The 54,534-nt window shown below is 45.1% G+C and overlaps 3 protein-coding genes and 1 pseudogene across 4 annotated transcripts; 3 read left to right on the top strand and 1 right to left on the bottom strand.

The window, feature by feature from the left end:
* The first annotated feature begins 19,021 nt into the window (after window positions 1-19,021).
* Window positions 19,022-23,265, top strand: LOC118515300. Its single transcript, XM_036061977.1, has 3 exons — window positions 19,022-19,309; window positions 19,402-19,597; window positions 19,971-23,265. Exons 2-3 carry the CDS (start codon window positions 19,419-19,421, stop codon window positions 20,287-20,289), a joined length of 498 nt encoding a protein of 165 aa, XP_035917870.1. The 5' UTR covers window positions 19,022-19,309; window positions 19,402-19,418; the 3' UTR covers window positions 20,290-23,265.
* Window positions 23,266-29,406: 6,141 nt separating this feature from the next.
* On the top strand, window positions 29,407-32,181 carry LOC118515299 (SPRY domain-containing protein 7-like). 2 transcript variants are annotated; one of them, XM_036061976.1, is made up of 3 exons: window positions 29,407-29,791; window positions 29,865-30,525; window positions 31,595-32,181. In XM_036061976.1, the coding sequence occupies exons 1-2, from the start codon at window positions 29,689-29,691 to the stop codon at window positions 30,482-30,484; spliced, it is 723 nt and encodes a 240-aa protein (XP_035917869.1). In that variant the 5' UTR covers window positions 29,407-29,688; the 3' UTR covers window positions 30,485-30,525; window positions 31,595-32,181. The 2 variants fall into 2 exon arrangements, with proteins under 2 accessions (XP_035917869.1, XP_035917868.1); XM_036061975.1 differs by lacking the exon at window positions 31,595-32,181 and having other exon boundaries at window positions 29,865-31,280.
* A 1,601-nt stretch (window positions 32,182-33,782) lies between these two features.
* On the top strand, window positions 33,783-43,737 carry LOC118515298 (annotated as a pseudogene).
* Window positions 43,738-43,744: 7 nt separating this feature from the next.
* On the bottom strand, window positions 43,745-45,656 carry LOC118515301 (splicing factor ESS-2 homolog). The gene is given in 4 exon segments (XM_036061978.1): window positions 43,745-44,169; window positions 44,171-45,131; window positions 45,206-45,363; window positions 45,433-45,656. Coding segments are annotated over 4 exon segments (1,494 nt in total). The 5' UTR covers window positions 45,568-45,656; the 3' UTR covers window positions 43,745-43,929.
* Between the last annotated feature and the right edge of the window lie 8,878 nt (window positions 45,657-54,534).

Here is a 54,534-nt window from a genome sequence, read left to right as displayed (position 1 = left end):
CAAATCATTATTAGCCTTGACAACATGAGAGACTGCATTGAAGGTTTTACAAACTAAATTTCTACATTTTTAAAGGTAGAACTCAAGCGTAAATCTCGGTATCTGTCCAACTCCTAATTTATTTGCAACCCCTCAAAATTTTCTCTTGCTTGTCAGATTTGTCTTTTTGGATTCTATCTCATGCGCCGTAAAATTACTCATTTGTGCATTTATCAACACTTGGCGGGTTGCAACGTTCTGCGCGACCTTCTAATGACCTTAGCTTACTAAAGGGAATCGAGTCTTCCCGCATGAAAAACACACCAGCCGTGCGCGTTCATTGCCATTTATGAATATATTCGTAATCCTTTTTCATCAACCAAAGAATATCTCATCAACTTGATAGAATTGCAACCAGTCGTGAAAAGGAATGATGCTGGTGATGATGGTTGGCGTTGGTGTGTACCTTACCTCTCGTGTGTTGTCAATTTACTTTTTCTTCTTCCTCAGTAACGACACTTCAAACGGGTTTGCCCCTTTCGCTCTGACAGACAAATTGCACCTGGGTGAACAAAAAAAAAGATCAACCACCCACCACCCACCCCAGGAGCAGCAGGCAAACCCGGTGCTGCCCCAAACGTAACACAATAGAAGCTGGAAACGATTCCTGTGATAGCAGCGTTCAAAATTACATTTGCTTCGTGGAAAATCAGCATTCTATCAAACCGTTCTTCTTAGAACACCTTCCTCTTGCCACAAGAGCACAAGCACAGGAGAAGATTTCAGTTTTTTTGTGTTCTGTGTGTGGTGTGTGTGTCTGGTGGAAACATCTGCAAAAGAAGTGAAACGTAAAAAGGTTACTTAAATGGGGGAACCATTCTTCAATGTGTTACTTTCGGGCAGGTGGTGGGTAGATTGTCCTGATGAAACGGAACGCTCCCGGCAGTGCCGTTGCGGCATCATGGACAATTCTTTACTCCCTTGGGTTGTAATTTGACGTGGGTGTGGTGCGGGCGTGTACTGCGCTGGAGTGATATTTTTTGACGAGGAGAGATGATGGGCCTCCGAAGAGCCGGATCGAATTTTCCCACTACGCTGAACGCGCACTTCCCGGAAGTGAAGATGAATTTTTCTTGCTCCCCACCAACAAGGACCCCGCTCACCCTCTTCGGCCGGGCGAGACTCGACGAGCGAGAACTGCGTTGGGACAGCAGCGTAATCGTGTAACACTCATTCATGCGAAAACCTTCGCGAATCCGACGGACCCGGCCCAGAACGAGCCAACGTCTTGAGGTTGTTTTATTATTGCATGCGGTGGTGGCATGGGCTGCCAGTTGAATAGTAATGAGCAAATCCGCCCTTCGCCGCGGACACACCAAATGCAACGACAAACGACGGCGTCGGGTTTCAGCAGCTGTTTGATTGTTGGTCAGGACGGACGGACCCACGTTGAGATTTTGTTTGCTGCGCTAAGATTGATTAATTCTTCGGGGGCACAATTTACTGATTAGTTGCACTGTTGTTGGAGGCTGCGCTGAGGAAGTTCACAAAGTTTTTATGGGCAAAGTAATGGATGAACACAGGTAGAGTGCGTCGTAGTATTGATTGACCAACCAAAAAGCGCTCTGGGAATCTCTTAGAATCCTTTTTCGGCTATACTTGCGATAAAGTTCGTTTAGGACCTGATGATGGGTATAAGGTCACTAGCAACATCATCACGTCCTGTACCTGCCCTGGCCATGTATCTCGCTGCTGTACACCCCCCAAAAAAGCGTACAGAAATAACCCACTTAAAGTATGCAAATTTTGCGTTACAACAAATTTGATGGATTCTCGGAAGGATTTTCGGTCTAGATTGATGAAAAGAGGTGTACTACAGATGTCGCATTTATCGGTAGGACACTGACTTTGCGTTCTTTGTTCTCTGCCATTACCAGCGATCAAGCCAATGGAGAGTTTTCTCCATTACCCCCATCAAGAACGAAAGCTTTTAGTTATGTGTGCCCCTGCCCGATAGATGTCCCGAGAACCACTTCTGTACCGTGCAAAACGTAGCGAGTTGGAGCTAGAGTACTAATTCCAAATCGGACAAGATACATACGATTTCCACTACTACTACTGGGGGTTGTTATCCTCGTGTGTTTTATCGACCGTATGGAGCTGCAAAGGTGGAATAGGTTTTCGGATGCTATTTGCTGCACGTAGCGTCCTTCGCCTGTCGTGTACAAACAAGCATGCTTTAGATGTGGTTGGGAACATAGCAACATCAGCTAGTCCATGGGCCTGTTTTGCTCAAAAAGCGTAGGTAAACTGCGCACTTTTTACTTCGATTGGCTCTGCCGTCCATGCTGTTGTGCCTATTAGTTCACTATCGTGTTGTGTATTGAATTACTCAAACCCATCCATAGCTTAATAGTTACAAGTTCTGCGAAACGAGGGCTCGACAAGGTCCAATAGGGATTTGAACCCAGGGCGAGCGTGTGCTCTTGGGGGAGGCATACCCATAACACACCTCTTTAGTCGGTCTGACTCTATCTACTGATGGTGTGTCCTATGTTGTTTGGTGATAGTACCTCCCAAAATCATCGCGACCAACCATCTCGCGGTTGATATTTCCACGAATCAAGAGGTTAATGTTTTTGATGTTCTGCCGGATCTATATGTACGGACAGAATTGCTAGAATTTTGGTTTATGCTGCCGGACTATTGCATTTTGCCGGGTCGCATATAGAGGTAAGCGAAATCCAATCGAGGCTAGATGACGATGAACGCAAACCCGTAACAAGCCGAAATGTAATAATGATTGCCTTTTCGAAGATGCTGCTTGATAAAATAGCATCACATCGGCGCGAGTTTGCTAGAGTACTGCTAATAAGGGTGAAAGGCGCATGTGTCTCCGGTGTAACACTGTTCTAAAGCTTCTGCGATAATTATTGCGATGAAAATATTGTCCCACAACAAGTTCGATAAAATATTGAGTGTACTGTGTAGTGTTAGTATGTTAGTAAAAACCGAAAAAGTGTTGCGTGTGAATCATCCAACCGAAACGGAAGTAAGGCGAGGGATTCATACCGCCCTTCCTCGAAATGTGGCTTCCGTGTATAGTTCCGTACTGTGTGTGTATGTGTTTCTTTTTTTTATTTTGCGCTCTGGGTTCTGGGAAGCAAAAGGAGCTATTTCCAGAAATTCCCAGGTTTTGAAAATCATTAGAAATCCTACCATTTTTCCTGTTTGCGGTCCCATATTTTTCACCGCTGCTTACTCCGAGTGGGGGAAATTCTCGGATGTTCGTAAAAAGACCCAAAAAGGGCTAACCAAGTTACGCGAATTCCATGACCGGAACAGACTTTAGCTCCCTCTCTCTGACTTTCTCCCTGCACCCACGGAAAGACTTCGGGAACTTGTGCAGTGCGGACCCGGCCTTTAAGTACGCGTGAATCATGTCTTTTTTATGAGTTGCCTGTGTGTCTTTGGACAAGTAACTGCTGATTCATCTAGAACTTTGATTTGCTTTAGCTGCGCTGGCTTTCTAGATCATTCATTAGAGCAAGGCCTCTCCGGGGTTTTGGTCCATAACACGATGATGATGCAATACTTCTCTTAACTTAACGACCTCTTAGGTCATTTCCATTTCTGCAAATTCTGACTAACTAGACTAGATATATTGATACCAAGTAATTGGATAATCAGTCTTCGGTATGGAATTTGATCCCCGGTGTGAAGATCGGCCCCGCTGTCGCCTATACCATCGGGAGGTAGATGGTAGGTCCGTTGAACCTAGTAGATTCCTTGAACCTACTTATACGGGAAACTCAACATACCGACAATAGAAGCGTCTACGTGCAGTAGTTGTCAGTGAGCTCTTCTCGTCACCCATTTCCCTTCGTTCGGGCCTCGGTCACCGAACCGCCCCCATTTTTTTGGGACCCTTTGCCCTTAAAAAACCTACTCTGTGATTTCATGAAAGGAACGGAACGAACCTAGTGGGTACGGAAACGAAATTCCCATCACTACTCTTCGGATAATAGGAACACTAACGTGCTAGATTGCGTTTTATTCAAGTAGACAGTTGTTATATTGCCTGAGAATCATTGTAAAGACCCTCCATTCGACGATGCCCAGCTTGTTTGTGTAGTTTGGGCAACGTATCGTTCCAACAGGTATAGTTGTTGAATCATTTCGCCATTTGCATCTGTATCTGTATGTATATATATGAATGTACACGATGTACGATGCACAACTTCAAAAGTACGAATTATGTTTAATTGACGGCACCAGCTTTTTTTACCCTTCGGGGTGAAACATAATTGCAGTGCACCAATTTAAATCATCGTACCGCTTTATGCTGTTATCGTTTATGTGTACATACAGCTATGGCACGTTTTGGAAATATACGAGTTTTTTATTTTTATTTCAATGCCACTTATTTTCTCTCCCTTTTGGCAAACATAATTGCTCATCGCAACTCTTCGGTTTGCATTCATATGCAGTTCCTTGTGTTGCATTTCAAATTTCTCCCATAAACCAAATGTGTCCAACGAAATTAACGCGTTTCACAGGTGTTTGTTGAGCTCAGTTTTGCCTCCTCGAGCTTTGACTACTAATATAAAGTACGATGGTTAGCTGTGCAGTGGTGCTATAAAAGCATTCGTCGCACAGAGCGTGCAAAACAGCGTCACACGTTTGACGCCCTTGCGATATGAACAACAACCAAACCGCGCGAACCAAGGTTCGGTGAGCGGAAATAACAAACGGTTTCCAATCGAAACACGTAGCCGGTGTTTTTTTTCCTGCTTCCTTTCTGTGCCCGTATGCCTGTGTTGCAGACTTGCACAGACAGCACCCGTCATCGACGTAAGAAGCAGGGAAAATGGACAAACTAAATTGCATGTTGTCTTCCCGCGCACTAGGGCAATGCAACTCGAATGCAGCGGGGGAAGGTAAAGCAGGGGCCAGAGGGCGCATAGTGCAGTTTGATGTCCAATGGTGTGTGGTGTGTGTGTATCTGTCTGTGTGTCTGTCCTGTGTATGCATGCACACATGAGAGACCTCCGATTCGTCGTTTTGCGTTTTCCCGATCCCCTTGTACCCGGTCCCCCGGCACCTCCAGGTACCCTTGCACCGGGCGCGCGCGTGCAACACAAATCATTTTCCGGGAAATCAGACATCGGTTGATAGAATAAGCGAAGAGCTTGCAAAAATAATGGAACCACCCAGGCCACCCACTCTTCCCAGTTGCACTCTCAGTTCCTCCCCTTTCAGTGATGATGGTGGTGCATCCGCCACATGAACGAACACACGACGGTGTGTTATGTTATTGTTTGTAGGTATTTAGTGTCGCTTCGTTCTGTTTGCAAATGACGATTCGGTTGTTCTTTACCACCTTGGCGTGTGTTTTGGCGGTGAGATCGAGAGAGGGAACTTTTTATTGAGCAGGGTAGAACATTCCCACCACACCCTCTCTGTGCTGTGCTGATGAGGCAATTTTTTCCACCACCACCATCCGAATAGAGGAAGCACTTGTAGCAGATCGCATCAAATGGATAGGAGGACCATGTAAAACAAATCGAAGAACTGTATTTTTGAAAATAAAAACACACACACACACACAGCCACACAATTTGCGATGTATTCAGCACCGTTTAATCAGGGGCTTCAGTGCTGCATGATGCCTCCTTATTCCGATGTACCATTTAATGCTTACACTCAGGCATACGTTGTAAAGCACACTAGAACCAGCGAACGAAATTGAAGTGTGTGTACTTCACGTCTTGCAATACTGCATGCATCCGTCGGTGTGTCTAGTGTGTGCTAGGAGCCGCTGCTCAGCTTGTTTTGCGTTGAGTCATCCGTACACATCCGGGGGTTTCACCGCCGACAACAGCAACAAGCACGATATGACGAGTCAGTCTGTAGGGGGTTTCCGTTTGCTGCTCATTGTCTCCATACTCTACGGAGTGGAGCGATGCACAATTAGCTAATCTCTTATCCCACTCTTACTTAGGCTCTTTTATTGTGGGCTTATTTGCAAGTCGTTCGCTGTGGATTATGATATGTGAATTGGAAAAGGGAAAATGAAAACCCATCGGGAATTTACAGGTTTAAGGGAAAAGAAGATATTTTTTGTGTGATTTGGCAAAGAAAAAAATAAAGGCAGACTAAATTACAGTACAGCAATAATCACTCAAAACGGTTTCACCTCCATTAGCATTGAATACAACCTATAGTCCACGGGGTTATAGCGCAGGCCTTCACGGCGGGACCGCGGTTGAAATATCATCCAGATGGATCGCCTCCCCGTGTGCAGCACTGACTATCCAGCTACCGGTAAAATCAAATCATAGAACTGGCAGACCAAGACCTTTAGAGGTGGTAGTGCTAAGGAAAAAGGAGATGGTCCGGGCAGTTTGAAGGCCAAACACATTTGGGCTAATGAAGTCGTAGAAATTTTCGCAAAGGTGTGACAAAGGACCAAAACTGGTGTAGCTGGTGTATATAAGACCTGCCCCAGTGTTTAGCAAGCCCACGTGGCAAATCTGAAATCAACAACAGGGCTTCTCAGAAAAAAGAAAGGTAGAGGCCTCACATCACCTTCAGAGAAGAAAACCTCCAGAGTTTGAAGAAATTAAGTCCGCATTACACGAGGAATGTCCTAGCAATTCTATGCTTCATACCTCATGACTTTTACCTGTATTCAAGGAGCCTTGAGCAACAGTGAGATTTTGCTTGTTTTGATGGCGTGAATAATTCTATATATCCTTTCTGCAATGGGCGATATTAATGAAGAAGGGCTCTAACTTTTAGTGTAAATAATAGACTTATGGCCCTAATGAAAGTCTATTATTCCCCTTAAAGCAGACACGTATACTATTTGCAGTTTTGTTTTATTCAACCATACAAACAAAATGGATCTTCAATCATAAACTTTGTATAAATTGGTTTCACTCGAAAACGAAATGGTTCAATTTCATTAGAGGCATACGGATATACGGCTTGTGCATCATTAATAAATAAGAACATGCAGAAACAAAATGCAGAAAACCGATGAAACACACAGTCAGTGCAAAGAAGGATCAGAGTTGCATTCAGCAACACCGGGCGCATTCCGAATAATACCCTGCTTTCCAAAAACGGTTTCCTGGCTTCCCGGTATTCCGGAGCGAAAAATGGCATGCCAAGCAAGATTGTTCTCTTTCGTTTCCTTCCCGGCGGCGTTCCACGAAATCGTCCGTTGCTGTGCTCGAGATGATTTCGAAGGGCCGAGAGGAAGGTATATCGCTGCTCTGCACAGTAATTGTAGCCTGCTGCTGCTGCAACGCACAAAAACACACTGCTGGTGCGTCCTGGGAGGATCTTCTCGAACGAAGCACAACGCAAAAAGGGAGAAATTATCAAAAATGATCAACAACAAAAGCATCCTTGCACCACCACACGACGGCGAAGGTGGAAGAGTGTGCTCTCGTGCATGGAGAGTTTCCAAATGACTGAACCTCCGGAGCCCTTTTCGATCGGTTTCGCGCCCTGGACGTGCTGTTGCAGGCCGGCCAGTTGATTGATTTGCTTCGAGGAAGTTCTTGAGAATGAGGCACAAAAAGCACAATCTCCCGAAATCTGTCGATTTGTGTTCGGTGTGTCCTTGCCCTCGGGCGCCCTCATGTGACGGTTTGCTTCTCACCTATTAATTAAAACGACCTCACTATTCTTAAAGGACTGTGCGCTGTGGTGTTTGTTGGTTGTGCACCGAGGCACTAGCTATTGAGATGTTTCCCCTTCGTCTTCTTCTGTTCCGAAACACAAACCGAGATATCATCCCATCTTTTGGGATGTCGGTGTTTGCATCTTGTCTCTTGTTTTGTGTTTTTTTTTCGGGTTTGTTCGTCATTTGTTTTATTGTGTTGTTATGTGCTTCGAGAGCTGTGTGTTCCTTGCGCCCTCCAACGTTTTCGGTGAAGATTATCAGCTCCGCTTCTTGGGTGAAGCAATGCTGCTAAAGAGGCCTGTGTCCCAGCAGGTAAACCGTGTGTGCGCTGGGCGGGTGGAAGAATCGATCGGAATATTATGGTGCGCCGGGAATGAAGAATGGCTCTTTTGTGACCATTCTTCTTAAGGCCACACAGTCGTCGTCGTCGTCGCACACAGGGAAGCGAAGGATGACGATGATGACGGTGATGAAGATCCGTGCCCGAGATAAGATCCCGACCCAGGCTCTGCTGCTGGTGGGATATTCGTTGCAAGACGCGGCGCAAGAAGGAGACAGTGTGTCCTCACCCGAGACTACTCACCACGGCCGGCTTAACCGTCAGAGGGAATAACTTCCAGAAACCACCTAGCACAGCAGCAGCTACCTTCTCTGCACCACATTTCATACGCGCCGAGTTCTTGGTGGTTGCTGCTTCCTTTTTTTTTTGGCTTTATCAACTACGGACAGGTACGCTCCGGGAGTGGAATTCGGCAATCATCTGGTGGATACCTAGAATTTACCTTTACCGCATTTCCGAGCGATGGAGATGGGTTCAACAGGGAACAGAAAAGCCAGAAGAAATGAACCACTATACTTGACGGTTTCCTGTGGCAAAGGGCCACGGGCTGCTGCTGGTGGTGCTGCTTTCGTTTCATTCAATATTTCTTGATTTGAAGCCTTGAGTTCTCGCACAAAAAAGGCAGGGAGGGAGCCAGGAACGCGTTTTAAACTATTTGCACACATTTTTCTTGCATATTTTGTTACACGAGCCCAAAAGTCTAATATTTCCCTTCCGTTTTCTTTCGCTTCTTTCTTTGCAGGTAAGCTATTTTATGGGGGGTCGACAATAGGTTTTCTCTTGTGTAGAGGAGAGTAACAGGAAAAGATGGAACCCAATCCATCATGGCTTCCACGCACAGACGGATCCATCCCGCATAGGTATCCAATGTTGTCACCGGTGTGGCCACTAGAATTTCTTTCCAACAAAAAAAGTGGATCCCAAGAAGAATGTGGCGCAATGCTGCGACAAACCACACGGGAAGACATTATGCCCAATGCCTCGGCAGACTGAACCTCCCAAAAGATCTCACCTTTTTTTTTTTTTGTTGAAGCATTAAACCATGTTTGCTGCATGTGGACATCTAGTACTTACCACCATGTACGTCAAAGCAAAATGCCGATCCGCCTGGGTCGACTACGGGGAGGGAGGGTGAGGGTAGTACTTACTCCCCTGGTATGCTGGTCGCTTGTGGACTCTTACCGATGTCCGAAAGACCTGCGGTATTTCTCACACTCCCCGAGATGATGCGAGATTTGAATGGGCAATATTTCCAAGAATCTCGACTACGGTACCGGGGACTACAAACTCCATCCCATTCCGTTTGCTTGTGCACGTTCGTTCGTGTTGCACATTAAACGGCGAGAGAGGAACAGGAAGCACCAGAAAACCGAGAACCCTCGAACCGTTGAACCATAATCATCATCTCGGTGCAATCTTCTTTGCTTTCAACTTCTCCCGTTCGCTTGTCGCACGGGAGTTTGTTCAGGGTCAAGCAACAGCGAGACCCGTTCGGGGACTCGGAAACGTTAGAGTGAAGAAAATGAAGGTTCTTGCTGGATTCTTGTCTGGGTTCGGTCGCCGGTCTTTTGTTTTAGACACCGTCCGAAATTCGAGCCCGGGAGACACGCGGAACCGGAGCACCAAACGAAAGCAAAACAACGGCAAGCAGGAGGAACCCCTTTCAGCTCTCTTGAGCGCAGAAAGAAAAAAAAAGGGGTAACGATCATCATCATGCGCAGTTCGCGGGAAGACGACCCTCGAGGGAAATTCTCGGACACGGTAAAAGCGGGTTGATGATGCGGCTGCAGTGAGCGGGGAGTTTGGTGGTGTTTGGAGGTCGCGAAGATATGTGAGTGTGATCTGGAGTGTTTCCTCCAGCCTGGTAATTCGGATAATTCCAGGTCCGGTTTCAAGGCACATGACTCAACACATTCTGTTGCTGCTGCTGGTGCTGCTGACAATGCTCGAACATCCTTTGCCGCCATCCCGGGATTGAGAACCGGGAGCGCAAAAGCGAAACCCCCATGGGACCATTATCCGCCGATAATGATGACAATCAGATGACGCGCGTTGTCTCCGCGCATTTATGTTTCGACGGATCGATCGAGTTTCTAACACACACGGCGATCAATGTGCCTTCTGATACCGCATAGCCGGTGGGGTCAGGTTCGCAGTCACTGCTGTCGAAAGGAAAAGGAAGCGAACCAGAGCAACGCCGGTTGTCGGCTTGTCGGCTTGTCCTTCGTGATGACTCAAAATTCGACATAATCATCCGTTCTCGGTCCGTTTGGGGTGTAGATTGCTAATTTGCTGCCGTTCCGTGGAATTGGTGCCCCGGTCTAAATTGACAAACTCGCCAAAGCGAACGCCACAAGCTAATAAGGTAGTTATGATAAGTGAGAACGGACCTCATCGTCAAGAAGCATCGTCCGCCAAAACACAACCCCCTACGAAAGATAATGATCGGTAGGGGTGCACGTTTGGGAGTTGTGTGTACTCGTCGTCTGGATGATGATAACCGATTTCCCAGGAACGTCCCAGCGGATAGTTATGTTTTTGTTTTTTGCAGTTCGCTTGAAGCATTATTCAATATACCACCACCTCCTCCGGCACAAAACACACACGCTGAAACAATTGCTTTTCCAACCCAAGTGGGTCAGTGAAGACGAAAGCAAAAAGAAGCCTCCCATCTCTCTTATGATACTCTCATTTTATAATGCTTCTGCTGCGGCTTTTCGGGATGAGATTGACTTGCAACTAGCAAGCCGTGCACGCAAAGTCGAGACCCGCACACCCGAGGGACCACACAAAAGATGCAGCAGAAGTGTTCCCAGGAGACCGGGACGATTTCAAGGATTCCACGAACTCTGGCGCAAGCTTTTTACTTCGTTCGTCATGAATTTATGAAATTCAATCCCCAGAAACGAGATAATGAGAGACCCAATTAGGTGCGACCTGCCAGGTCGTGATATGCAGCCCCGCATTTCGGTCCCCTTTTTTTTGAAATTATTTTTATCGCTTCCCCAAACACTTGCGCGCGTTCCTGATGTGGTTTTTGTTTGACTTGTGTGGATGATGTGCTTTTGCAGCTGACGTGCGGAAGACGCTGGGCCGGAGGAGGGTAGATTGAAATGCCGAGACCATATATCCATCGGGGCAACAACATGCATTGGATGGCGGTGGCGTACCTGTGTACTCTTAATGTCCAGTTTTGTGGAGAAGAACTCTCGCACTGCATGGGGTTGTGATGAAACATAAAACTCGATCCAGCCGCTTGCAGTACTCGGTAACTCTTTTAATGTGTGTGTACTTGTACAGTGTGCTGCATCGACGATGACCGACCGTTCATTAGGGGGTTTGCTCGGTTGGGTCAAAAGTTAGTCATCTAATGGATATAGGATCATCTACAACGTTTACATTTACCACTACACCCGTTACACCACCAAGATGGACACTTTAAGGCTTTCACGAGTGTGTCCCAGACATAAACGATGCGCTCTGCTTGCTAACTAAATCGAGACATTTGGAAAGCGAGATTTGATGTGTGTACTATTACCAATTATTCTCGGAACCAGCTGCATCCAGTCCAGAAGCTTGGAGTTGAAGCTGACTGGTTGCGGTGTAGGAGTACACACATTCGCCCAACCGCACGGTAACGTTTAGCAGCAAATCAATTAGATAAACTTCCCGTAGCCTTGATGCGCTGAGTTCCTTAGCTCCGTGGTACGACGTGTTTACCATCTATGTGTTCTTCTGTTTGGAAGTTAACGTTTGCAACAGTTGCATACTATCCAGAGCAGAAATACCCACACATTGCCTTGGTTAGAAAGTTGGTTAATCAGCTTTCGGCATAACATCTCCACCGTGCACTAACTGCCAAACAATCAGTAAATCAAGAAGCAAGAGCTCTATCCAGTAAACAAGCAAAATAGGTCAGGATGGTTGGGGAATCGTTGGCCAGCCAGCCCACCTGCTGGGTAGTGGAGCGTGACCTTGAGCATCGTTTTTGCATCCTTACTGAGTAACAGACACACACGCTCGCTGTAATAATTGGTACCCAGCGTACACTACTGGATCGTACCCCTCAACACAACCAGTATAAACTCAAGTAGTTTAGTAGCAGCCATCATGTAGTTGTACGGTAGCGAGACGCCATGTAGCCAACCGAGTACATAATGTTTGAGTTATCGATCCGACTACCGCAGTGGGGCTACTAGCAGCGGGATACAGATAGAGCTTCCGAAACCCCCATTTGGATTCGGTGGAATCCCCAACATTCTTGGAAATCGCTTTCTTTGCTAAATTACACATTAATAGATCACACACCGCCGACTCTGGGGACGGGGTTGGTTGGTTGGGAAGGAACATCCGGGGCAAGACGATATCGACGCATGCGTGTCGACCAGACGGCGGTACACTTTTAAATTAGGCAACCTTGCTTCGTTATAAACCCCTAACACAGAAACAAAATGGCTTCAAACCTTTTTAATGTTCCGGCTCGTAATTCGTTAAACGTGATGTGATAAGCCGCTGGACGATGATATCACATCATCCTATACATCTACGTTATCGGAGAAGGAGAACTGCCGGAAACGATGACGCGTTCACAGTGGTGCTTGGCGCGATTTTACTAAGAAACGATAACGCCAATCTTCTAGCTCGGACTTGCTCCGCTGCCGTGGCGTCTATCTATCAGCAGGCGCGATCGGAAGAATGCACGCGTTCGAGTACGCCAAATTCCGTGAAACACAAATTATTATTATCACCGCGCCCTGTGTGTACTCTCTGACTTGGTATGTGCAGTGTGTGCCCTACTCACCACCGTCCAGCGAAGGGGCGAGAGCGAAGTAGTTTATTGTTTACATCAGTGTGTGGAGGAACGCTTGGCAGTGCTTCGTGGAAGCGACTTAGTACGATCGAAAGCAGGGCGGCGCGCGCACCCTTGAGGAGAGATCATCGCAATACTGATGTTGCGATTCTGACGATGCATCTCGACCTCGACCGGTCAATGGCAAAGTTTGTTGCTGGTGCCCAGTTTTATTTCTTCACCCTCGAAAGCTTATATTGCCAGTGTATCGAGTTCGAGCTAGAAAATTTGCTACCAGCATCATCGATACTAATCACCACGGCGACACTGCTTTGTATTCGGGAGATCTCAGAGGGTGGGACTGAGACAGGTTTCGCTGACCGGTTTTCCGATTCCAGGAATGCTGCGGCCTCCACACGAACGCCCTCTCGCCAACAGAGGTTCGCCCTACACAATCCATGCGTATCTCAGCGCGACTGCTAATTAACTCGTTAGTTATAGCTTTCCGATTCGAAATGATTGCTTTATGATGGAGCGATAGATTGGCACAGCACCACCACCACCGAGAGCCGGGCAGTGGGAGCTCGTGCTAGAATTCTGCATCACACGCATCGCTCAACATCGAGGCGCCAGTTGACATTGAGCGATGGAATGAGACGACAGGGGTAGTGGTGGAGGTGAAGGGACAGCAAATTCCTGAGAATTTTTATGCAGCTCGCTAGGATCGCTAGCTTCCAACATTTGTAAAAATGATATCCCTGACACGGTGTACGGACAATGGCTGTGTGGAACATGGTGTCCGCTGCATCTCGCCTTTCGCAAAAGGGGATTCCCTCCTTGCAAGACATCCCGCCCAAATTGACCGAGGCGGCGGCAATGTTGTCAGGAAGCGTTCGATCGGAAATTTGACACCGAGCCTCTGGACGAATTCTTTCGATCTTCGGTTCCCTTTGAACCACCACGAAACCCTTCAAACAACAACGAACCTCTTACACACGCACAGCCAGGCAGCACATTCTCTCACAGAGGGGGCAAAAAACGGCAAACCTTACTTCCCCCCCCCCCACCCCCCCACCCCAGGGTATGGAGGAGTTTACGGAGATTTTCATCCGTCCCTGGAATATGGTGGCGATGTTGCTGTTGTCCCCGGGTTATTAGTACCACTTTGGGGCAGTTCAAAGCCGCACAACACCTGCCGATATGTTGGTGCTGGCAAAGGCACCTCACTTCCACAATCTGCCGACACAAGCTTTATGGGCGTATCGGGTTACCTGACGGGATCCCCGCCGTCGTGTGTCTCCCCTACCGTTTTTCCCCCACAGGAAACGACCTGCCTCTCACTCATTGACCGTCATTATTGGCACCGAAAGCGTCAAATTAGAGAGGTGGGGTTGAAACCCTCTTCACACACACCGACACACAAGTATTGTGTCCGGTGGCGGTGGTGAGAAGTTAACCCAATCCCCCTGACAGACACATCACAACAGCACCCGGGCCTGTCGCCTGGGCTCTCCTGTGGTCGCCGGTCGGTCCGAACGGCAGCCAGCGGATGGCGAAAAGTAGTTAGCAAACAGTAACCGATGTAATCCGAGCCTTTCGGTTCTCTCTCCTTCCCTATAACGTCCCCACCGTGTGTGTGTATGTTCCGCTATTGCTGTCATGCTGTTTTAATGTCCTCACCTGCGCACCATTAAAAAAAGGGAAATGGCCGACCGACAGACGGATTGGTGGATGCAGAGTAGTAGTATGCTTCACATCGCTCCACACGCCGGCTAAACCTCAAAACCACCAGATTCGACGTCCAGCACGTACGGTGGATCGAGTTCCCTGAGATATGTGGTCGGTCGCCGGGCTCGACGGAGGGTTTTGTGGATCAAGTTCCAATTCTCACACTTCTCACGCTCGCTTTCGTTGCTGCACTCCAGCACACGGGCTATCGGAGTACACAGCGCGGTACAAAGCGATTCGCTTCTGCTCGCCAACCCACCTTCTACCCTCTGAATAAACACCCCGTGTCTTCCCCAGTTTTTCTCGAAAGAGTGGCGCGCGGACTATGGAATATTTGTTTTCATAAGCGACGAGACCTGATTTGCTACTATCACCATCAAGTGGAGGCGGCGGGAGGACATTATGATTCTGCTGCTGCCGCTGCTGCTGCTGCTTCCTGGGAATCCTTATTAAATCTCGCGTCCCAAGCCATTGTCTTTTTTCCATCCTGCCAATGTCCATTCCAACGATCCTAGTGCACCCTCGGCGGTGTTTCTATCTTCCGAGTCGTCCTCTTCCGTCTGGCGATGGTAGATTTCCGGGGATACATACCCGGGCACGCGGGATATTGCATTCAAAGGTTGCAGCAAAACGGAACAAAAACAAAAAAGTGGGAAAAACTTCATAATAAGACAATTTTCCAACGATTGCTGCTTGGCTGCGCTCTCGCGCTGGTTTTGTGTCCTAACGCTACTACCCCCCTCCAAAGGTGGTACCGGACGACCTGTGAGTCTGTGGCGGTTGGTGCCCAGGGAGAATTCCACGGAAAGATGACGAACGAACGATAATCGTGGAAGAAATGGCAGCTGGGCTGTGGGCCGTTTCTTTCGATTCGTCGTCGTCGTCGTCGTCGTCGTGGTGCTTGTGGTTGCAACGAATGCAAATATTCTACGTGAATCCGAATTCCATCAGAGGATGCAGACAGAGAAAGAGCGAGAGAGAGAGAAAGAGCGAGAGAGAGGGAGAGAGAGAGAGTATGCCCAATGTTGGAGGTTCCCCTGGGGGGCGTCCTTCTCGCGAAAACCGTCGTACGATGGGGCGGGCGAGATTGAATTTGATCTTTTTTTCTGTTGGTTTGCTCCTCAGCATCGTCGTCCATCGGCGTTAGCGCGTTTGCCGTACGATTACAGAGGGGTTGGGAGAAGACCAAAGGGAAGGATGGCGTGTGAAGAAGGTGCAGGCGTTTGTTATTTTGTCGCGGAGTACGTTTATTATGCAAATCGATGCATGACCACCGCTACTCCACAGCCACACGTTCTCATTTAAGCGGTCCCTGTGCTCCGGCATGCGTCCGATAAATGAAATATTTGAATAATGTCCAGACAGAGCCGCAACAATTCGCAACGTGCTATATGATAAGAGGGATGCTGCTGCCATCGTGTGTTGCATGTGTGCTGTTGCTGGTGCTGAATTTCATCGTTCGACCATGATAATGATGCTGCTGCTGCTGTTCTAATGAATTGTATTGTAAATAATGATCCCAGGGAAAATAGGCAACCGTTCCGGTAGAAATCTTTATAAATCCCCACTAATGATTTTACCGAACGAAATATTTCATATTTTAAGCCTACAATTGTTTTCCTTGCATATATAACTATCGAAACGATCAGGTATAACGCCCAGCGTGGTCGATAAAAAAGGGACCGGAAAATTATTTCAAAAATAGCCCAACTTCGGAGAACAGAATTATAGCAAGGATTTTATTGCTTGCAGTGGAGCTTATAGATTGGGGCCGGTCCGGTGGCCAAGCCGATTGCGGCGCTCATATTCACATGGCAGGAACACGGATCAAATCTCATCCAGACCGCCTCCTCGTACGCAGGACTCTGTGACTAATCCAGCAACCGGTAAAATCAAGTCATAGAAAGCCAGTAATGGCAGACCGGGACCTCTGAAGGTTGTAAGTGCCAAGGAAGAAGAAAAAGATGGAGTTGATAGAATAAGCGGGGGATAATTGGTGATTGGTGGTTATGTTTTTCCTAACATTCATCCAGCATGGAACATTGACATCCCGCTGGTGTTTGTCTGTAAAGCCTGTGGAGCTTGGATATTTGTGTGAAGGACACACTGTTTTGCCCAAACGAACGCTGTGACAAAAATCAATCTCGCGCTGCTTCTGTTGCTACATCGGGGCACAACATTTATCGAGAGCATAATATCGGCAAATCTCGCAGTACGGATGCTAGTGAAGAAAGCAAATGTTCATATGCTCATATCTTATTTCCCTGCGGTATAAAGAAAGCTGCTTCTGCTGCCCAGTGCTCATGGCCGCATCCCACATCCTGCAATGTCTAGAAAACTGCAATCTCGAAACTGTTGTGTGGTGGCGCGCGTTGGACGACGAATGGTTCGCATGGGTGCTGAGCTTTATTTTATTCGTTTCATTCTCGGAAATGTTTATTTTCGATCCCGGTGACTGCGAATACCTGGCAAATGAATACGGAGAATACATCTGTGTGCTCATGGCACAGAGAGATAGAGTCGATTGACGTTGCTGACTTTTGTTTTTCGTACGAATTTCCAATTTCATACGATTCCAAACAACCAATTTGCTGAGCTCCTCTTGGCTAAGGAGTGTGTGTGTTTGTGCAATGCTTCAAATCCAATATACCTTTCGACGACACGCGTCACAACTACAAGTTGCAAGAGCAGTTCAACACAACATATATTACATCCGACATCTTCAAGCTAATTTATGAATGGTTAATGGCTTTGGCGTGCTGTTCGGAGAGCAATCGGAGTCGTAGTTTCGCAACAAATCTTGGGTCATCGGCAGAAGCAAACAGTACTTGTTGACGTCTCCTGTCGTGGCCCAGTGGTTAGATCCTGCTGAATACGTCACTGTCGTTGATGGTATTTGCCGCAGTGACCTTTCGTTCGGAGCAACAAGTTCCACATGTGAAGTCACAGCGCCATCCGAATGATGTGTCAGCAAAATGTGCCAATAAATTAGGCCTCAGAACTCTCGCCAGCGATTCGGCAGACCAACTTCTGGTGCTGCGCTGCTCTGAAGACACGTGTTTCCATCACAAGCAATCATTGATCCTCATGCAAGAGTTGATACGACCAACATGCAGTGGTGGAGCATGGAGCATGTGTGGTTTTGACTGGCCTTTTATAAGGTCAACCAAAGGTTCAAGTTGATTTTGGACCCAATTTTTCCATTTGGCAGCCATGTGAGGAATTGTTGGGTGGAATCGATTAGACAAACTGTGAATCTCGCAGTGAAAAGTTGACCAGTCCATGGAGACATCATTTGACCTATATCGAATGGAAATATTTATCATAAATCAGCTTCGAAAGCTTCAAATTCAAATCATAAATGAGCAACAACACAATGTTGCAAATCAATCATAGATTTATTTCGATTTGGTGGTGCATTTTGTCGATTTACCTTGTGGTGTGGCGGCGTGGTTCATGCGCTGCGCTGTGGTGAACGACGAAAATAGAGTCAAACTCTGGTCGCACCGAACGGTCGCACAACAGCAATCATGCCCACAGCCGATGATGCTTCGAACACCGAGCCCCAAAATTACTCTAATTAATTAGTAATACTACCGTCCGAGATACCCGAAACCCTGAAATCTCGAACCGACCGACGGGAAGGAGCCGACGGACGATGAGGATACGCCGGCTGCTGCTGTTGCTGCTGCTGTTGTGCGGGTCGGCGATGGCTTGCAATTATAATTATGATATTTTTTTGTTCATGTCCCAGGATTCGAGAAGTTGTCCTTATTCGTCGTCGGCTTTTTTTTGTTTTGTTTTTGATACTTCCTTTCGTGTTTGTCCACCCACCGCACCCGGTTCGGGGAATTCGATGGCGGCCACGATAAATCATTATTATTCCAACACCGGCGAAAGCGTGCAGAGATGCAAATTGGGGTAAAATGATACTTCTCCCTCTGTGTGCCACGGATGGCCAAGGGGGGGGGGGGGGGGGGGGGGGGGGCGGTGTGGAGCAGTGTAAATTTTCCATTCACGAACAACAAAAAAAACAACATGCCGGATTATATCGGAAAATCGTCAGCGCCCCATGGTAACACACACCGATGGGGAGGTATCTCGCTTTTGTTCCCCGATGTGTACTCCGCGACTGTTTCTTTTTTGCTTTTTTTCGCTTTTTTGTTCTTTTTTCGCGTTGTTGTCCATGTGTTGTTGTATACGCACGCACGAATCCCACAAGGATGGGTTGGGTCGGGATTGGCAAAAGGTGATAACGGACAAATTGAGTTGATCGCACTTTGAAGCCTGCTACGACAATGACACGCGTGCGATGATGAAGTACGCACGTGCGTGGCTACTTGAGGATCGCCATCATCATCGTTGGTTAATGGCGGATGGCGGGGACGAAAGCTGGAAAGCCGCGCTTTAAACAGCGGACATGGCCGTTATGAAAATTGATGATCCGTAATTAATATCGTTAGTGACACTTCTCTTTTGGGGGGGAAAAAAATGTGGGAACGGGGAGAGAACCCCTACCCCTAATTTAAATTCACCGTCCGACAGCCGGAACACTGATTAATCCTCTTGCATGTTTCGGTATGTTTTACCAGGTTCAAAAACAACAAGCCACACCCATGGAGCAAGGACGTGTCGTCCTTCATCGTGTACCCGGAAGCGGCCAACCAAACGATCTACAGCCCGCGGCTAGAGGAGAACGATATCGGCAACTACAGCTGCATACTGCGAAACGAGACGCACGCAATCAAGCACGAAATCGAACTGCGGTTACAGGGTAAGAGACAGCCCCAATAATCCGTTCCCAAGTGGCACCAGGGCATACGCACGTACTAATCCGTTCCATTCGTTTCGATTCATTCGGTGCAGATAAATTGGACAATCCGATGCCGACCTTCCGGCCGAAGGATCTGGTGGTGAGCGTGGGCGAAAGTGCCCGGTTCTACTGTGAGGCGTTCGTCGGCAACCTCTACCTGCCGGACGCGACCAACGAGATCGTCTGGAGCCAAATGTTTGACGACCATCCGCACAACGTTACCGACAGCATGCAGGTGAACGTGACTAGGTAAGCGTTTTTGACGGCGCGTCCATTACGGTGGCGACTTAATTGCGCGGTAGTAGTAGAAGTAGTAGTTGGACCGATGAACGACGAAATAATCATTTCGCGGAACACATTTAAGTTCTACTGTTTCCGCTTCATTAGACACACCTGGGTTGAGGGGGGGGGGGGGGGGCGATAGTGGAGTGAGAGACAGCTTACGAGGAATTTGTGTGCAACTCTACCCCATCCCGGTCCAAACGCTTACCGAACGCTCTCGCTGTTCCACACCCTCCATTCGACAGTAGCGTACACTAATGCGTTACCCGTACACCACCAAACAAACACAGATCCACACTCTAACCGCTTTCTTTTCTCTCTCCGGCATAACCCCCCACAGGGAGGAAGGACAAATCATTGGTTCGTACCTGTCGATACCGAACATCCAGACACACCACTACGGACGCTACCGGTGCCAGATCGTATCGGGAAATTCGGCCCAAAAGCTGAACCTGAGCGTGCTGCTCTCGCCGGTCGAGGTGACCGCAATCACCGACACACAACTGTCCGTGCTGGTGTACGTAATGGCAACGCTGCTCCTGGTGCTCGTTATACTGTTTGCCTGGATCTGCCGGACGGTACAGCAGCGCACCACCCACAAAAAGGATAACCGCTGTTCGGCCCAGTTTATCGCGAACAATGAGCACGAGAACGTCTAAAGCACTAATCCTGGTGCATCCAGCATACAACAAAAACCCGGGGGCTCTGTACATGGGTGTGTGCATGTGTGTGTGTGCGGGGATGGTGGTGGTCACGTTTTTGTGTAGACAGGTTGAAGAGGAGTCTCGTCCGGCTCCTGGGCGTCCGGGCTACTGCATCTCTCTAAGCAACGGAGTCTTCAAATTCGTTCCCGACTTTAGTGTCAATGTTCTGTACAGTTAGTGTTAGTATGCAAAAAAAGAACAACAAAACAAACGAGAAGGCAACACTCCAATAACCGGGGCGGGATAGGATAAAGAAAAATGGCAGAAAGTCAGAGGAAGAGAGAGAGAGAGAGAGAGACAGAGAGAGAGAGAGAGACAGAGAGAGAGAGAGAGAGAGAGAGAGATACACACACACATTCCACCGCGTCTTTTTCTTCTGTCCCGAGACACTAAAAACTCGGCCCAGACCAATGGACGCTTTCGCTGTGAATCCCTTTTTCTTCCTTGTGTTGTATCGTCCTGGTGAGGCGAGACGCTGCAAAAACACGGAAAATCCTGTCGGAGAACTGAGAAACATCCCATCCACCGCCGCCACCCACCACCCCCGCGTGTGGTACAAACCGCGAAACCACAAAACTGCATTTAACAAAGTATTATGAATGAGTTTTGCTAAAAGCAATCACTAGGATTAATGTGGGGCCGTTACTAAATAGACGAAGAAGAAGAAGAAGAAACGGGGGGAAAACAACTACCGCTGCTGTAACCGTAATGTCGATCGATGTGTGCTTATATTACCACTACCAGTGTTGTTGTGTTGTGTAGGATGAACAAAAAAAAAACAAAACGGCAACAGCATTTTGGACTTTGCTTTTCGACAGTGCGGCAAGTCAGGTGCCTGATTCCTGATGATCCTACGCGATCCTTGTCGAACGAGCGAAAGAGGAATTTGTTAAAAACACATACATACACACACATACATATATTTATCGGGTATGAACTATAAAAACACATTGTATACGAATGCTGTAACCAACAAACGACAAACCAACACAAACACACAAGGTCCAAAGGAGCCACCATACAAACACACACGCATGCACCAAGAGGCGCGCGCTGCCCGGGAGCAGGACAGATTACAGAGGATTTACCGGGTGTTTTTTAAGCTGGTAACATCACTTTTCATTGCTGTAAAGGACTATTGCAACATCCGATGGATAAGAATTTCAACACCGTCAAGTCATATTGCAACCTGTCCTGTCCAACTGAACTCCAGTGGTTCTCAAGTCAAACCAGATGAAACAGTCCTCCACGGCAATGCAAAATGGTGTTAACATTGAAAAATGAGCCTGTAAAATCCTGTAATAAGACAAACACAGGCACACACTGTTAAGCTAACTATGGCGATAATCAAAAATACCGCAAGTAATTTAAAAACTCTATTTTCACTCCTGTCATTGAATGTAAAGGGGCAAGAGCAAGGGACGAACCACACGCACACACCATATTCTAGTAGCTTCCGGGGCGTGCTCGCGCGCGCGGTCGTTTGTGTGCGTGTTAGTGTACATAAACTAAAAGACGTTGTATGATTATCCTTCGAAAGGAGACACGCAACACAAAAACACACATTGGACACGGGCAAAACCGTGTTACCTATTTGTGAGACTAGTGATTGTAGTTGTGGTAAACACACACCCCCCAGACACGCGCAGATATAAGTGAACTTGAGTAACCGAGAAATGCAGCGCTCGCACACAATATGATGATGAGCTTAAACTGTAGGCCGAGCCGAGCAAGTGGTGTGACGTGCTACAGTGATTACGCGCAATAATCCGCGTTGGCGACAGGGCGCAAACAGACGCACGTGGTGATCGTTTAATTTAATGACACACTATTTATTAACTCCGCGAAGGATGTGGCAGAGCGTGCGAAAGCTGCTAAACAAATGACACAGTGACTAACTATGTAACTACTTATATATATATATATTAAGATTGTATTGATTAGATTGATTAGGGAGGGAGAGAGAGAGAGGGGGGGGGGGAGGAAGAAACGACAACAGGCAGCTGAAGGAGGGGAAACTCCACCACTAAGGAAGTTGTACTACGTTTAGTTCATTTCGTAGGTTCGTTTTCTCTGCATTGTACATGGTTTTTTTTTTTGACACTCCACTGGTTTGAGTGTCAGGTCCGGGAATGATTTGTACAGCTTGTAAAGGCAGTTTTAATTTAAACGATCTCGTTTTAGGGGTAAACTGTGAGGCCGCCGTTTTGTTAAGATTTATTTTTTCATTACCAAACGCTTCATCTTAGATTTCAAATTTCCCCGTTTTGCAGTGGTAGATAAAAGCGCTTGGCTATATGTATAAGGGCGCAACGAACGCCGCATTCGTTGCAACGTGATAAAACCCACAGAAACAAAAACATCCCCAGCCGGTGTAAATGCGTCGTAAACAAGACTCAGCAGCGTAAACAACGCAGCTCTGCCAGCTCCCAATTGTTTGTTTGGTGTGAAAAGAGGCGAGAGATATCGAATTTAATATGAACCCTTTCCTACCGTTCGCGTCTAAAGGGCGTATCATTCTGTGAAGACTAAGCTATACAAAACATACAAATTATAATGAAATGAAGAAACAAAAACAAAATCATACAAGAATGATATAACAGTACAGGCAACAACTACTCAACATGCTAGCTCCTCCTAAAACAGAACTAAACGCGCTTCAGAATGAACCCAGCTCGGCAGTTCGAAAGGCTGCGGAGTTCTTGTTGCTGTGCTACTACTCCCCACCCGGGGCAGTCATATGATGGTTGGTTGGCAAACCAAGCCGATGGTTTGGAATTTAGTAGAGTGCGAAGTTTGTGAGAACTGCTGCCACCGTAGCGCATGGAAGAGTGGAAACATAATCGATAAACAACCCACATTTATTAATAGAAAAATCAAAAAAAAAACCCTATCTAACATTGCCGTACTCCAGCCATGTTTATACTACAATTGAGGTGTGTTGGGTTAAGTAGTTGGATCCGAAAACAAACTAGTGTGAGAAATGGTAAGCCTGAGTACCTGAGTAAAGAGGGAGCTGTTGTACTGATGCAAGCGGTGTAAATCCTTGAGTTGAAGAGGTAAAATGTTGGTGCTATCCAAGTGGCTCTGCTTACAAACATTGATGAAAAAGGACGATGGAGGAACCGCTACCATGAAGAGCTACATGAGCTCTATCCACATGGATAAAAGTCTCCGGATGATTCAGGCCGTCCACATAGCCAGAACTAAACCGCGCGTAAGCGTGATGAATCCAAAATGAGATGGAGTGATGATGCAGTTTATGCGTCGGGCAGGAAAGGTGGGTTATTAGTAGACGAGGCCGTTCGGTTTTGAGCTGTTACATGCCTGCAGTAGACCGGCCAACAATACGAAGCGGTTAAAGAGTCGAATAAGTAAGTAGATATTAGAAATCAAAGCAAATGAGTGGATTATTCGAAAAAAAAAAACATTTTTTTGACACAACGCTAGTAAATTACTGCTTATAACGGCTAACATAGGTTTCCATTTTAAAAAAAATGTCCGTTACATTACGAGAGGTAGGAATGCGAGACATTTTCGAATTTGACGTTCGCACATCGCCCACATTCGAACACGCTGACGCGTTTGACAACTCGAAAAGTGGATGACAAATAAATAGCAAAACATAAACATTAGCAAACATTATTAATGTAAATCGGTCACATTCGACTGTGAACCTCTGACAAGTGAACAAGTGGCCCGCACGTTCTGAAGTGACAGTTCCTTAAATTCACAAAAAAGCAAAAAGCTATTGATTTAAAAGCAACCGCCTTGATTTTGGACAAACGAGCTAAGGACATACGGATAGGATAAGTAATTAAGGATGGGGGTGGTGGACCCTGGGGGAGGCTCCCCCGGGTCATATTATGAGATCCTCGGGGAGGATCATAGAGTGATGGGGAAGAGGAAAAGGAAGATGAGAGGGGAGAAAGTAGCATTGGAAGAAATGTGTGACAACGAAGAAATATTTATGGTGGTAGAGAGTATCACAGAGGGGAAAACGTTAGCAACATTTAACCCGTTTCTATTCCGAAAGTCAGTCGAGACTGCCATTAATGGCAAACCGGTACAAACGACGCTGCTGAGGGATGGCAAAATCCTCATGAAGATGAAGAACAGAAGCGACGCCAGAAAGCTGTCAAAACTTAACCTCAATCACCCGGGCGGCACGTTGAACGTAAAAGTATACGAGCACGAATCGCTTAACCTCACAAAGGGCATTGTTAGGTGTGATGCATGTTTGTTTCTAACCGAGGAAGAACTCCTGGATGGTTTAAAGGACCAGAAAGTTACCAAGGTGGAAATTATGAAGAGGAAAAATGCTGTTGGTAAAATAGTAAATACAAGGTCGGCAATACTCACCTTCAACAGCACAGTGTTGCCCAGGAAGATCGATATCGGATACTTTACTGAAAGAGTGGAATTATACATTCCCAAACCCACTCGTTGTATGAATTGTATGCGCATTGGGCACACAAAAAAAGTCTGCTATAGAGAGAAAAAATGTGCGAAATGTAGCCAACCATTCCACGAAAAGTGTGAAAACCTAGCAAAGTGCGCAGAGTGTGGAGATGCTCATGGCACGCTTGACAAAGAATGCCCCATATATAAGGATGAGTGTGAAATCAAGAAAATACAGGTAGAAAAGAGAGTAACAATGCGCGAAGCAAGAGTCATCCGCAGGAACATTGCTCCTGTCATCCCTAGGAAGTATACCACCGTAGACTACGCCACATACACAGCCAATAAGAAAAACACCCAAACCGCACCTAATGATCACAACAACGAAGAAAACAAAGAAATTACAGCAAACAATAATGAAAATAATAATAAAATAACAGAAAATAATAATACAAAAACTAAAAATAGCACAGAAAGTACAGAAAAAAACAACACAGAAAAGGAAACAATTAATACACCACCCATGACGAAAACGATCATCATCAACACATCAGATGACGAAGATAACATCTCATCCACAAACATAGCCCCCTCGACCAACTCAGGAGTTATGAATAACATTAATAACACACAAAATAATGAAGAAAATATACCATTCAAAGCAATGACAAAAGAACAAAGAAAGGAGTATGCAGCCAAACGATTCAGAGAAATAGTATAAGATACACTCTACTATTAAAATGGCTGCACAAACCAACATCAAAGTAACACAAACAAACATACAAGGACTACTAAACAACATAGACGAGCTGAAGCACATCTTAAGCAACGAAAACATTGATGTGATCTGCCTGCAAGAAACTTGGCTAGTGGATCACACTGCAAGCAAAACAAGAATAAATAATTACAATCATTTTTACCAAAACAGAGAAGATGGCTATGGTGGTTGTAGCATCTTTGTACATAAAAAATATCGAGTAGAAAGCGTACAGGTACACCCTAAGAACGAACACATGCAATCTACTGGTATCAAACTAAAAGGGCTGAATATAATGGTAATCAGCACCTATGTGAAACCCACCACACCTAAACACATATTCGCCAAATATTTCAAGCTGCTACTTCGTACGGTCAACAACACAAAAGCCATAATAACGGGTGATTTCAACGCCCATCACACAGCGTGGGGCAACCACTTCTGTGACATGAGGGGAAGAATCACGCTGGAAGAAGTTAATAGCAGCGATTTGGTACTGGTGCATAGTAAGGAACATACCTTTATAAACCCTGATGTAAATAAAAAAAATACTGCCATTGACCTAACCATCGTTACACCTAATATGGTTCTAGATGTCGAACGTAAGGTCACAAACCAACACATTGGCAACAGCGGACACAGAATAATTCACATAGCCTTAAAAAAGCCTACCAAAGTACAAACAAGATCTGTGATAAATATGGTAAGAGTAGAACAACAAATCTGTGATATAAGTAGTACCGAAAATACCACCATAGATAGCCTTAAAAATACCCTCCAGAAAATCATGAAACAAAACACCAAATCCATTGAATACACACCAAAAAGCTGGTGGAGTAAAGAGCTCCAAAGGGCTTGGGAAAAAAAGAACGAAGCTCGAAGAAATTTTAATCGCAACCGTAGTATAGAAAACTTGATTCAATCCAAAAAGGACCTAGCTAAATTCAAGTTCCTAAAAAAAGTGGAGAAGAAGAAAAACTTTGAAAAATGGTTAGATAAGGTCAACTCGGACAGCACTAGCAAAGAACTGTGGGACCTTGTGAACAAATGTCATGGAAAACCAATCAACAATAACGGCATTAATATAATAGCCGAAAGTACGGAAAATGCGAAAAAATTCCTAAAGTTAAACTTCAGCAGCCCGAAAAGGCCAAGATGGCAGTACGCTCCACAATTCATTTCAGACATCGAAATCTTGAATTTGGAGAAATGGAAAAAAATATTAGCCAATAAAAAAAACACAACACCTGGTACTGATGGTATATCATACAAAGCCCTGAAATTGCTGAATGATGAAGTGGTTCTGGTACTGATCAAAGAACTGAATAACATGTACCAAAATGGAAGGGTACCGAAAAAACTGAAAAAAATCAAGATAGTAGCAATTGGCAAAATTGGAAAAGACACAAACTGTGTAGAAAATTATAGGCCTATAGCACTTCTGTGTACATTGGTTAAAATAGTCAATTCAGCAGTCCTGCAAAATATAACACAGCACCTGGAGCAATTTAATATCCTTCCGGAAACCACATTTGGCTTCCGAAGACATAGATCCACGATGACTGTTGTAAACCTCCTGGTTCATAAAATTCTTCACAACAATGCAAAAAGAAAATACACGGGAGTAGTCTTTATAGATGTTAAAAACGCTTACAACAGCGTACTCACCCAGGAACTTCTTGAAATTCTCAGACTTGACATGATATCTGAAGAGGATATTGCATGGGTTGCAAGTTTTCTGAATAACAGAAGCCTAGAAGTAACAGTGGGAAAAGAAACAATCAAACGGATTGTTAGTAACGGTCTTCCACAAGGTGATGTGCTTTCACCAACTCTCTTTAACATCTACACGAGCAGCTGCCATGAACTAAACAACAGTAAGATCAGATTATTGCAGTATGCGGATGACTTTGCAATTATTGAAACCGGAATAACACCAAAAGCAGTTGAAACAGCGTTGCAAAGAAGCATCACATGGCTAAAAGAGCGCCTCAGCCAGCTCAATCTAGAAATCAACAGTGCCAAATCAAAAGTAATGACCTTCCCTAACAGCAAGTTCAGTATCAGAGTAAATGTAGATGGCGAAGTGATAGAGCAAACGAAAGAACACAAATTCCTGGGCTTAACGATTGACGACAAATTAAAATTCAACAAGCATCTTGACAATCAAATCGCCAAAACAACAAACAGACTAAACCCGATTAAAACTATTTGCAACAATTCTAACCACGTCAACCCAGAAAAGGCCATGCAAGTACATCGAGCCATAGTACGAGGTACTATAGAATATGGGATAGGATTTAGCCTCAATGCAAACAAGAACAAACTTCGCAGGGTTAACATCACATTAAATCAATCCTTAAGAAGAATAACCGGATGCACTAGATCAACGCCGCTCAACACGCTCCATGCCATAGCAGCAGAAAGACCTTTCCACATTCGAGCCAAATATCTCGTATGCAAACAAATAGCAAAAACAATAGCATATTCCGCACCTAACAAAGCCCTATTTTCCAAGCTAAATCATCGTCGAACCGTCAGACTATCAGAAATAGAAAAAAACTACCTAAACTTCAATGAAACTCTACAATCCATAGTCACATACCAATTCAATAATACTATCCAAAGTAGTAGTACCATAAAGATATCCACCTCAATACCCGGTTTAGAAAACTGCAAACAACGCTATAACCCCACAACAGCACGTCAGCTAAGTCTTGACTTGATTAACACCACAATTACCACCCCCACATCCATACAAGTCTACACAGATGGGAGTAAGATAGACGAAAACTGCGGTATAGGAATATACATCATCAGTGGCAGCCAAGTACTACTAAACCAATCCTATAGACTGAAAAATCCTATGTCCATATGCTCAACAGAACTGTACGCTATAAAACTTGCTCTAGACTTTGTGATCAAGGAACGATTAGATGGCCCAATTATTTTCACTGATAGTCGCGCGGCATGCCTCATTATCAAAGGAGCCTTGGAGGAATTTTACACGGACGATATAGTGTCGGAAATCTTGAACAATGGCATAAAAGTGAACCTCAGAATACAGTGGATCCCCAGCCACGTTGGTATTGAGGGAAACGAGGTAGCGGACAGGCTTGCTAAGGAAGGGATTACAAGCAACAACACCATAAACAATAAAATACCGCTCAAAGACGCGCTAACAATTTTCGAAAACAAGGCAAAGGAGGAAGCTAACACGTGGTATAAAGAAATAAGCCAGCACAAAGGCAAAACTTTTGCGGAGTATCAAACTCGAATGGAGAAAAGAATGTGGCATCACCGACTAAAACTACCAGCTCATGGCATAAAAATGATCAACAGATTAATATCGGGACACGATCACAGTAACTACTGGTTACACAAAATGAGGGTAGTGGACAACGGCCTATGCGGTACATGTAATGTGCCGGACACGGCCAAGCATAGGGTCTTCCATTGCGAAAGATATGCCTTAGAACGAAGAAAAACAACCCACATCAACGAAGTAGCGTTCAAAAAAACATGGAAAAGAAAAGACTCATTAGGATTGATTAAAATAATCAAATTCATAAAAGACAATAGGATAAAGTTCTGAATTACATAGCTACATGAAACATAAATCGAAATCACAACCGCTCAATCCTGTGATATAAATGCAAAGAACAGTCACGCACACAAGAACGTCATAAAGCAAAACACGAACCTTCCCACAACCGAGAGACGGAAAAACAGAACAGAACAATTGTAACAACCATAGAACATCAGGACATATGGCCTCAGCAGCCGGTCCATAAATCACTAGGGGTAGTGGTAATAAGCCTCAACCACGGAGTAACTAAGGAAAGCCTAAGTTTGGATTCCTATGTGGTACCGTGGTAATACCTCGACAAAAAGAAGAAGAAGAAGAGAATGTAAATCGGTGCCCACTTTTACCAATCGCTTTAAAAACGTGTTTCCCCTTGGTTGGCATGTATTTAAAATGTACGCCACGTAAATCAGTCCACCTGTCTGTAACCAAAACTGCACACAAACCATTTGAGGCGCCCAATACAAAACTGTGAGCGGCTGCCAGCTGTTTCCCGTTCTTCGGCCCAACTCAGTGAGAACGTGTGAAAACAGGCGATGTAGTTCACGACCGCTGCTTCGCATTAATTAAACGGAAACAATCGCCCTCCTTCCTACCATACGGCTGTGAAATGTTTTGCTGTCTAAAGAGCTGCCTAAACGGTGTGCTGCCGGCTCAGTCCGTACACATCACGAAAACGTCCAACCCGGTTCAGCTCGATTCGTCACATATGGGTAAGCAACAGCAGCAGGCTGTACCATATTAGGGGTGAATTCATTCTTCAAATTCGTCTTATTGTCGTTGCAGGTCACGAAGTGGTTATAATCAAGAACGGAATGCGAGCCTGTGGCACTGGTGGGGTACTAGCGAATGCACCGCTCGTCCAGTCCAAGTCGTACTTTGAGGTGAAGCTGCAACAGTCGGGCCACTGGTCGATCGGGCTGGCCACCCAGCAAACGGATCTGAATCAATCGGTCGGCGGAAAGGATCGGGAATCGTGGTGTCTCAACTCGAACCATCTGGTACTGCACGGTGGCGACGTTATCTACCGCTTGGATGCGAGCAAAGGAGTCCCGAACGGAGGTCAGAACTCACCCGGTCACGTCACCACCACACCCCCGGGAACGGTGTCCGTCGATCTGGGGCCCGTGTCAGCGCTCGCATTTCCAGCGCCCGCTAGTGCTTCCGGCACGGACGGCGGGCTGCCCCAGGAAGGGGACACGATAGGCGTCGCGTACGATCACGTGGAGCTAAACTTCTACCTGAACGGGAAGAATCTGAATGTGCCGGTGCTGAACGTGCGCGGAACCGTCCATCCCTGTCTGTTCGTGGACGACGGTGCAATTCTGGATATTGTGCTGGACAATTTTGCGTACGGTCCGCCGCCCGGGTTCGAGCGTATTCTGGTCGAGCAGTCGTTGCTTTGATTTCTCATACACGTGCTGTGTGCTGTTGCTTTTGTTAAGTTTACAGGGTTTTCGAGAAGAACTAACGATGTGCGAGCCATTTCTGGGCAATGGCTAGGATGAAGTAAACAACTGCCAGGTAGAACTGGCGATCTGTTGCCCTTTCTGGACTATGGCCAAGTTGATCTAGACACAGGCTAGGTTGAAGTGGACGATGGCCAGGTTGAACTGAAATGTCAAATTTGAAACGATTGCTGAAGCGTTCGCAAACGGTTGGGGTAACGCTTGATTTTAAAAAATATTTAAAAAATGACCGGTAAAAACCAAATTATTTGTAATTTTTTTTTTAAAGATATTTATTGAAGAGAACGCTTAAACTGCAACGCAGCTCGTATGTAATTATACAATTATTATTTGCTGCTCTTTGAGCATGTTCCAATGTTCAAAAACTTTTTTTTGTAATGTTGTTTTTGCTTTCCAATGTATTTTTTATTTTTCTGTAAAACATGCAAAACAATAGTTAAAAGAATCCGAGTCATTGACTATAAACATAAACTTCAACAGTCATCTTCTGTCAAAAGGCAAAATTTATACAGGTAATGAAAATATTTTATTTCTACATTACATTTTCAAAGCAAGCCACGCTTTCTGATCACAGTGAGATATTTTGAGTTAAATTACAAGTGCAGTGAAATTGAGCAATATACGCTAAATTTAGGTGAGTTAAATAAATATAATATCTTGAAGCAAGCCATTGCAAATTCTAATGCTCAAAGCGCAGCAAATAATAATTTTATAATTACATACTGCATTGCAATTTAAGCGTTCTCTTCAATTAATATCATTTAAAAAAATTATTGCAATTAATATGGTTTTTACTGGTCATTTTTTAAATATTTTTTAAAATCAAGCGTTACCCCAACCGTTTGCGAACGCTTCAGCAATCGTTTCAAATTTGACATTTCAGTTCAACCTGGCCATCGTCCACTTCAACCTAGCCTGTGTCTAGATCAACTTGGCCATAGTCCAGAAAGGGCAACAGATCGCCAGTTCTACCTGGCAGTTGTTTACTTCATCCTAGCCATTGCCCAGAAATGGCTCGCACATCGTTAGTTCTTCTCGGAAACCCTGTAAGTCGCTCTCGTTGAAATCGATTTGGTAACGTAACTTTCTCTCTCCCTCCTATCTCTATCTCTATCTATCGATATGACTTTCCAGCTTCCCGTATTCTCTATCGCTTTGGGTTATGTCGGTCGGTTACTCACGAGGTCACGTTATTAGTGCCGGATGCAAATACACATGTATGCAAAACTAACCATTGCTAAGACAACAGAAACCGAATTCCAACGTCTTTCATACACTAACATACAAAGGACAGGGACACAAGGATGGAACAGATGGTTATTAACACCCATTCTTATTACCCTACTTTATGCGTCGTTTAAATATGTTTCAAGAAAAGCAGATAACAATATACACCCAACATATATGTGTTGCTTTTCTAGTAACATCTCCTGACCAATCATTCCTCTTCCTATTGGAATCGTGTTTTTTTTGGTTTTTGTAATGGATTCTCTGTCCTCCTGCCTTTCTCTTTCTCTAACCAACCATAAAACGCTTTGTACTGATCTAGGTATTTACGCTAAACGATTTTATAAATAGAACCAACTGAGAAAATCGCAAAAGGAAATATACATCTACATATTTATTGAACGGAATTGTGTGTGTTGTGTTTTGAAATATTAATTTAAAAATTGTCATCCGAAACCCGGAAAATATTTTACTTCTCAGGAAGGTTGGCGTAGCCTATTCTTTTGCGTAGAATAAACAATAACATCAGGCTTAGCAAAAAGGAAGAAACACTAAAGAACAGTTAAAAATTGTTGCGTTTAGATACCAGTACAACACTGCTAATCAGTTCATGAGAACGCAAGGATTTAAAATGTCGATTGCCTACTTTCAGGCGCATCCACCTTAAGACAGTATGCCGCGAATTGATGGAACAAATATACTGAAAATTGCATACTAGCAGGCGCCAGGAGCGAATTTTGTTGTGGAGGAAGCAATGCATATGATAAAGGATCAACACTCGTACGTATGTGGTGGATTTTTTTCTTTTTTCCATAAACTATGGAATGTAATTCTTCGGGGACTACCAAGGCACCAAATATATTCAGTTGAAACTGACCTTATTCATATGCTACCCTTTCAGAGACTATTGATAACCTGTTTGTTCAATTCTTGGGATGTATTTTTTCGTTAATTTATGAACCATTTAATAAACTGTTTTTGAATCCTGAGCTTCAAATCCAGGTCCAGTTTCCAAGTTGACGTAATTGCAAGATAGGCTACACTCATCAAAGTGCAATGACTTGAATACACTACTCCATACACTGATAAAGCTTATCGTTATAGCCGATTTGACCCAAGCTAGATCTGGCTTACAAAAGATAGAGAAAATATGTAGAATTTTCCTCTAAGATACTAAAACAAACTCCTTCCAAGAGTCAATTAAAGTCCAAAAATGGATTCAAAACAGCTTTAAGCGACGACAACCATACAAATTGTGAACGGATATTACACGGATGCTATTTATTCCACCTTTAAGCACTCCAACCTTTCTCTTCATAACTCCTTTACGCGTGTTTTACGGTGCTCAACTACTCACACTCTTCTGCCAACCATTTGGCTTAGAAAAACAAGCTCCATTGCTCGGAAACGCGGCTCTGGCTCTTGCGAAAAGCATTTGCTTGTGAGTGCTAAATTATTCAAAAAGTTTTCTCCTGGACGAATACTACCGAAACCCCAGACCAACAGCCCACAGCCGGTGTCTCTCTGCCGTGGGAGGAGCCACACGTGCAGCCCATTGAGCGGACGATCCCGATGGCCGCTGGAGCTGCCATGTTTGGCAGAGCAATCGGTGTCCTTTTGTACGCAACCCCTGACGTCTGACCGTTCGCCGGGTCGACGTGTGTGCGGCGTGTCCCGACCAACAAAACAACTTGGACTCGGGCAGAAAGTCACCGTCCGGATATAGGGCGACCGTCTCATCCTGCCTATCCTGTTGCCCATTGGAATACGGTCTGGCGTAGTCAGGATGAACCAGACGTCATGCGCGGTGCGATGGTTCGAAACCACACCTACTTTTAAAAATGGCACCGTTCGGTGCTGATGGTAGCTTCGCGAGAATGTCCTGGGGTGAAGCGGACCGGAGACACGAGATCACATCGACCGGGATCGTCTGGTCGGAGGTCAAACCCCAAAAACGCAGCCGACAAGCGGTACAACACGGACTAGAGCATCAATTGGCAGCGGAACGTCAATCGGAACGGCAAGCAATTGTTTCCACCCGGGAACAGCACACACTTGCCAGGACATTCCGGACCGTTGTGGATTTGTGTGTGTTTGTGGAGAGCAATTGTTAGTGTGACGGTGCAGTTTACTTGAGTGAAAGTGTGTGATTCGATAATGAACGATCAATAGGGCAAAAATTGTACTCACGTCTATACAGCAGGACAGCAGGACATTCTAACATCTCTGGTGTCGTTATCCTTTCTTCATTTTCTGTGCCACAGGGTAAGTTTTATTTAAAGTAGTAGTTGCATTTTGCTGCAATAACACAAAAGAAGGAAGTTTGTTAGTATATGCTACATTTTCTTCAATTTTATTGCAATTTGATTGTATTGAACAAAAAGTTTAAATGTTCATGGGAAAAGAGTTGCGAGGTGTCTCTGCTGATAATTGTTAGGCATGTACTAGTGATATATGTTTTTCAACATGTATTTGTCTGAAGTATACCAATGAAAATAGATTTACTGAGAAGAAATCTCGTTGTTGATGGTCTTACCTCTTAGATCGTGCCTGCCATTTCTGGCTTACTAGAGTTTATAATACCGGATAGTGGGATAGTCAGTCCTCACTACGAGGGAACGGTCCGGATGGGATTTAAACCCTGGTCCTGCCAAATGAAGACCGGGGCCGGTTGTTGCCTCTGAGAAAGGACACAATCTCTAATAAAAACTCATTAATCCTTATTTGAGGGAGCTACGGTCTCGACTTATCTTATTGCTGTTTATGAGTCGTTCGGCAATAACTGGCGACTGTTAATACTAAACCACAAATAAAAATAAAAAAACAATTTTGATCTTAGTTTAAAAAAAAAACAGAAAATATACGTTAACGCTAAAACTCTAGCGGTGGTTAATTGAACAGGTTAACAGAGTTCAAACAGAGTTAAATTAGAATATCGAGACAACAACAAATGTTCCTCTGATCGAACCGTGCGCAATAAACAAACCCTATTCATGGTGTTTTGATAGGCTTTTGGCTAAGATTATGATCCGTCGTGTGTTCCTCATGCCGCAGCTGTGCCTTTTCTCCATGATTTGATGAAATGCAAATTTTTTGCCAACATCACCTCTCATCAATGAAGGACCGTCGCACCGGCACCACCGAGTGAATGGGATGACGTGTTGACATCGATTATTATGGGACGCAGCCTCTCATCGATAGTCAATAAATGATTAATCAGTATTCTTCCTGTTTTTTAAATAAGCCCTTTTTTGTGACGGCAAAATGACTGACTCATCGCGGCGGGTTGCTGATCCAAGGCTGGGGAGGATGTAAGCGTGATTGGCTTTTGAAGGAAGGTTTAGCTACGGTTATGGGTTTGATTGTGACACGTACTTGGTGCACCGTTTCTAAGCTACGATGTAAGCCTCTTCTAACGTGACAATCCAAAAATATTAACTCTTGTTTTGTTGAGTGTAAAATAGTTTGTTTGTTCAAAACAATACGTTGCATATTTCATTCTTAAAAATGCCTGTGCTCGGAAATTGCATTTATTATACTGCTAATACTATACTCCAAGGCTTATCAACTTCTGACGGAGACAGACAATATTGTTTAAAGAAATTAACGATTAGTTGTCGAGGGCCTGACTTTCACTCTTTCCGATATGAAGCAAAACTGTAATTGCATACTTTTAGGCGGTTTCATAGCAAAACGCAACTCAATCGATCGAGGCTCTTAATGTTTTTTTTTAAATTCTTCTATTTTGTAGTACAGCAGTAAGTTATAAAAGTTATCGCAGAATGTCTCTTAACTATCGATCATTACACAGCTTTTTTACTTTTGCGACCCGTGACTGTGAAAAAATCGTTTCTTGTTTAAAATTAAAAAAATGAAACAGACTGAGCCCAAAAGTATGCAATCGATCAATCTAATCGATCTAAGGATTTTCTTAATACCTTGGCTATATTTAATACCTTGGCTACACTTTAAGCATTTTTAAATCAAACGAAGCACGACAATAGGTTCTTACTACTCCATACAAACAAACATTCACCTCATACTAAAGCCCCAACTGGGACGCTTTAGCTTTCAATCGAAAAGCATTTTCAATTACCCAAACCGCAAACAACCACAACACGTTTTTCTTTGGAAAAAATATTAATTTTCATATTCTTATACCTCGTGCGGTTCGCTGGGTGGAAAAAAGAGAGAAAAAGAAACACCACCTTACAGGGTTTCCGAGAAGAACTAACGATGTGCGAGCCATTTCTGGGCAAAGGCTAGGTTGAAGTAAACAACTGCCAGGTAGAACTGGCGATCTGTTGCCCTTTCTGGACTATGGCCAAGTTGAACTAGACACAGGCTAGGTTGAAGTGGACGATGGCCAGGTTGAACTGAAATGTCAAATTTGAAACAATTGCTGAAGCGTTCGCAAACGGTTGAGGTAACGCTTAATTTTAAAAAATATTTGAAAAATGACCGGTAAAAACCATATTATTTGTAATATTTTTTTTAAAGGATATTAATAGAAGAGAACGCTTCAATTGCAACGCAGCTCGTATGTTATTATAAAATTATTTTTTAATGCGCTGCGCAGGAATTTAGGTGAGTTCAATAAATATAATATCTTGAAGCAAGCCATTGCAAATTCTAAAGCTCAAAGCGCATTAAATAATAATTTTACAGGGTTTCCGAGAAGAACTAACGATGTGCGAGCCATTTCTGGGCAAAGGCTAGGTTGAAGTAAACAACTGCCAGGTAGAACTGGCGATCTGTTGCCCTTTCTGGACTATGGCCAAGTTGAACTAGACACAGGCTAGGTTGAAGTGGACGATGGCCAGGTTGAACTGAAATGTCAAATTTGAAACAATTGCTGAAGCGTTCGCAAACGGTTGAGGTAACGCTTAATTTTAAAAAATATTTGAAAAATGACCGGTAAAAACCATATTATTTGTAATATTTTTTTTTAAAGGATATTAATAGAAGAGAACGCTTCAATTGCAACGCAGCTCGTATGTTATTATAAAATTATTTTTTAATGCGCTGCGCAGGAATTTAGGTGAGTTCAATAAATATAATATCTTGAAGCAAGCCATTGCAAATTCTAAAGCTCAAAGCGCATTAAATAATAATTTTATAATTACATACGAGCTGCGTTGCAATTGAAGCGTTCTCTTTTATTAATATCCTTTAAAAAAATTATTACAAATAAAATGGTTTTTACCGGTCATTTTTTAAATATTTTTTAAAATTAAGCGTTACCTCAACCGTTTGCGAACGCTTCAGCAATTGTTTCAAATTTGACATTTCAGTTCAACCTGGCCATCGTCCACTTCAACCTAGCCTGTGTCTAGTTCAACTTGGCCATAGTCCAGAAAGGGCAACAGATCGCCAGTTCTACCTGGCAGTTGTTTACTTCAACCTAGCCTTTGCCCAGAAATGGCTCGCACATCGTTAGTTCTTCTCGGAAACCCTGTATAATTACATACGAGCTGCGTTGCAATTGAAGCGTTCTCTTCTATTAATATCCTTTAAAAAAAAATATTACAAATAATATGGTTTTTACCGGTCATTTTTTAAATATTTTTTAAAATTAAGCGTTACCTCAACCGTTTGCGAACGCTTCAGCAATTGTTTCAAATTTGACATTTCAGTTCAACCTGGCCATCGTCCACTTCAACCTAGCCTGTGTCTAGTTCAACTTGGCCATAGTCCAGAAAGGGCAACAGATCGCCAGTTCTACCTGGCAGTTGTTTACTTCAACCTAGCCTTTGCCCAGAAATGGCTCGCACATCGTTAGTTCTTCTCGGAAACCCTGTATTACAAATCACACCACCCTACTTCTCCACTTGTGCTTTGTGGAAAGTGAACCGGACACCCCCCCACACTTGACATCATTGCACCCCTCACTTTTCCCGGTAAAGTGAAAAGTCAAACCGTTTACCGCATAATTTGCCGCACGCGTCATATTGTTTTCCCTCCGCGGTCGAGTACTGCCTCGGAGTGCGGGTAATTATAATTGTGTCCGTGTCTCGATTTCCGGCACACCTGTCTAGCTGCCCGGGCCTACCGTACGCCCGTGGCGCGACGTATGCAATGATGGGAAATTAATGCCTCACGAATCAATAATGCAGCTCGTCAGAAGTGGAGTTTCCCAGCCCTCGAAAGACGAAAGAGTGAAGCAAAACTTTTGACTTCTCCGGCAGGCTTAACCACGATAAGGGGGTCACACATGGGCCACGCAAAATGTGGAAGAATCCTTTTTTTTAGAAAGAACCTTGTCTTTTAAAAATGTTTCTAAAAAAAGGAAGTTGTTTTTTGTAATATGATTATCATTTTTTCCGTAACTAACAAGGAGAAAGTGCAAAAAATCACACAAAAAAGTCATCGTTTCCCATCCATCATCGTCCGTTCAAGACAAACTTAAGTTTAAACATAGCATCACACACACTGCTCGGTGAGTGTTTCGTTGTCCGTCCATCGAACGACACATGTGTTGCTAGTTGGAACTTCCGGAAGCGAGTTCCACAATTCTCATGAGTCACGTGCTGCCGTCGATTTACACACGCTTCATTATTATTGCATTTGTAGTGATTTGCTGTCTATCCCAAAACCTTCGCCAAGGTATCCTTTTTTCCCCCTTCATCTAATAGTTCGATCACAATCGACGGTAGCGTACCGTATCCCGAATCGCGTCATTGAATCCGATTCGGTTTTTTATAGGTTCCGTTCCCTCCGCAAAAGGGGCGATAGAGCAGTGAAGGTTGTCCGGTATGCTTTCATGGTACTATTGCTACTGTTAATGACAGGCTGGGTGAGATCCCTCTTTTCTTCCCCTTCGGTCAAAGGGTAACAACAGGCACACACGTGTGTTTGTTGCTTCGAGGATACTTATTCAAAGTTGGCCCAACGTACTGGCGTGACGTTTAACAGCTGTCATTTGATTTGGTTACGCGTTTCTCGTGGAGGGTTACACAGTACATGGGCAAATTGTTCTCGTATCAAAACAATCGTGTGTCCTGAGGTTAAATGAAGCACGCGCGTGCCATTAGGCGTACGCTAATGTGGAGGCATTTTGTCCATTGATATCTTCATCCGATACCTAATGACTGATCCCGGTGCGATAAGGAATGGATCATAATCTAGGACACACGATCGTTTGGAGAGAAGAAATCTAAAGAGATTAGTAGCAGATGGATGTAATGATGATTCAGAACTGTACTCCGTTTCTCTTTGTTTTCTCTACATCTATTAATTGTTGATACTTTAGATCATCTCTACAAAACAATCGATCTATCTAACAATCAGGCTATCAAACCACAGGACAACTATGTTCTCCTTATTTGGTTTGGCCCTCTTCAATAGCTATTTTTTGTACAGACAAGTTAGTACGGCGCTATCAATTGATTTAGAACAACATTTAGAAAAATCAGTCGAGAAACTGGGTTTGGAGATATTTTTGTAAAATAAGTTTAATCCCCGAGTGTAAAAGTTGGAAATAGTGAGGTACATCCTAGAGACTGGACGATTACCGCTTCAAAGGTTTGCAGTATTTTCTCACTCCTAGAGACGGACGAAAAAATCGAATGCGGTATACATTCTAGCAGCAACTTTATCACTTTATGACCTTATAGTTATGAGTTCACGGGTCATATCATAAGTCTAAAAGAGCAAGAATATCCTAGACAGAATGCAATTTTTTTTACAGAACTCGTTGTCCATGTTCGAGACCAAGTCGTTCATTTGATAATCACTCAGAAGGAAAGTCTGATGGCGAAACTCCCGAAAGTCCCTCAGTAGGCAAAGCTCTTTTTGAGGGATCCTAACAGTGGCGGATCAAGCATCTTGGAAGCCTTAGGCGGGAATTGGCGGACCTACCAGATCAAGTTTCGGGTCATACTGTCTCACGACGACCTACTCGAGGTCTCTTATACGAGGCTGCCCACGGGGTCCTGTGCGGCCGGCTACTCAGCCCATCGTTTGATCCGCCACTGGATCCAAGCATTCTGATGTAACAATTCGGAAAGGATTCGGATCAGAACATCCGGACAAATGCAGTTGCAGTGGCACATAAGCTGAAGAGGAAAAAGCTGCTGATCTTTGACATATCAAAAAGAAGAATTATCCAGAATTCAAGAAAAATACTTCCCTCCTTTTAATATCTCCACGACTTCAGAGGAGTTTTTTTACAATCATGAAGAATGTTGCAGATGATGCTCTCCATAAAGATCTTCAACTACAATAATATCCCAACCAAGAAATTCATTCCTTCCAGTCCATTTCCATCTCACCTAGCGATTTGTTTCCTGGCAAATACAATGTTTAAAGACCACTCACTTACCGTTTTTTTCTTGCAGACTACATCACCAAGAGTCCCCTCCATGAACGACAGCAGTGGCGTCGGTGGTGGCAAGATGTCAACCGGTGGTGGTCCCGGTGTCCTGTGCAAGGTTTGCGGCGATCGGGCCTCGGGCAAACACTACGGTGTGCCTTCCTGCGATGGTTGCCGTGGTTTCTTCAAGCGCAGCATCCGTAGGTAAGAAGATATCGACGAAGCATGTGCCCCGACGGAAGCTTCACTCCATGTTACACTACAAATGGTTTCTGAATTCCGCGCCTTTTGCTCTCTTTCGTCCTTCCGGGATAACAGAAATCTGGAGTACGTATGCAAGGAGGGCGGCAAATGTGTGGTGGACGTATCGCGACGCAACCAATGCCAGGCCTGCCGATTTGCCAAGTGTCTGCAGGCCAACATGCGCCGGGAAGGTAAGTCACACTGCTGAAACACACACCCCCCGCACGAACAGCCGGAAATCAAACACTTGTCGTAACCACTTGAACCGTATCCGTGTTCTCACTTGCCTGGTCGCAATTAGCGCCACCTTGTTACAGCGTTCACTTTTCCCACCGCTTTTCCCAACGCACGACGCCACTCGGCATGACATCTGACCCTCGCCAATGTTTGCTACGATTGAAAAGACGTGTTTACACACGACCGCACAAAGCGCGTCACGAGCGTAGATGTTCGCTTCCGGTTTCCGATGGGTAGAGTACGCCGATTCGCCGGTCAGCACTCTAGTGCGAGTCACCTTCTCGATCCGGCGATGTTTGCCGGCGAAACGGGGAGAATCCTGTGATTGACACCTCGGGCGGCTTTCCACCGAATGCCCGACTCGCAAGCAGGATTGTGATAATATTTGCTCAAAAACACTCTTCTAATTGCTAAATCAACAATCTGCTGTTGATGTGGCCTTTGGCTCATGCTTTCCCGAACACTGTGGCGCGATCGATAGCTTTATAGTGCCTGAGGAACTGAGGCAGTCTTCGGGCTGCTCTATTTGTGGTTGAGATATAGATTTGAGATTTTTACAAACCGAAAACTTCCAAATGTACTTTAATCCTTGATAAGTCAGTTTGATTTCCAATATCCCATTCACTGCCTTGAGTTTCTTGAGTCTTAAGTTCCCTGGTAAAATGGACACTTTTTAGACAAAAACACAACATTTCTGTTCTGTTTTCTTTTGCCACCTCATCGAACTACCATTTACGAGCAATTATCGCCAAAACTAAATAGGGGGCAAGTCGGGGATTCGTTTTCCAATTCCTGTACCTTTTTGTGAGTGTTCCCCCTAAGTGCTCTAGAGTGACACCCTTTTACCCTAGGGCCTAGGGCTGCGCATGTTGACACAGAAACACAAAACACACACACACACACATCACCCCACGCTCCCTCTAGATCCTGGACGGTTTCGGGACATTTTTCCCTTTTCCTGAGACAAGATTCTAATTTTCCACCCGCAAACCACGTGGTTCGCCGTCATCAGATTTCATCGAGTGCATCAACTTTCTGGGCGATCCGGGATACCCAGCCATGGTTGTTTGGCCAGTTGGTTGATTCACATCATAAAAATTGATTTTGTTTTCGGTCCCTGATGCTCTTGCTGTGATAACAGACCAGCAGCGTAATAATGACTCGCTAAGGAGTGGAAGCACTGGCAATGGAAAGTGTCCACCGAAATGTTTGTTTTATTAGAGTTTTAGGTGACGCCGAGGGTGAGTTGTTGAGAGTGGGCTTGAATGCCGCGAAAGAGGTTATGATAAGTAGTTTCGGAAGAGTGGAGACAGTAATGCATGACTCAACGGCACACGAAAAAAGCCTCAAATTTCTAGACGAAGGAGTAACTTAGGTGGAATATCTAAGGAGAATGCGATGGAAGCGTTAAGAGGACTTTATCTTGCAAAGGCTCCGTAGACAGTTGCCTTTGAATGTGACAGCTCACGCTTAGCCTAACACGACATATTTATGTGATTCCCTGGACAACTCCAAACTGCCCATGAAACAGCACAATTGACTTGTGGCCAACCTTTCTGCACCAAAACAACGTCGTTTCTCTTTAATCTTCCATCAGCAAACCGGGCCAACAATCGTCATCGGTGGAAGTAGTGCGCTTGTACACTCACTCTGCCACATAATAAACAGTTCCGTGAGAACCATACCACCTGGTGACACTCGTGTAGCTTTCTTCCCGTTCTTCAGGAACTTTTGCCAAGACTCCCCATTTGCCAACTCGTTCTACACCGGCCACCTTCTTTTCCCTCTTTCGCTCTTTCCATCTAGCCGTCCAACATGAACGAGCGCCAAGGAACTGCACACCACTAGCTGCCACCGTAAATGGGCTTTCCGCGCACGGCGATTACTACGCAGCTCGGACATCCTTCGCCCTTCCCCAGACGAACCTGTTTTTCCCCCTTCCATTGCATATCACGGCCGCAACGGCATCCGGCCCTTTCGCACCACTGGCCGATCCGGGCCGATTCCTTTCGCCGTACGCAGCCCAATCGCTTGCTGCTGCTGCTGCGGCCAGTTCGACCAACTTTGAGCACCATTTTTCCGCACCGACACCAAGGACCACAGTCACCCCGACGGCTTTCCAACCCACTGGCGCCGGTTTACCGCCCGGGTCGGGCCTGTTACAGGTACCGATTCCATTGCCCACTTCGACGACGGTGGGATCAAAGTCGGGTTTAGCGAACGATCAAGTTGGGACCGTAACCATCACGGAGTCCATGTTCAACAGTATCACCGGCGATTCGTTGGCCCTGCCGGCTCCACCACCAATCCATTCGATCAGCTCCATTCTAAGCCTCAGCTCGGCCAAGGAGAACGAGGTTAGCAGTACGGGCGAGGAAAGTCCACCAAGGTCGGCCGGTGGTCAACCGTACCAACATCAGCTACTGCTTTGCCCGACCGGAAATGGCGGTCCGCCGGTACAGTGTGGTGGCAAAAGTGAAACGGACATGCTGCTAGAATCGGCCGCAAAGTTACTGTTTTTGGCGGTAAAGTGGGCAAAAACGGTGCCGTCCTTTCTACAGCTTCCGGCCAACGATCAAAAGCTGCTGCTGGAGGAAGCATGGGCAGAGTTGTTTCGTCATCACGGCAGCACAGTGGGGACTGCCCATCGACAATGGTAAGACTCGCGCACTCGCTTGACGCACTCATGGTCCGTTACATTCCGACACTGTCCTTAACATTCCCAACCAGAGTTCATCGTGCGGAATCCACAGGCCGTGAAACTGCAGAGTGCCATCCAGCAGTTTGGTGTCGCACGCGTAGACTATCGGGAGGCAGCCTGTCTGAAAGCGTTGGTGCTGTTTCGACCGGATCAACCACGATTGTACGCAGCGCACGAGGTGCTACTGCTGCAAGACCAGACCGTCGCCCTGTTGCACGAAAAGTGTGGTGGTGTGCGGCTGGGCCATCTGCTGCTACTACTTCCGGCCATCAAGGCAGCAGCCAACGCGAAAGTACTGCAGGAGATGCTGTTCCGCAAGACGGTCGGTGAGGTGGCAATCGAGCGGCTCCTGATTGACCTGATGAAGACATAGCACCTAGCGACTTAATCCGAAGTGTTCGATTCGAACCCGTTTCTCAGTGTAATGCAATTATAGATCGTAATGTAACACGGTATCAGAAAAGCTGTTGTAAAATCGGTTTTACAGTGTTCAGTGTGTTCCTTAGACTAATAGTAAGCAAAAGACCCTAAGAAAAGATACAAATAAAGCCGCTGTCTGTCAGAAGACTACTGTAACCGTTTTAGTTTTGGTCCATTTTTAACCACATTAAAAATATGAATTATATTTGCTACTCTGCTACCTTCAGTTCCGCTATAGATTCAAAAGAAATCGGCCGCTTTTGGGCGCTTGCCTCCGGTGGGTATGTCCAGCAGATCGTCCGTCAAATCCGCCGTCGAGCTGCCGCCCTTCGCTCCCACGAGCGGTGTCTTCCGACGTACAATCGCTCCCGGAGATGGTGTCACATGCCGGTGCTTGGTCTTGCTGCCACTAGCACCACTCCGTCCGCTGGCCGGTTTCATTACGGGCGTTTTAAGTCCAGTCGATCCGATGGCCGGTGATACGAGCGGGGCTGGGTGTGCTCAAAAAGCCCAGCTTATTGGTAGCCAACCGTCGAGCGGCCGGTGACATGCTGGCAAGCCGATCGAACGAACTGCGCACCGACGGTGACGCTATGTTCCGGCGGGCCGCTTCGATCGCTTTTGCTTTCTTTTCGCGCGATTTTTCCGCTGCCTTTTCCGCCAGCTGGAGGGCTAAATTTTCCCGCTTCGATGTTTCCACTATGCGGAACGATGGGCCACCGGCCGATGGGTGTAACGGTGTGTCGCCACCATCCAACCGGAACGGGGTGCCCTCGATTTCACCCCACGTAAACAGCGGACTGTCCGTTACGCCCGGGCAGGGTGAGGGACTCTTGACGAATCCGAAGCCACGCACCTGCGGTGTATCGCCGGCGGATTGATCCACCACCCGACCATCGACACCGATTTTTTCCGGCAAATGTTTGGCCTGCGTTTTGGCCGCTTCCACAATCGCCTGCCGGCTGTCCTGTTCGTTGAACGGGTTGTAGTGGAGCCGGGTGCTGCTGTGATTGATTTCCTGCTTCCGTTTCGCCATCTCTAGCTGCTCTTCCTTCGTCAGCTCGACACCGTCCGGGGTGTACATGATGTAGTTTTTGTTCGTGTACCGCCACATATCGAGCTGCTTTGGGCGCTCCTGTTGATTAAACTGCTGCTCGATGCTCGGTAGAGCCAGCGCCTGACCCATTTCGATGGCGGATGTTCCTTCGGCCTGGTAGAGCACGGAAAACTTTTGACGCAACTTCCGGTCGGCCGATTCGATAATCTCCTGAAAGCTGTCATTGTCTTCGCTGGTATACGCCTGCAGGAAGCTGTCAAGTGAATGCTTATCACCGAGTGTTTTGGTTGATTTGTTTGAACCCACGCTGGAGGTCGACCGGATCGAGGGAGGAACTTCGCTGGCTGGTGACGCATTCGGTAAGGGCGTTTCGAATGTGGCGGGACTGGCTGTCGGCGAAAGAGAAGAAACTTATAAGCGCAGTTCAAGTAAAGTTTAACAAACCTAGCGGGTACTAACCTGCCTCGAGATGAATTTGGCCTCTTGGAGCTGTACTTTGAAAAGATCTGTCTCATTTTGCAAACATCATTGCAGGCGAGGGCGTCCAGATACTCGTTCTGTGCCTTTAGCTTCTGCAAATCCGGGAAAAAATCACGCTGTATGATCTTACCCATTTCCTGAAAAACGAAGCAAGCAGCATGAATACAATGTCCGGCCAACAGACGAGATTCGTCCGTCCCACGTACCTGTAGATATTCCTCCTCGTTGAGAATGATTTTATCTTTCGCTTTAGCCTTTGGAACGATCGGTGTTTTGAATACTGCTACTGCTTTACCCTGTTCCTTGATAGCCTGCAAGGCTCGTTCACCCGGTTTTGCCATTGTGAAAGCAATAAGTTAAGCGAAATGTTCTTTGTTAATTGTAAATTTCTACACTGAAATGGTATTACGCGTTGTTTTGTAAACAAAGCAAACCTATTTGACAGCTGGTACGAATCATACGCACCTAATGACAGTTAGATGCTTTCGCTATCATCCGCATACAGTCGTAATGGCGCTGTACCGATATTACCACGTTTATTTCAAAATGACAGTTGAAATTAAATGACGAAAAAACTGTTGTTACTCGCAAAATTGTTTTCATCAAAAACTCACGAAAAAAGTAAAACAAACGCAATAACATTTTGTTCTTATCGTATCTCTTTATTCACATTGTCGAGGAAATGTGTTATAGTTTTCAATGTCAATAGTTTTTCGCTTTCTTATAGTGTCTTCATTAGCTATAAACTACTTCGAAACGCAACTGCAGCCCAGTGGCGGTTCAAGGTCTTCGGAGGCCCCGAGCGGAATGGCAGTTGAGGCCCCGTCTAACTGTGGTTCGTTTTTGAGTAACACCAACAGAGGATTTCAACGAGGCTCCTAGATAGATCCGTCACTGCCGCAGACTATTGCCCACCTACACGCGGCATACCGGTTTACAGCTTATTGGCAACGAAGGCACTCAGCAGAATGGCACCGACCAGCAGCTGAACCTGTGCGATCACACTACCCGCTGCGTTGTATTCGAAATGGCGGAAGTTGCACCCATTACCGGAGCACACGTGACAGTCACGGTTATTCCGGCATTGTTCGTTTTCCGACAGACAGCCGCGCACCACACTGTTCTCACGCACCTGCACCACACACTGATCGTCCGCGACGAAGCGCAGACAGGGCGTCGGCTCCGTGAGGATCTCGTCCGAGCAGGTACTGTTGGTGGTACCCTCGCACTGGTGGCAGTGCAGTCGGCCGTGCGGGAACAGGTTGCCGTTGCAGGCGGTTTCGTTTTCGTTCGAGCAAAGCTGACAATTGTTTACCAGGGCACAGTTATCACGTTCCTCTGCCGTCAGCGTAGTCGCACAGCCGCGCTGCACATCTTGACCTAGGATTCCAAGTGGAAGAGATGCAGTTTTTTCCGGTGGTTAGTAGGATCTTCATCTCCAAGGCTTCCAGCGCAACACGCGCTCATCACTTACCAACAACACGCGTGAAACAGGTCACGGCAGACACGTTCGGAGAGGGCGGACATTCCGACAGCAGGATATTCTGGTCCGGAACCAGACAGTTCGTGCTGTTAAAGGTGGTGCACGTGAAGCACCAGACTGTGGTCAAAGGTAAGAAGGTGTTGGACGCAAAAATAAAAGAAAAAAGATAGCAAAAGCCCTGAGTTAGTGAGTGTGTTTGCATTTCATAACCTGCCTATGGATCAAGATAAGATAACAGGCCGTCAGCGAAAGTTGGGCCCTTCGAGTGCATTGAGCAACTTTTCGTTCAATGAGATGTGTCTCAAAGTGGTTTAGCAAACAGCATTGTAGAATTATTTGTTTCAACACTAAATTCTTTTAAAATAACTTTACAATCAAACTATTTACAGTTCTAATTTGACACTATGGCTGCACTTTCAAACTTGTGAACGCATCATTGTTTCAGTAAGGCCTCAACTCGGACACTGGGAAAACGTGAGCCCAGCCACACCTAGAACAGTCAGCCGCCGAAAACGCGCCGTTTCTGCTTACACTATGCGCCTTCTCTAAACACTTACATGCTGATGCGTTTTCCGGCACTGTAGGCCAGCACTAACGCCACCACTGCTAGGTATTTGTACATTTTGTTCACTAAAATTCAAACCGCAAGAATAGAACAAGAATCGGACACTACAGGGCGGCACACACAACTCAAGCGGTTCATCTTTCACGGTGAGCTAATGGTGATGAACTAAAATTCGGCACATTCCTTATCCGGGTCCGATACCGTGCTCGGTCAGTTACCGTGGCGCTTCGATGTGCCGGGGGTAAGATAAGATTAGATACAACTACACGGAACGAGTTTCAGTACAACGTCAGTGCAGAGTCAGAGCCACTGGTACCCTATCGAACGGTTGCATCAAACGCTAATAGGTGAGTGAGTCGTGTCGTTACTTTCTACGGAACTTTTAAATATTTCGCCAACGGACTTTTTTGCTGTTGTCGTTGTTGGCATATAATGTTGATTGCTGAAGTCGTTTGCGAGATTCAAATCGGAGCGACCGCATGCAAATAAACGAGGTACCGGATGTTTGCACGTTCGTTTGCATATGAGTAAATGCGTTGTTTGATTGCGGGTAGGATTTGACTCAATTTTGGGGAATTTAAAGAATGCATCGTTTCTTTCGAAAAAAAGCACAGAAAGTCTCATAGAAAATGTTGTTGGTAATTTTTAGGAAGAATATTTTGATATTAGTTACATTGTATAATCTCATTACATTTGATTAGCAACTAACATTATAAGCTTCAGACGCAATAATTAAATCAGATTCTGCAAACTTTCGTCGTTTAATAATCTAGGGATAAATAGATAAATAAAATAAGTTAAACAGCCAGTTAAATATTGAAACGGTATCGAGCCGTCAGCTTAAATTTTAATCAAATAGAAAAATATATAAATAAATAAACAAGTAAATAAATAAATAAATCATTAATAGATAAGTAAATAATTAAATAAATAAATAAGTAAATAAAAAAAAGGAATAAATAAATTATGAATACATAGTGACATCATCAACTACTCAGTGAAAATCATCAAATTTTAAATTCAAGCTATTTATTATTTTATTTTTGGCTATCTCTTTTCTCAAAATATTATTTGAATACGGTTCATTATAATTATTGAAAAAGATAAACACTTTTATGACGATTTATTACTTTATTTGAAGTTGAAATTTATTTGAAAGATTTTTATACAATTAATTGTTGAATTAAATTATAAAAAAATTATATAGCTCGATACGGCCTGACCGTTCTAACCGAAAATAATCCAAGTTTTATTTAAACATCATTTAGATGTACTCCATATAGTATACTGTGGATAGTTTATTTAAATTAATAACTAAGTACATAAGTGAGTAAATAAGGACATAGTAATATATAGGCCTGAGAAATAAGTGTACAAAGCCAGTTCACAGCTCAAAAGATATACAAATAATAAATGAATAAATATTTTTCAATTAAATGAGCCTTTGTGTATCTAATCGTAACGATATCGATCGCGCCCGACTAAGCCTTCTCTGTTGACAAATTTTGATGTTCTGAGTCACTAGTATCAGGTTGGAAATATTTGTTCCTCATCTAGATTTACGAAAATTTAGCATAAAGCTGTTTTTGTTCTTAGACAAATTTCTATTTAATTTTCCATCCCGATTCTACTGCTCCCACACGATCAATTTTCCAATGTGAAAAAGCATTAGTTTTTCCATCTTTTCTGTGTGATATCATTCCGCTAGGAAAGAGAATCCAGACAAAAAAAAACAACACCAAAACCAAATGCAACTCAACACCGAAAGCTGAACATTCATTGGCTGCTCGTACATCATCTCTGTGGCGCGCGCGGGCATCTGTCCGCGTAATCTCGCGCGAGCAAGCGAGCACGCAACACGATCTCTCGCACGGGTTTTTCACGCACGCCAAGAACACGGCACGGGACGATGCGACGGGGAAAACCACCAGACCCCGGGAGGTTTGTCACAACGGAACTCCGCCTTCTTGTGTGCGGCACAAGATCGCCCGGATCGTGTTGTGATGATCGTGCTCCGTTTTTATACTTTGTTTTGTAGCGAGATTCGATTGCGGCCGCGATGCGATAAAAATAATCTTCACCCGTAAGCGATCGGCGACGTTGCCGATTTGTGTCGGGAGTCAAACCGACAAATGACTAACGTTTGTGGGGGGTTGGTGAAAATCTCTGACGCAGGACGAAACAGGAAGCAGGACAGAGACTCAAACGGTTACGAAAGATGTATCGGACGGCTGAGTGAGCTGATGTTCTGAACAAGGAAATGTAGGAAGAGAGGCTAACTTAACTCGACTAGAAGCATGTTGATTCATTGGCAAAGATAGTAGAGACAACAGTGACATCAGCAGTCAAAAGGCCCTGGACAGATTCCACGGCTGATAGCTGGTATCTGATGTGTTATCTCCTAAAAAGAGATTTAACTAGCATTATGCCAGATACTGAAGGTAGTCTTCAGTCTTGTGAAGTACAAAACCCCTCTTAACCTCAAACTTATGCCGTAATTCGACACACATACACTCTGAAAAAAACGATAAATAAATATTCAAATGCATGGATGTTTCGGCAGAACCACAGTCCGGTGCGGGTACCCAGGAGCGAGGCGAACACTTCACAATCAAACGCTAAACTTACTCATCGGCGGTTCACCCTCAGAAGCGGAACGGGCGTTGTTTATCGTGCGTCCGGAAAGATGCTCCACGCTTCCACGTTCTACGGGTGCGACACATTCGTGTGCCTTTGCAAGACACATCGGGTACAACCCGCGTAAAACCTCATAGCACCCGGGGGTGGGGGGGGGGGGGGGCAAGTTACACAGCCACTCGGTAGCTCTTGGGGCGTCTCTTCCTTTGGCGTCTTTCGACATCACACCCATAAACCGAGTCCATATGCCTCCCCACCAAAACCCGCTCGGATCTGCCACAGTACCTCAAACGGGTTTCGCCGGCTACGTCCACAGAACCGTCGACGCGGGACCTGACGAAAGATGGCGTTACTTCACACCTTTCATTTTCACGCCCGGAACGCACCGTTGTCTGGTCGCGTTTGCGTCTGGTATTTTCGTCCCCTACGGGTCGGTTCGGATCGGTTGCAATCTACGCAATCTGTACAACTACTACCGACTGGTGACTCGATTCTGGTGAGGAGAAGGAAGGACGGGCACGGACATCCAACGCGCTGGGACGACTACCGGGCACAGAATGGTTCTAATTGCATCCCGAAAAAGATGATGACGATGGATCGTCGTGTGTTTTCCACCGATCAGGAGTGTTTCCACTTTCAACTACGACGCACTCGTCAATGATTTGTACTTTCTGCTTGCAGTGGCGAAACTATGTCCATGACCTTTAAAATAATGCACGGTGTGAGTTGTAAGGTAATTGTGAAGTGAAAGTGAATGTTTGGCGGGTACTGGTGAATGAGTTGGGATTTACAGAGTTGGTTTTCCGTTTGCCGAGGGAAACTCTAACACACGATAAGCTCTTTTGCATCTAATTCAGACATATTAACCCGGAAAAATAAAATTAAAGATAATTGTGATGATCGGGGAAAATATGGCGATTGCAGATGAAACAAGCTCGATATACCAGGATATAGATTCATTCCCTTTTCGACTAGAACTTACAGTATTCTCCAATACACGATCGGATTGAACATTTCAAACTTAAAGCGAGACACAAATTTTCTGAAAATGCAAGCAATTCTGAATATCACACAGCTAATCTAGTTCTCCCATTTCAAACGAGAGATCGCTTATAAATTGCAGTAGAAAAAGTTAGAGGATTATCAGGAAAAAATAGTGTAAAATATAAGGAAAAATATCATGACATGCTACGGATTATCTCAACGTTAATTATTTTTTAAACAAATTTTAAATGATTCAACGATGAGTCGAACTGGACGTCACATTATGATTGTGTGGCAAAATGGAAAAATAGTGGCATTTCTTGTTCAATCATAGCAGCGTCGAGTTTACTGTTTCTATTGGCTCACCAGTCGTGATATCGAACCTCTTCTTGACCGAACGTATACTGACATTTCTACAGTTAAGAAGATCTCCACTCGAGCTTTATCGCCGCTTGTTCGATAAGCATCGAAGCTGTAGTAAGCATCAGCTAGATAATATAGGGGAGCCTCTAAACCAATAATGTCTCTGAGGCATTTGTAGTAGTCCCAGTACTCAAATTACCTTAGAGACACACAAACTCTGTCCAAAACTTGACAAAAAACTTCTTAGGCGCGTTCAAGAAGGAAGATGCTCAGAAAGATTTTCTGTCCACTGGACTGATCATGTGATGAAAAATGAATACCGGACGAACCAGTAGCATCCCTGAAAACCTTCTTCCCAAGTTGAGATGGATGGATGGTCCTGCCAGAATGACCAAAATATTGGTTTGTCTCAGGGTAGACAAGACTGTGATGGACCGTTGAGGTAACGAGGACTTCTGAAGCAAGCCAAAGCCGTGAAGCAATAGCAGCATGGATGAAGAACTGATTATCCTACATCAACATTGAACGGGCTATCTGACGGGGAAATTGAGTCTACAAAGGCAGGACTATGACTCTCTCGAGGAAAATCTCTTTGCTTGCTTATATTACATGTTAGTGGATTATCGCTAGTCCCGAAGAGACCTGAATATAGAAATCTTGATGCATACAGGAAATCATCCAGAGTAGCGATCAATCAAAGGCGCTTTTCTTAATTCTAGACGGTAAACAAAATTGTGTGTAACCTCGACAACCCCACCAGCATTAAATCTAAAACTCACCCAATTTTTTTTTGTTTCTTTGCAAAGTTTCACTTTCACTTGCTCACGAAATTCTTCCCGCGCGAGCGTATCGCTTTCCCGCTCTGCCATCCATCGACGATCGTACCTCCGTTCCCTACGCTGTTCTCGTTCTTTCTAACCAAGATTTTCACAACACGCAGCATCCTGACACAGAGAGGGTACGATCGGTCTTGGGCAAACACCTACAGGCCATCTCTCTTCACTGCTGCACACACACCAACGCTGACGATTGGCACGGTTGGTGGAAAATTCAGAATATCGTACCCCGGCACTCGAGCCCGGTTCGAAGCGGCAAGTAATCCCAGTACGCCACGGTACGATCGCGAGGAAAACGCGCTCAAAGTGTGAACGATCGTGTATGTGCGCGGGCGCGCGATTCTCTCTCTCTCTCTCTGTCTGTCCCGCCGTTCGGAAGTGTTGGCAGTAGTCCAGGGCCCCAGTAGGTGGACGGTTGTTATAATTTTATTGTGCGATTATATCGGGCGCACTGGTCAAAAAGTATCCCCGCGGTGCGGCGGTCCATTTCCATCCGTAATCACACGGCAGGAACATTTTCCTGCCTAGTTGAAAGTTTAATTATTATTGTTCTGCCTAACGATCGACGAAACGGGGAACGTTGAGATGAGGTGCGGCATAAAAAAATCGAAGTGAAGTGTGCGTGTGGTGTGGGTCTAGTGGTTTGCACGAGGAAAAGTCAGTGGCCGGTTAGGTAGCTGCATCGCGGGGGAAACGGGGCAATAATTTATCCCGGTAGTAGTACAAGCAACGCCGACGCTTTTCACGAGCCAGGAATCGTTATTGTGTCCCCCGCGCAGGTTGGTGATCGTGCCGGTTGAAAACGCTTAGAATCCGTGCGCTACTGCAATCGTTTGGCGCACGGGCGGCTTTGATTTTCCCCCAACGTGGCATCATGTGTGAAAATTCCGTGAGCCTGCCGCGACTTTGTCTGTCGTTGCTGCGCTCGATGACAGAGGAAGTGTGAGCTGAAGAAGTGCGAAATTGCCGTGGACCCGTGAAGACCCCGCGGTGCCGATTAGTGAAATTGGTGAAGGTGTGAAATTGTCTGCGAAAGAAATGTGCGTCGGGCGCTGTCGCTGGTTTTTTGTTTGCAGTTTCGATTAAAACATATTCTGCTTAATTAACAGGATGGATAATTAAGTGGAAATTATCACCCCTTTTTTGTGTGTAGGAAAGAAAATATTTTAAAGCCCTTTTCAAACAACGAGTTTCGAATCAGTTCGAAAGTGTTTTGCACACCTTCGTAGTGCTCAGAAGGTAATCGTCCTTGTGGTTCTCGTTATGATGCATCATCTTGATTTTTCCAACGGTCATCGGCACGGGGACGGTACGCTTGGCATGTCGGGCGGATCGGCAGGCGCGACCATGCTGCACGAATCCTTCTCTAGCCTCGTTGGAACGTACCGTCGGCAGTGGATTTGAACGGCACGGACTTTCTGCATCACTACAGTCCGGCGGCGGTTGACTATTGGAGCCAGTGTCCTACAAAAATGGCACAAATCCTATGAAGGCAATGGAAGGTAAGCATTTAAGTAGTTTAGAGTGTAAGTGGGTGGTGGATCTTTTCGAGTTTACGTTGATTTTAAACTATACAAAATTATGAACGTTTATAAGCTTCAAACAAACAGCTATAAAGCAACAAACTTCTACAACGGCCATCGTATATTCAAATATATTTTATATTCTGTGTAAGTTGATTAATCCAGTGAAGCAAAAAATGGTGAGACTTAAACTTCCTGCGATCCGTTATCGTTGCGCGAATATCTTCGGGTGCTCGCGTGCTTCACTATACCTTGAAGTGATTAGGAATTGAGATCAATCAGCATATTCATGTGGCTTTGAGTCTGTCAATTCGATCCCTAATAAAGGATGTAACCTTTGTAGCACCTTGTATCTTCTTTACTGAATGGCAGATCAAGCTCCTTGAAGACTCTCAGCACAATAGAAGGTAGAAGGCGTTCTAACACATCGAATCCTTAAAGCGGAGTGCTCATGGTGCTCCTTAACCGGGGCTGAGTATGAATCTTGTAACCCTCTAATGCTCGAGGCTAACAGAACAAACAGGACCTGCTTATGGGAAGATTCGCCTCTATCGATATGTACAGGGTGCTTCGAGAGATGCTTAGTTTGCTTGTACTATGATCCGCATAGGGATTCGCAGTCTTTGTGGCGACTCATTTTGGGAGGATAAATCACTCACAGAGATGCAAACACTAACTGTGATTAATTAAATGAATTACTTTAGTAGATTTCACATCCTCAAGATTTCAGAAAATTATAATCCAACTTGTTTTCTGTGGATTTTTTTTCAATTAACTGGTGGAGATTATAGTTCTGTTACCTGGAAACAGAAAACACGCGGAAAATTCCATATTCTAGTATGTATATTTCACGAGTTCCTACTTGAGGATTTCTTGAGGATTAATTGGCGGAGGGGAGCTATCTCACGAGCAACTCT

This window comes from Anopheles stephensi, unplaced genomic scaffold (assembly GCF_013141755.1).
Source record: "Anopheles stephensi strain Indian unplaced genomic scaffold, UCI_ANSTEP_V1.0 ucontig135, whole genome shotgun sequence".
Taxonomy (NCBI): domain Eukaryota; kingdom Metazoa; phylum Arthropoda; class Insecta; order Diptera; family Culicidae; genus Anopheles; species Anopheles stephensi.
This window is presented reverse-complemented; position numbering and strand designations above follow the sequence as displayed.

Coding starts and splice junctions, on each gene's coding strand:
- LOC118515299 (XM_036061976.1), top strand. CDS start 29,689: ATGTTTTGCTGTCTAAAGAGCTGCCTAAACGGTGTGCTGCCGGCTCAG. Junction 29,792..29,864: donor GCTCGATTCGTCACATATGG/GTAAGCAACAGC, acceptor TTGTCGTTGCAG/GTCACGAAGTGGTTATAATC.
- LOC118515300 (XM_036061977.1), top strand. CDS start 19,419: ATGCCGACCTTCCGGCCGAAGGATCTGGTGGTGAGCGTGGGCGAAAGT. Junction 19,598..19,970: donor ATGCAGGTGAACGTGACTAG/GTAAGCGTTTTT, acceptor AACCCCCCACAG/GGAGGAAGGACAAATCATTG.